This window comes from Pseudorca crassidens, chromosome 20 (genome assembly GCF_039906515.1).
Source record: "Pseudorca crassidens isolate mPseCra1 chromosome 20, mPseCra1.hap1, whole genome shotgun sequence".
Taxonomy (NCBI): Eukaryota; Metazoa; Chordata; class Mammalia; order Artiodactyla; family Delphinidae; genus Pseudorca; species Pseudorca crassidens.
The window spans coordinates 42975394-43037910 of record NC_090315.1 but is presented as its reverse complement, the minus strand read 5'-3'; the positions used below and the strand labels follow the sequence as shown (position 1 = coordinate 43037910).

Sequence of the window (62517 nt, the reverse complement as noted above, 5' to 3'; positions counted from 1 at the left end):
GCCGTGAGGAGCGTGGCATGGCTTGGCAGGCCCTTGCTAAACGTGGGCCCTGGGAAGTGCTGTCACCCTGCTTGTTTTTCCCTTTCTTTTTCTCTTCCTGCCTCTTTTCTTCCTTTCCACCTGAGCCCCTCACCTAGCTGAGAAGCCCCCCTGCCTGAGAAATGCATCAGTCAGAGACCCTTCCTGGGGCTCCCGCAGGCTCCCACCATCTGACCTGAGGAAGGAAGGATTGAGGTATTTATTGCTGTGAGAGCAGGTAGGAGATGTTTCCAAAACCTGTCTACCCCTGGGTGCTATGGAATCCGCATCACCCTCATTTTCCTAGAGCCTGGGGCCAGATGGGGGAGCGCACTTCAAATGCTCACACATCTGCGGAATGAGTAACCTCACCCCCTTGGCCTCTTCACCCTGAAGTTACAGTTATTAAAATAATTGACAAGCTCTTGGAGACGTCAGCCCTCCACTGTTGAGAATCTAATAACAATAATATTGTGCCCAATGTCTCTGGGCTTTGACAGTGGATTACTTATTTACCAGAGTCCCCAGGGTCACTGGCACACGCTTTCTTTTCCTAATTAACCCCAACCTTGTGGCTCCCCTAAGGCTGGGGTGAGCTCTGTGTTCCTCTAGTTTCTGTAAGATGGTGAACTTGGCAAAAGCTGTCATTAAACAGAAGCTAGGAGAAAGCCAAGCTTGTGGAATCAGAATGGGTATTGGCATTTACTGCTCTCTTCTTGAATTTCTGCATTTTTTGGCTTTTTCTTATCCAAGACTGGGGTCTGTGGAACACAGGTGTCCTGGGAGATAGGAATAGGTGCTCTGAGAAAAGAGGGTTCCGTAGTCCAGAAAATTTGGGAAACACCACCTGGGTACTCTCTCTGAGATGCACAAGGTACATTAGCCTAGATAAAGTCAAGAAGTCCTGCAATAAAAACACTTTCTAAACTTTGTTTTAGCCAGGGACTCTCAAACTCACTTGACAGTAGGGCCTCCCATTTGGGGAGTATACATCAACAATCTCCAGATGTGCTAATGTTCCTTGGAACACACATTGGGAAGCACTGTTTTAGGGGGCCTGCAGCTGCTGATGACTCCTGGTTCTGTGTCCTTTGGGATGCTCTAGCTCATGGTTCTCTAACTTCAGAGCATCTGAGTCCTCTGGTGGGCATGTTAAAACACAGACTGCAGGGCCTACCCCCAGAGTTTCTAATTCAGTAGATCTGGGATGGGTCTGAGAATTTGTTTTCTAATGACTTTCTAGGTGATGATGAGTCTGCTGGTCCAGGAACCACCGTTTGGGGACCACTTCTCTTAGCTTGATGTTTTCTAGAAGTGGACATCCCGGAGTTCCAAGAAAACTTGGCATGTTTTTGAGTGTTGTCACCCCTCGTGAGTGTTGGCTGTCTTACCTGTTGAATGGGAGCATTGCTCACTTCCTAGGGTGGTGAGGATAACCAGCCTGGCGTGTGGAAGGGGCCCAGAGCAGGACCAGTTGCTAAGTTTTAAATAAATATTACCTTTGGGGATCCAGATGTTGAAACATACTATAAAACTTCTATAATTGAAACAGTATGATACTGGTGCATGAATAGACAAGTAGACCAGTGGAATAGGATAGAGAGCCCGGAAATAGATCCAAGTACATGATAAAGGTGACATCTCAATGATTATTGGGGATAAAGATGGATTTTTAAATGGTGCTGAGATGACTGAGTAGCCATTTGGAAAAAGATAAAAATAGATCCATATCTCACATCATACCCAAAAATAAATTCCAAGTGGTTAGGGATCTAAATGTAAAAAATGAAACCATGCAAGTACTAGAAGAATGAATTCTTCTTTAAAACCTTGATGTAGGGAAAACTTTGTAACTCTAATTCAAAATCTAGGAACAATAAAAGATTGATAAATCTGACTAAAAAATGTGTATGACAAAACTCATTTGGAAACAAAGTCAAAAGGCAGTGGACAAAGTGGGAGAAAATATTCACAGTGTATATCACAAAGGGCTAATATTTGTGAAGAATTCTTAAAAATGGACAAGGAACCAAAAGTCCAATAGAAGAATGAGAAAAATATCCAAACAGAAAATTTACAAAAAAGATAATAAAAATGGCCCTTAAAGATATGAAAAATACTCAAATTCACTCAATTAGAGAAATGCAGATGCTATGATCTAAATATTTGTGTCTCCCCCAAATTCATATGTTGAAAACCTAATGTCCAAGGTGATGGCATGAGGAGGTGGAACCTTTGCAGGGGGGTGATTAGGTCATGAGGGTGGACCCCTCATGAATGGGATTAGTGCTCTGATAAAAGAGACCTCACAGAGCTCCCAAGCCCCTTCTACCATGTGAGGACACAGGGGGCAGTTGGCAGTCTGCAATCTGGAAGAGGGCCTTCACCAGAACCCAGCCATGCTGGCACCAGGATCTTGGACTTCCAGCCTCCAGAACCGTGAGATATAAATTTCTTTTGTTTGTAAGCCACCCAGTCTGTGGTATTTTGTTAACAGCAGCCCAAAGAGACTAAGACAGCAAATAAAAGAACACTGAGATACTTACCAGACTGGCAAACACAAAAACATATATATCGAAACATCCTGTTGTTGAGGCTGTGGGGAAACAGTCACTCTTACACGTTACTGGTGGGCATGCAAATTCGTCTACCCCTTCTGGAGGGAAATAGGATACCACCTGACACACTACATACATACTTACATTGCAATCCAGCAACCCCACTTCTAGGACATGAAGGTGTATATATGTACAAGGTTATTTATGGCAGCATTGTTTGTAATTGCAAAATAATTGAAGACAAGCTAAATACCCATATACAAGAGAGTGGTTAAATAAACTATGGTACATCCACACAATGGAATAGTATACAGCTGTGAAGAAGAACGAGGAGGCTCTCTCTGTGAATGGATGTGATATGATTTCCAGGACACACTGTTAAGGGAAGGAAGCAGTGTCCAAATGAGTATCTATAGTATGCTATAGGAAGTACAGGAAAGGCAACCCAGAAACTAAATAGATTGGTGGGAAAAGGCTGGAGAGAAGGGAAAAATGGGATCAGGGTTGCTGGGATGAGAGGGGAATACACTCCTGTGAATATATCATTTTGTATAACTCTAACCATAGTAATGTCTCACTTACTCCCCAAATAAATAAATAGTTAAGGTGGAGTAGGATGTAGGGGGAACGGAAGATGGAATACAAACAGATGAATCACAAGTAACAACCACACTGAAGGTGCTGGGAAGAAAAGAACTCACTGAAGTAACCTTGGAAAACAGTGTCTTGATTGGATACGAGAAGAGTAAAGGTAAAAATTATTTTACATAAATGCTGAAAGATAGTTATTAGAAGTGTTTCTTGCAGGGATATGTTTAGCAATTCTGAAACTATACCAGAATCGACCAATATATTAGAATCGAACAAATAAGTAAATAGTCTGTAGATTATGAGAGCTGGGTTTCTCACTATTAGAGAATTTGAGTTTGGTGTTCTCTTATGGCTAGAGTGAGGTTAGACATTTTTGGCAAGATGCCACCATAAAAAAAAAAAAGATGCTGTGTCTTCCCTCAGTGCATCTTATCAAAGGATGTATGATGTCCATGCATCTTATTACTGGTGATATTTACCTGCTCATCCCTGGAATAAACTACTAGGATCTCTGGTTCCTTGTATTGGAGAGTGAGTGATGTTTAGAGCCCAAGATCTAAGTGCCAGGTGTAGTCATTGTTACTGGGTGTCTGCTTTGAAGCCCACTCTTGGGACAGAGTTAGGAAACATATGTATGTGTACTAACCCATTCATACACACACATAGCTATATTTCTGTATCTAACTATAATTTAAAAACCATGAGTTCATATTGATACCTCTGATTCTAATCCAACACCACAGAGTGAAAGTCATGATGGAACCTAGGTTTTAACGGGATCCTCTGGCAGCTGGATGGAGCTGACTGCAGGAGGATGAGGGCAGAGGCTGGGAGACCAGGAAGGGGGCTGGCGTCCTCCCAGGATCTGAGTGACAGGCCTTGGTAGCTCAGTCGAGGGGCTCAGGCCTCTGTGGAAGGAGGAGGAACGTGGTCAGATTTGGTCCTTGTTGTGACAGCTATAGTTGGATGAAGGATGTGAGAGAAAGAGAAATCAAAAATGATTCCTACCTTGGGCTCAGCTTTCAAGTAGATGGGGAACACTGCGGGGCAGGAACACGGGGAGAACAAACGTTCTGTTGTGGTTTGGGGCTGAGCATGCTTATTATGTTAATGATCAGAAAATAACGAATAAAAAAGGTCAGGGGCTGCAGGTCAGACCCAGGACTAGGTGCCCTGGTTGCCATGATTCCCAGGTCCGTACCCCCTCCCACCTCATCCCTTCTCCCGAGGCTCCTGACCCTCTCTGTCTCCAGCCTAGCCTGTTCCTGACGTTCTCCTTCCCCAGAATGGAGGCTTATGGCTAGGGTCTGCTCCGACCATCCCCGCCCCCCGGCCCCGCTTCACTGGCTCCAGACGCTGACAGCTTACCGGCCTGAGTGTCGACTGCTGTGTGCTGTGCTGAGTAATTGGCATGGGTGGGTGGGAGGAAGGATGGATGGACGGGTGAATGACTGGCCAGTGCCTCTCTCTTCCCAGTGCAGAGTGCTTCCCGATTTGTCTTGAAAAGCCTGTGTAGGGCCTGGCCAATAGTCTGATTGGGAGGGAGGCGGGGCCAATGCCCCTTAAATCCTTCCCACCTGTGGTCCCCCTTGATGTAGGGACTGAAAATGGTGGGGTCATATGCTCAGCTCTGGGGACAGCAAAGCAGGCGCCAACGTTTATTAAGCACCTGCTGTATGCCCAGAAGGGGCCTTTACCACCACCCTCAGAGGCAGGGGCCATCCTCCCCACTTCACAGATGCAAAGCCGAGGGACAGGCCCTGGGCAGGTGCCACCTGCCACCCCATAGAGAGGGTCTTGGCTTTCTCTTGGGGCCCTTATGAAGATTGCCCGTGTGTGTGTACGTTCCTGGACACACCCACTTGTGTGCAGGTGTGCATGCATGTGTGCATATGTGGGGGCAGGAGAGACTGGTGGAGGGGGCGCCCCCACTGCAGGCAGCCCAGATGATGGAGCCCCCAACCCTGGATGCAGAGCAGGCTTCTGAGCTGACCCTGGGCTCCCGACTGTGGCCTTGCTCTCTGTCGACCTGAAGCTGGCTGAGAGAAGAGGGAGGCTGACAGAGGACCCTAAACAGATTAAGGGTATATTACACGTCTGGTTGTCTACACATCTCTCTTTTAATCTGCTCTGTGACAGGTGCCTTAAGGATGCTGAGGGAAACTGCTATTCAGAGATGCAGGGTGACTCTCCCAAGGTCACACACTGAGCTGGTATGTGAAGGGGACAGGAAGCCCCCGTAAGTTCAGCACTATGCACACCTCCCCTCATTAACTCTTCTTAGCCTCCTGTGAGGTAGATCTGACACCACACCCACTTTGAGACGAGGAAACATGGCTCAGAGAGGTGCAGTGAGTGGCCCAAAGTCACACAGTCTATAGGTGGCAGTGCTGGGACCTGAGACCAGCTGGGATTAGCAGGTTTGTCCCTGTGGCTGACAAGCTGTGGGTTTGGCTGCTGTCCCCACTGTGGTCCCAGATCCACCATCTCTCCAAGTGTCACCTTCCTGGCAGAAGAGCAATCGGCTTAGTCAGGTGTCTGCCCCTGTGCCACCCAGGGGTGACAATCTCAGCTGTTGCTCGTGTGGCACCTGGCACCTCCAGCCCCTCCGGGGGGACGTAGTGAGCACTGGGGGGCTCTTGTACATGAGAGGGGGCCTGAGGAGACCTCCAGAACTGAGTGATTGTACCGTCTGGGCTGCCACCCTCACCGGCTGGCTCTGGCCTCATGAGAGGCTCTGATTGTCCGTTCTCCTCAACCCCTGGGCCAGGGGAGCCCGCGGGGTGGCCTGCTGGAGCTGGGGCTCTGAGGAGATGGGCGAGGTACTCACAGAGCTCACCCATCTCAGAGGAAGCATTTGGAGGGGCAGCTTCTGGACCAGGGGCGGCCACCTCCAGCTGTGCTTCTGGCTTTGGGTCCAAGGAATTCTCTGACAACTGGGGGCCTGGCACCAGGCAGAGCTGGCCGGGAGTGGTGCCCCCTTTGCTCTCAGGAGCTGCGCTGGGGACCAGGGGCTGCTCACTGCTGCTACCTGCGGGGGCAGTTGCCTCCCCTGGAGGTGGGCTGGGCCCCAGGCCTGGGCTCTGCAGTTGCTTTCCCTTCAGGCTGCTCAGGGGATGGTCCCTGGGGAACAAGGGTGTCTGGTGCAGCACAAGGTCGCTGTAGCAGGTCAGGAACTCCTCACTGTCTGAGCGTGTGCTGGCGCGGCGCTGGGGCCCCAAGGAGACCGGGGGGCCAGTGAGGGGGCTGCCGGGGGCTACTGAGATCTCAGGCAGGCTAAAGACCACAGGCAGAGAGCGCTGACCATCAGGGCTTTCAGCCAGGGCCCTCTCAGTCCTCGCCCCTGCTGAGGGGCCTCGGCTTGACTGGGCCTCCTGCAGGCCCTTGTGGGTCTTCAGCAGCCCTCTCTCTGAGCTCGGCCTGCAGGGGGGCCCGTCCGCTTTCTCTCTGCCCGGCCCGAGGAGCTGCCTGCCTGAGGTTCCGAGAACGGCCTCACACATGACTCTCGTCAGGAAGATCTCAAACACCATCTGCTTGGTGTCCTCCTCGCTGCTGGCCTGGACCAGTGAAAACTCGGCCTCGGAGGTGGCCATGTAGCCCAGCCTGCCCAGAATGGTCTGCAGTGTGTGTTCAGAAAGCACAGGCCGCACCCAGTAGACAAAGTTCCCTGTGTATGTCTGGAACAAACAGCGTTGTTTGTTAGAGGGGGACACGTCTCAGCAGACTGGCAGAGAGGGGCCAGGCAGGACCAAGGGCTGATGTCCAGGGCACAGAGGCTCCTGAGAAGCAGGTGGGCCAGGGCATGGGGCCAAATGGAAACCTGGCCCACAGTCATGTCACCGCTGTCCCATTTTATAGAAGGGCACACTGAGGCCAGAGGCAGGACTTTTGTCTCGAGTCACACAGCAGGAGAATGACTGAGCCAGCTGGTATCCTGGCTTCCAGCCCAATAATCCTGGCCTGGAGCTGGAAGAGATTAAACCTTTCCAGTGGCTTTCCACAGCCAAAATCTTTCCCTTGTTTCTTGTGAGCTCCTTGGTGCTATCTCTTTAGAGAAGCAGTACAGCCTAGTGGTTAGGAGCTGCACTGCCTGAGTTCGAGTCCTGTCTGGGTTGCTTAATATCTGGTGACCGCAGGTAAATTGCATTAACCTCTTTTAGCCCTCAGTTTCTACATCTGTAAAATGGGACCAAAGTCAGTGGGCATGACAGACGACACACTGTTCCCCCTCTCAGAGGCACAGCCCTGGTCCCTCCCCGAGACCCAGAGGCACAGCCCTGGTCCCTCCCTGAGACCCAGAGGCACAGCCCTTGTCCCTCCTCGAGACCCCCTCTCTCCGGGACATGGCGGTGCCTACCTTCAGGGACCTGATTTCCTTCCTCCAGGGAAACAGGAGTAGGTTGACGGAGATCAGCTCTAGGAACTCCAGTGCCCGCACCAGTTTGCGGCAGATGTGCTGGGCAGGGCTGGGAGCCCCCTGGGAGTGAGTGGTCCCCAGATCAGGGGCCACATCCTCAGGCAGATAGAGCTGAGGAGGGACCCCTGTGACCAGCAGCCGCTGGGCCCTGCAGGTGAGAGCTGCTTGCCTGCAGACCCCGAGCCGGCCCTCCCCTGCCCTGTCCAGGTAGTAGCTGATGAGGTCATCCAGGAGGGTCTCCAGAGCATCCTCGTCTGGGCCTGGGGGTCGGGGCCGGCTCATGGCGGCTCCAAGAGACTGGATGTGGACAAGAGTCCGGTGGGCCTCCCAGGCCAGGCCCAGGCTGGCCTGCCTCTGTCCCGCCCCACAGCTCAATCAGGAAGCCGAGGAGGAAGTTGTGTTAGCAAAAGAGAAAGCTGTGCACGGTGTGGCCTGCCACAGCTTGTCACTCTGGGGCTGTGTTCATCTCCTCCCAGTGGAGCAGAGCCGAGGTCAGTCTGGGTTCTCGCCTTGACCCAAGAGCAAGTGGGAAAGCACAGCAGCGCCTGCATCCTTCCACACCCCCTCTGCAGCGGTCGCAGCCCTGCTGCCCGGCACCCTCAGCCCACCCTGATGTCACCTGCGAAGGCTCCTGACGCCTCCTGCTTGAGAGCCACCTTTGGCTGGTGTGCGGGCTGCAAATGCCAGGGAGTTAACACTCAGAGGCAGCCCTCAGCCCACCAAGGAGGGGCAGTGGTAGAAACCCCAGCTTCCTGTCCTAGGTGGGACGCTCTGAGGTGTGTTCTACTCTGTCTTTTAGAGGGTCCCCAGTGGATCGCCCCGGTTGCCCACAGCAATAACCTGCTCACTGATGCATCTGTGTTGACTCTTCTCCCTCCCCGTCTTAACTCCTGACTCCTTCACTGTGCTTCCTGGGATCACCTCCCACATAAACATTTACACCCAGATCTTGAGTCAGGGACAGCTTTTGGAGGAATTGAGGTGGGTGCAATCACCTATGCACTCTCCCGTCAAGCCTTCCCTCCCTCCACTGCCCCCTCCCTCTCTCCCTCTCTCCCATTCTCCCTTCCTTCCATTCACCCACTACTTAATTCAGTGATGATTCACTCATTCATTCAGCCACTCAGTGACTCACTCGTTCCACGTGGGTCAGCATTTCTCAAAGTGTGCTCCACCGAGGAGCACTTGTTTGGGGCTTTAATCAGTCTTATGTGAGTGAAGATGTCCTGTGGCCAAATGCATTGGGAACCACTGGATTAAGTAAGGTCTCTAGGCTTCTTGGCTTTAGGACCTCTCATGTGGGAGCTCACTGGGGGTGTGAGTTTCTAGGAGGGGGCAACCTGCGCTCTGTTTCCCAACTTCTTGGACCTGGGTCCTTTCAATGTTCTCATATGGTGCTTGCGGCAGTGTCATCCTTGAGCAGGTGGCCTGGCCCGTTCCACACCAGCCCGGGGACTTCAGAGGCAAATGAGACAAAGCACCTGCCCTCGGTGGCTCACAGTTTGGAGAGCCCAGTTGGGTGTGTGTGTGTGTGTGTGTGTGTGTGTGTGTGCGCGCGCGCGCGCAGGAGCTGGCCGTGACCTTGTAGTAACACAGCCCAGGAAGACTTGGTTCTTGACCATCCTTTGCTTTCTGTGAGACTCTGCTGGCCTCCTGCCCCTCCAATCATCAGGAAGGGCATCTGCCCGGTGCTTGGCCTTGGAGCAGCCTCAGACCTGGGCTCACCACACCTGGGGTCTGTTTGCTTCCTGCCCCTGACTCCCCTGCCCCCTGCAATCTTTTCCGAGCTCTGTGGCCAGGGCAGTTCCTACCCCTCTGGTTGGGAATTTACTTCCTCATGGGAGTGCTACTTGGAAATGGGTCTCCCAGTGAGTAGCAACTCTCCCTCTGGAGGCTGGTCTAGGTTAGTCATTTTTTAGGTCCAGTGGTGGGGATGCTACTCTTTCACACACATTAGTTCATCTGATCCTGAACCTCAGCAAGTTTAGGTAACTAGTCCAGGTCACATGTGACCACCCTTCTGGGTAGGAGACATAGGTCAGGGCTGTGCAGGCCAAGGTGGGTGGGAGCATGCTGGTGGTCGTTTGTCATCCTGACAGCCTGGGGCCAAAGAGAGCCAGAGAGGCCCTTGTCCATCACTAGGCCAAATCCCCTTTCCTCCCATTTTATGAATGAGGAGACTGAGGCAGGGAGGGTAAGAGCTGGGATTAAAACCCAAGTATATTAGTTTCTTATTGCTGCTGTAACAAATTACTGCAAATTTAATGGCCGAAAACAACACAAATTTATTATCTTATAATTCTAGAGGTGAGAAGCCCAAAATCAGTCTCATTGGGCTGCTTCCTTTTGGAGGTTCTAGGGGAGAATCCGTTTCCTCGCTTTTTCCAGTTTCTGGAGGCTACCTGCATTCCCTGGCTGTGGCCCCTTCCTCCATCTTCAAAGTCAGCAGTATAGCATCTTGAAATCTCTCACTTCTCTCTTCATTCTGCTTCAGTTTATCACATCTTCTCTATGACCCTGTGGCTTCCCTCTCATAAGGACCCTTGTGATTACGCTGGGCCCACCTGGACAATCCAGGATAATTGCCTCATCTCAAGGTCTTTAATCACACCTGCAACGTCCCTTTGCCATGGAAGGTAACATGTTCACTGGTTCTGGGGAACAGGACCTGGACATCTTTGGGGGGCCATTATTCAGCTTACTACACCAAGTCTATCTGATACCCAAGGCCATGCTTTTTCCATAATACCAAATATTTGTAAGATCACCGAATAGAAGTGGCAGGTTTGGGGATGGGTCCCAGGCCACTGAATTATCTTGAAGGGCTGGTCACCAGATAATGGAATCGGGTCCCGGGGAGGTTTAAAACAAAAGGGTTTTAATTTTCTCTTTCTCTGTCTCTCTTCTTGGCCTCATTTGCTCTCTGAGGAGGGGCCTGGAGATGTTAAACCAAAGTTTAACAAACTGGTACACACAATTTAACCCCCCCTCCCATGTGATTCTCCTATTGCTTTTGGTTACCTATGATTTAAACACTTCACTCATTCTGGACATCTTAATCCTCGGCTCTTGGGAACCCCGTCATGTCTGTGAACTGCCTTCCACTCCAGTCTCTCCAGGGTGGTCCAAGATCATGGTGGGAGAGCGCTGGCAGTTTGCCTGGATCCATTCCCCTCCCTGCCCTCTCGCAGGTGGGTCAGCTCCGCTTCTCCAATGCCAGCTTCCTCCCCCCATTGGACCACTGCTTCTCTTGAACTGTCGGATTTAGTGTTAATCGCGTTATTCACACTTTCTGGGCCCTCAGGGGAGTGAGTGCCTTAGTGAGAACCTGCTTTCTCTGCCTGCTGGGGTGACTTGCTTTGGGGACAACGCAGGGGGCAGAGGGAGGAGAGGGGATGCTGGAGATTTGTGGCGGGTGCTTTGACTTAGGATAGGCTGATGGGGGATGGGGTCCTGAGGCCCAGAGAAGGAAAGGGCCTGGCTCAAGGTCACAGGAGTCAGGCTGGTGGGGATGCATAGCTGTGGTCTGGCTGAGGCTGTGACCACAGGGCCTGAGGCCCTGCAGACCTGGGATTCTTTGGAGAGATGCTGAGCGGGCACAGCTGGGCTGCAACCCTGGGGGCAAGGCATGCCCCGCCCCCTCCCTGCTCAGAAGCACCAGGCCTGCCCCAGGCAATTGGTCCTACTTGAGAGAGTTCACCTGGGCTTGGGGAGGGGCGCTGTGAGGTCGAGCAGAGCAGAGCCCGGACAGAGGATTTGCTCTCTCAGATGTTAACGCTGCCTGTGCTTCCATTGCTCATGCCCCCAACCTAGTCAGTCTTTAGGGGACACCGATGATGACGCCTGAGCGTGAGTATGGGTGCCCTTGGGGTGTGCATGTGGGACCCCTGAGTGTGTGAGTTCTGAGTGTGAGGGGCACAGTGTGTGTGCAATGAAGCCATCTGAGCCAACGCATACAGACCTCAGGTGGTGTGAGCTGCGTGATGCTGCATACGGGTGTGCGCCCGAGGGTCTCTCTAGGAAGCTGGTCTGAGAGACCCCTGTGTGTCTACGTGGGTGGGCTTGGCTGGTGCAAGCCAGTGGGTGTTCTGACAGGAGGCTCTGGACGGCCGTGCTTGGCATCAACCCTCGTTCCTCCCTCCCTCGGGTGATTCTGCTGCTCATGTGTGGCAGGTGCTGTGGGTGCCCTGTCTGGAGGCCGTGCTTACTCGCCCGGCGGCATCTGGTGCTGACCGTGGCGGTGGCCTCATCAGCAATCAGCTGCAGCTTCCCTGTCTGAAGACTTTCTTTGGCCAGAGGTGCCTGCTCAGCGCACAAGGGGCAGGGATTAACGTTCACTGAAGAGCAGCGTCAGACAGTGACCCTTGAGAGTCTGGGAGCCGCGCGTGAGTAATCCATTTCCCTCTCTGTCAGCTAACTTTAAGGCGAGCTCCTCGGAGTTGCCAAGGGGATGGAGCTCAGTTGCCCACAGTGGTGACCAGCATGACGACACCCTGCATGGGCTTCCTTCCTTTCCTGGTTTCACTGCCCACTCTGTGGTGGTACTCCTGGGGCCACCTTCCTCATCAGCCCCTTGTGTCCACATCCCGTCCCAGGGCCTGGTCCTGCCCCTCCTCCCGTTCCCACCATCCTGGGAATTTGACTTCACTTCCCATCTCCTTGGGGCCCAGGGTGCTCTCCTTGGCCTGACCCCTCAGGCCCCTGGCAGAGGGAGGCAGCCAGTCTCCTTGTAGGAGTGTGCACAAGGACCTTGGATGTGGCACCATATGTGGACACAAGGCACGTTGTGGATGGAGGAGGTGGAAAACACCGAGCTCGATAGTGCCTTGGGCCAGGGGGATCCTGAGTGTATTTGCTGTTGGAACTGGGTGTCAGCATGGCGTGGTTCTGATTGGGGTCACCACGGGCACCACGTGGCCTGGGCACCGTCACCATGAAGGCTGCTGCATTCATTCCCAGGAGCAGGGGTCTCAGAGCACAGAGGTGGCACCTGAGCCGTACACGGTGGTGTCTAGAAGGACAGGGGGGTGATTATTTTGCACACAGCAAGGGGCATTTAGGTGTCTGGCTGTGGCCAGAGAGATGTGGAGGCAGGAGTGATTCCTGAAAATGGGGTACTTGAATGATTTAAACCTCATGGAACATCCCAAGGGTGGAGGACAAGCCCAGAACCAAAACAAGTTCTGTCTTCAATAATGAGTGTCCGCAGGCAGTGGGTTAGAAAGTGGAAGAAGGGAGCTTCAGGGGCTGACTCATTTGCTTTGAACAGTGACGGGAGGCAGCCAGCAGGTGGCAGTGTGGGCTTGCAGTGAGGCTGGTGGGACAGGGCTGTACCTTACTTCAGGATCGCACCCCACTTTTAGGGCACTTGGGGGTTTAGGACTATGCTAGTGGACTCTGCCTGAATTCGAGTGGGAGGGAATAGTGACAGAAGAAGGGAACCAGCCTCTGTCACCCAAGGGATCAACGACCAAAGCCAAGGTCTTACAGAAAGCAGAGGCAGGAAGAGAATTTCTGCAGAGGGGGAGAAAACAACTCATTTCAGTCTAATTACCCGCCCACCCCTTCCTGGCAGTCAAAGCCATCAGGGTGTGGAGAGCCAACTGCTGTCGAAGTGCAGTCCCTGGTGTTCCTGGAGTCCTGAAGTTTATGGCCTGTCTTGGTGGCAGTTACACTGGCCAACTTGGAGAAATGATGCCATGTTTTAGAGAGGTTAAAAAAAATTAACTCGTGTAAGTCACTAGCTTCGCAAATATCCGCGTCACTAGGAGAGTGAAAAGGCTTCAATGGCTGCTGATTTTGAGATCAGTAACACATTTTCCGTTTGCCGCTATTTACCATTTCCCTTCCTTACAAGTTTCAGATGGTGTCAGCCGCACCATGGGCTCCTTGATCGTATTACTTCTTGCAACGTTTGTTACTGATATATTTATTTTGAACACAGAAAAGATACATTGTTGCTTATTTAGCGCTTAATCCAGGAACAAGAAAAGCTGTTCAGCTCCATCCCTCAAACACTGATGAGCATGTGGGGATTTTTATCTTTTCCGCGCCCACCCCCCTCCCCGCCAGCACTCTCTAGAGTTGCAGAAGCAGGATGCGTTTCTTAAAAGAGTCTCATCCCTGGAGTGCATTTTAAAGGCTATACAGTACAATAGACAGATATTTTTTGCCTAGAAAACAGTACACCACAAAGGTGGACAGAACTGCTTGTAAACAAGGTCCCTCCCTGGGGCGGAGTCGGGGGCTCCAGGATGCTACAGAACCTCTGGGTGGATTCCTTTCAGTTCTGCACCAGAAGAAATTCTATTTCTACAGAAAATAAAATTCACGATTGCCTTCCTTGCCCCCTCTCTTCAGAAAGGGATTACTAAATTGTCTTAGCCCTTTGTTGGAGGAATTGAAATGTGGGGGAGAGGATGGTTGGAGGTGCTGTTGTTTAAGGAGGGGGTGAGGAGGGAGGCAGGGTGGATTTGAGAACTCTCTGCCGCTGGTGACGCCGGCAGGGACACTCTTCACAGATGCTGGGCTGCCGCCCTCTGGCAGGCTGGGTCTTCAGGAATTAGCTCTGTTACTTGCATGGTCTCTGATGGAAATTGCTGGGATTCAGGGGCCAAGATCTGAGTCTCTACCACCAGGCCCACATATCCCCTTCCGTGGTACCCCTGGCAGCAAGGCCAAAATGTAGCCACTGGTGCTTTTGCAGTGGCATAGTGGGGCCCACATCCCCTTCATTTCGTCTCCTCAAACACCATGGAGGGCAGGACCAGAATGCGTTTACTCACAATTCCCCACTAAGCGCCACCGCCCAGGAGCACAGCACTGCTTCTGGGGTCTGACTCCAGCCCACTCAAGCTTAGGCTGTAGTGGTCGGCTGGGCACGTACTTAGCGAGGGGCTGCTCCTCTCCTCAGAACCGTACCCGGCAGCCCTCCATCTTCTTTGACGACCCTCAGTCCTGGGCAGTGGTTGGACTGACATGGGCACAGCTGTGACCCACTACCACCACCGCATGCCCACCAAGGGCCCTGCCCATCACCCGTGGCTTGGGGTGGGGGCTTCGGAGATGATTCCGCTAGCACCACCAGACTGAGGGCACTGGGCGAGGGATGGGCAAGGCGGGCTGCGAGGGTCTCCAGGTTGTGCCCCCAGACCCGGGTCCCTTACCCTATAAGTGGCAGGGTGTTGACGTTGTGGCTCTTCTGCCCTGGGGTTGGGAGAGGGGGACAGTGCGGAGCTGAGCCTCACTGAGGCCTGTCCTGCCAGCCGGGAGGGCCAGCTGCTCTGGGGTGGGGTTGGGGGAGGCAGCTACCTGGGACGGTTGAGCAGTTTTTGGAGGCAGAATCAGCGTTTGGGCACAGCCTGCCTGGTGCGGGCAGGGCAGACAGGCCGGTGGAGAGGGCGGGACGAGCCCTGGTCCCTTCTCCACCTCTCTTCTCCCTGCATTGGCTACAGAGGCATCACTGACAGGCTGGGGAGGAGACTGGGAGGTCGGGAGAGCTTCCTTTATAATGAAACCTTCGCAGATGGGATTGTGTGTGTGTGTGTGTGGGGGGGCTATGTGTGTGCACGTCTGCACACGTGTGGGGCGTCTGGATGTGTATGTGCACATGGGTGCATCAGTGTGTGCGTGTGTCCAAGTTGTGTGTACATGTGGGAGTGCCATGTGTGCACATCTGTGTGCGCTTCTGTGTGTGTGTGCGTGCGTGCGTGTGTGTGCGTGCGCGCCCCTGCGTGCCTGAAAGGTGTGGCCCAGCTCTGAGGGGCTGGCAGGACCGGCCGCTGGGTCCCTCACATAATCCTCTCTGGGCCTGAGGCTGGGGCCCGGGTTGGGGTGGGCGAGTCCTGGGAGCTCCTCGGCCCTGGTTCTGGTCTCGGCAGTGGCAGCAGGCCCGATGGGGGGGGACTGGCCCCACACACGGCCTCATAAGGCGGCAGGGTGTCCACGGAAATGGTGCGGAAGCCACTCTGGCCCTGCGGTCTCTGTGCCTGCTGGTGTTGGCCAGGGCTGCGGCCACTGCCCGCATCCAGGGCGCAGTCCAGCGCAGGGCAGGAGTCGGTCAGCGAGTAGGGGGGTGGGGCGTCTGTGGGGACGTACAGCTGAGTGGCCCCCGGCCCCACACACTCCTCGTAACTGCAAGAGAAGAGGCTCCCTCAGGGCCCTGTGCCAGCCGGCCTCAGTGGTGGGTGGCGGGGTCGCCCCCGAGGGCCGGGGGCCTAGCCGCAGCGCCAAGCTGCCCCGGCATGGACCAGGTCAGGCCTTTGTCACACTGACTCCGATGAAACCCCTCTACTCCCTGGGGAGGGGCACCCCAGAACCACCGAGACCTGGATTCTGGCCCTGACTCAGCCCCAGTGTTCCGTGTGAACGTGAGTGAGCGAGCCACCAAATTCAGGGTCTCAGATCGCTCAGAACTGTAGCCGCTGCTGCTGGAGCATCTGCAGGCTGGCCACCGAGCGTGGGTGGTGCTGGTGGGAGCAGCCTCGGGCTGCCAGACACTTCTGGGTCTCAACTCACCCCAAAGTGGCCCTTCCAGGGTTAGGAAGGTGTCCCTGGGGCCCATGGTTGCAGGGTGAAAAAGCACCCACCTGCAGGCAAAGTTCATACCTCCCAGTGCCCCTGGGGGCAGAGGGTAAAGGGTGATGGAGAGGATGGGGCTGTTTGTGGGGCCCAGGTGGTCTCCTGGCGGGGAAGTGATAGAGGCCCAGACTCCTCTTTTCATGTACAAACTGGTGGCGATATGCCTGAGGGTGGCTGGCAGGACAGGATAGGACTCAAAGGCTCCCCAGGGAAGAATCCCCCCCATGGGACAGGGCCACCTGCTGCCCACGAGTGCAGTCTGGACACAATGATGCCTATCCCAGTGGATGTGATTTGGGCTCCGGGGGCGCAAACTAAGGGGTTGGGGCCTGGACCTTCCACCTCACCTCTTCACCCAGCCTGAAGGAGCTGAACGTTTCTTCGTTTTTCCTTTTCGAGTGTCTCTCAGGGACATCTGCTGAGTCACGCCCCGCCTTACAGGGACCAGCTTTGTCAGGAGGGTGAGGAGATGTTTTCTGCCTTTATGCCATCTGGGGTGTTGCTGTTTCCCATGGGGGCTGGAGATTCTTGCCCAGAGCCCTGCCCTCTCAGGCCTCCTTACCCCGGTGGAGAATCTGGGTACAGCTCTCGGAGCACCGTGGCATCCACGTCCCCATCAGAGCTGAGGTCCAAGGGTGGAGGCCAGTCCTCGGCAGGGCTGCAGGTGTAGCGTGTCCTGTGGCTCGAGCGGCTATACGTGTGCCTGTCGGACACTGCAGGGAACGGACATTCAGCCTGGGCCTCAGGCTGGTGCCAGGGAGGGTCCTCACATGTCTGCCTGAGGTCACTGAGATTCTGTTCTCTCCGACTCACCATCCTGCCCCTTACCAACCAGGGCTGCTTTCATTCCGTCAGCAACAGCCCCAGAATGTGAGCGCCAGTGCCCTGCTGGGCATGGGGGTCACAGGGAGCAGAGCTGGCCCTGCCCTGGTGGGGCTCCCAGGGTAGTGAGCAGCCTGTCCTGCGGACAGCCTGGTAGTGGGCAGCATGTCACAAGCTTTGATAGATGTTGTACTGGGGCTGTGGGAGCAGAGACGGGCCTGACCCAGCTTGGAGGTCAGGGAAGGCTTCCTGGGGGGAAGGGCTCCCAGAGCTGAATCTTGCCTAGAAATCAGCCAGGGGAAGAGGGGCAGGCCTGGCAGAGGGAACAGAACAGCTTGAGCCAAGAGGGGGAGTTGTGAAAGAAGACTGTAGTGTGAACGGGAAGCTTTGAGCTGTGGAGAAGGGCTGGGCACAAAAAATGGGGAGGAAGTGTCAGGGAATGAGGACAGCAGTGGTCTCTGGGGTCAGGCCTCCGTCCCTTTAGGTATCCCAGGGAGAAAAGGGGTTTCTCTGATGACTATATATACTACACTCTCTTCTGGTTTTTTTTGTTTGTTCTTGTTTTTGTTTTTATCACATAGTACATCAAAGGCTCTGAAATGTCCCACAGCTGAGAAACACATTTAACTGTGCTTGTGCAGCATTTGGCCACGGAATCTCATTTTCTGAGACCTAGTAACACTGCTTAGGAAATGCCGATGAAGTACAATCTTCTCATTCTACAGCTGGGGTTCAGAGAGGCTCAGTGTCTTGCTGGAGGCCACACAGCAAATTATTGGTTGGGCCGAGGGTGGCTGGATGTCCCAGCTCCTCTGCCTCCCAGTTTCTGACAGGTCTGGTAGAGGGGTGGGCCGAGAGGGGGTGCGGACAGGGGAACTGCAAAGATAACTGGTTGAGACACGAGGTCTCCTCACCTCCAACGGGCTCCCAGGTGGCTCAGAGGGCAGGGCATAACATCAGGGGCGGGGCTTGTCTGTCTGGGGTGGGGCTCATGACCTTTCTTTGAGGTCAGCAGCACTGTTGCAGTTGCCCTTTCCATTCTACAGCCAGAGGCTCAGGGTCGCATTGCTGGTAGAATGTGGAGCTGGAATTCATGCATAGTCTGTAGACCCCAAAGATTGCTCTTTCTACGCCCCAAATCTCTTTTTCTCACGTCGATACAACAATGAATGGAAAAAATCTGGATATGAAACACTATTTGCAGGTGCAGTCCCAGGGTTATCTATGGACCTCGAGAAAGCTCTCGGAAGAAAATATTCCAAACATAGTAACAGCGGCTCTGTCTGGAGGACAGGATCAGAACCCTTATTTTCTTCTTTATATTTTCTGTATTTTAAAGGTTTTCCACAGTGAACACATATTACTTTTCTACTAGGAAAAAGGAACCCAATAACATATGCTGTAAGAAGGAGCTGAAATGAGATTTGTTTCCTTTTAGGGCACCAGCTGAAGGATGAGAATTTTGGGAAGAAATTGGGGAAGAAACTCAGGAGAGAGGAAGACATGAAATAAGTGCGTGAGGACAGAAGTGGAACTGAGGCCACTGGGCTCTGGTGCCAGGATCCCGTCCCTGCCAGCGTTGCTGCGGGGAGGGTCCCACTCGCAGTGCCAGTGGCGGGGGGCGCTATGGCTGTCCAGACCTCGGGAAGGTAAGGCTATTTCCTGATGGGCAGGTCTGAGAGCTGACCGGGCCGAACCACTCTGCTGTTCACCTCTCTCCCTGGGTTGCTTTTCTTGGGCCCCCCAGAGGCTGAGCGTCTCAGGGAGACTGAGGCTTCCCTGAGGCACTCACCTAGTCCAGACCCCAATCCTGAGATGACCCAGGTCAATCCCAGACATCCAGCTGGGTGGAGGTCCTGAGGAACAGCTGGAAAGAACCCCTTCCCCCCACACACACCCTGTTTGAACTCCCCAAATTCCTTTCTTATCTCCTTTCCTTTCCTGTCTTCAACATCAGCACAGACCCAAATGGTCCAGGGAGGCCCAAATCTCCCTCTTCCCTTATTTACCCAAGTTAAGATATACTTCGGTTCATTATTCAGCCCAAATCCGAGGTTAACAACTTTGACAGGCCCGGGAGAGGGGGGAGGAGGAATTTGCGTCCATGAGCACCTCTGTGCTCTAGCCCCACGATCTCATTCACCCTCAACAATTTGTGGGAGGGGGAAAGTGGCTACTCCCTTCCCTCAGATGACGAATCGGATATAAAGCCGCTTGCTCTAAAGCCCAGGCAAGTGAAAGGGGACCAGATCTGTCTCCTAAAGCTCAAGGTATTTCCATCTTATGGAAGGAGAATTTCCCTTCCTCCCTCCCTCCCTCCCTCCCTCCCTCCCTCCCTCCCTCCCTTCCTTCCTTCCTTCCTCCCTCCCTCCCTCCCTCCCTCCCTTCCTCCCTTCCTTCCTTCCTTCCTTCCTCCCTTCCTCCCTTCCTCCCTTCCTTCCTCGGTCTTTCTGTCTGTCTCACTCACTCACTCCTTCATTCATTCTCAGACATTCGTTGGCTCCTCTCTGCACCTGACCAGCCTACAGAAGGGCCCTGTGGGCAGACAGAGGAGGACCGACTTTGTCCTGAGGGCAGTGGGGAGCCACTGAGTAGTGTTGAGTGGAGTCACAATTCAGTCATGTTGGCTGTCTTGTGGAGAATGCCTTGGAGGTGCCAGGCCGGTGGCTGGCAGGTGTGGAGGTTGCAGCATTAGTGAAGTGGCCCTGGAGTAGGTATTCTCGGGGTGGTAGGGAGAGATCATGAAAGTAGTTAACATTTACTGAGCACTTACTCATAAGCCAGGTACAGTGCTAATTTAGTCCTGACAATAACTTTTTGGGGTGGGTCCCCGTGTACCCATTGTACAGATGACTCACAGAGGTTAAGCAACTTTCCTGAGGCTGTGCAGTAGAAGCGGAAGATTAAGGCTGTTTTGTACCCCCTGGGTCTGAGGTGCCTCTGAGACTTCAGGGGCCGGTGTCTCGGGGACGTCTGGGTGAGGGTGGTGGGTGGTGCCTGGAGCTGTCAGGTGGATGAGATGGGCATGGGTACAGATGGGGTGGGTACAGAGAGAGGACCCAGGGCCCAGGGTTGGGCTCTGAGGGACCTTAATATTCCTCTCCTCAGAGAATAGGCATCCACCAGGAAGTCTGAGAAGGAGCGGCCAGAGCGGTGGGAAGGAGCCCGGGAGGGGCTGAGTCACTGGAGCGGGGGGAGGGCATCTGAAGGACAGAGGGTCCCCAGGGCCAGTAGGGTGGTGTTTGTCGGTGCTCTGCTGCTTTCAGGTCCCCTCTTCCCTGGCTTCTTTCCAAGGTTCCTTGCAGCCCCTGTGCACCCCCTGAAGGCTAGAAGGTGGTGTAGGGGCATCAGCACCTCCAGGCTCCCTGCTGAGGCCCCAAGGAGGTGCCAAAGCCAGAGCTGAGAACAGAAGTGGGCAGAGAGGCGGGAGCCCCACAGAGGGGTCTCCACGGTAACAGGGCTGCAGGGCTGCTGTGAGTCATCGGAGCGGGGGCTGGGTAAGGAAAGGCTTTGACCCCAGACTTGGCCTGGCTGTGGCCTGCTGTCACCCCACCTGCTCTGATGTCAGGGACAGGGCCTTGCTCATGTGGCACAGGCCCTGTGGCTCCACCACAGACTCAGGATGGACTAGCCTGCCCCTAGGTCCGTCTCTCTCCTCAAGGCCAAGGTTGACCTCTCAACCTTAATGTAGGGAACCCCTGTGGGCATCTCTCCTAGGCTCTAAGTACGAGGTGCAGGCTCGGGGGCACTCAGGCCATTCAGCAAGTCCCTCCAGCTTCCCAGTCTTTAAAATGGGCTAACACAGCTCTTGCTGTGAGGATGAAATGAAGTGGTTCCTTCCCTTGCCTGCGGAGTACTACTTCTGGGCCAGGTCCTGTTCTGGGCTGTGAGCTCGACTCTCGGAGAGCTACATGCAGCTCCTGCTTTCACCGATGCAACACAGCCATCCTGTGTCGGGGTACTGATGGCAGTGTGGGTACGATGCTAAGGAAGTACAGGGAATGGGGGTCAACTCTGCCTGGGGGGGTGGTTGAGGAGGGGCCAGAGAAACTTGCAAAAGGAGGTGGTATTTGAGCCAGGTCTGGCAGGACAAGTAGGCTTTTGTCAGGTGGGGAAGTATGGGGAATGGCATTCTGGGCACGGGGAAGAGCATATGCAAAGGTGCAGAGGCAGAAAGCAGCATGGAAGAGGTGCCTGGGGAGGGGCAGGAGTGGAGAGCACGGGTCCAGTTATCTGAGGTGGGCGTGCTGGCCGTCCTGCGGTGGGGGGAGGTCGAGGGTGGTACCTGGGCTCCTGGTTGGGGGTAGGCCTGCTCTGAGCAGGAGCCCTGTACTCTCCGGGGGTCAGGCTGGTGATACAAGGGTAGGAACAGGCAGGCCTGGTCTCACAGTGGCCAGGGCTGGGGAGGGAGCACCACACCCTCCCTTTGACCTTCAGCCTCACCCTTGGCAGACAACTGGGCTTCTTATGCCCCTGAGACATGGTGAGGGCCTCTGAGCTCTTCCTGATTACTCATGACCTGGAGGATGCCTCCTCTGACCACCCTGCGCCACCCATGGCAGAGCCACCACCTCCCTGATGCCTCCTGGGCTACAGGGGCCCCAGGGCCCGGGGTGGGCGGCAGCTCACCGTAGCCGTGCTCGTACTCTCGGTGGCGGCGGCGGCGGCGGCGATGGTGGTGGTGGTGGTGGCGGCGATGGCGGTGGCGGTGCCGCTGGAGCCGGGCTTGCCTGTCCCTGCGGATGCTGCCCACGATGATGGTGATGCAGGAGAGGATGATGACCACGCCTATGACTGCGCTTGCTACCAGCACAGGAGACACGAGCAGATGGCTGTGCTCTGAGCTCTCTGAGAACGTTGGGTAGAAGTAGCTGGTGCGGTTGTATCTAGCTACTGTGGACAGAGAGAGAGAGAGGACGCTGAGCCGGGGCACGGACCCTGCCCCACACCTTCCTCCTCCCTCCCTGCTGCCCTGTGAGTTATTCATCCCTAAATAAGTGGAGGAGATTCAGGCGCTGCTCCCCTCCTCCCCGCAGGAGCCTCTGCTAGTGAGGGCTGACCTCCTCTCGCCTCTCCTCTGAAGCCTCTGGCCTAGGAGCTCAACCAACTCAAAGAAAGGAAAAAGGAAGCTCAGAGAGGGCAGTGGACTTGCTCAAGGTCACACAGCAAATTAGCGGCAGAGCTGAGGCTTGAACCCACTGAACCTGACTCAGTGCTAGACAAGGACTCTATTCCACCAAGACGTGAGGTTGGAAGGTCAGCATGACTTTACCAAAGACTTGGGAAGGCATGAGGGATACACGGGGGTCAGAGTATGAGGACCAGATGTGCTGGCCTCCAACACTGGCCTCCTGCCTCAAGGGCGAAACCTACCGAGGGGACTCCAGGGAAATCAGGCAGGCCTGGGGTTAAGAGCACTAACTGACCCAGACATGACAGTGGGTTGGATCAGATCAGGGAAGGCTTCCCAGAGGAGGTGAAGCTAGGAGGTATTCCAGGCAGGGGAAGAACAAGGGTAAAGGTGCAGAGAGGTGGGAAGGGGCTTCTAGGAAGGGGTGTGTATGGTGGGTCCCTGAGAACCCTACTAAAGGAAGCTTCTGGGGCCCACGATGGCTTTGTCCTCCCATAAGATAAGATGATGGAGCCCTGGGGGCTGGGGTCCCAGGGAAGGGTGGGAATCAGCCAGGACCATCCATGGGCACTCGCTGCCTCGCTCAGGGAGAGCCAGCACCACATTAGGGAGCGTCCGTGACTGCCCCTTAATTCCCTCCCGCTCAGCTGGGCAGGGATGTGGTTTTCCCCTTTTATAGACGTGTGGACTGACGCTCGGCTCCAGCCCACGGTCACTCAGTCACTCTGTGGTTGAGCCAAGTGAGAACTCAGGCCCAAGCTTCAAAGTCCCGAGCTCACTCTCCACTGTTCCCTGCCCCAGGCGTGAGCCCTTCCTGAGGGTGCAGGTCCCATCTCTGGACAGCCGTACGGAGCCAGCTTCAGATACTCAGCGAGCCACAGGGCAAGCTTTCCTGGGCCCTGTTCTGAAAGCGGTCCCCCTGTCTGTCCTCCCAGAGCCTGTGTCCCAGTCCCTGTTCTGCACTTGTCGCATATGATTATGCACGGTTTCCAGGGCTTGTGTCTGATCGCTTTCTGTGTCCTCAAGCTCAGCACTGGGCCTGGGCTCACCAAAGGTGCCCAAGCCACGTACTGAGTGAGTGGCTGCAGCCTTGAGACCAGATGGGGAAGTGGCAGGGAGGCCCTGAGCTGCCTCCGGGGAATGAGGTCTCTGTCTTGAGTGGTAATCAAGCGGAGTGTGGATGGTTACCTCCCTGGGTAGTTGTAGGAGGGCTTTGTTCCCAGGTGAGGGCATGGACTTATGCAAATCAGAAGGTAGAAACTCAGCTGTGGCCTCCTGTACCTTCCCATCCCTTCCCAGCACCGTCTCCAGAAGCCTCTCCCACACTCAGCCCATGTCAGGGACAGGTAGGTGAAGCATGAACTTGGGGCCTTTGCCTGAGCTATGAACACGCCCGCCAGCAGTTCCGGCCCATGCTGGTGGCTCCTGCAGCCTACTGACCTTCATTAGGAGGGGCTGGCCTCGAGGCCCTACTGCCTGGGCCAGAATGTCATCCTAGCCTGAGAGCCAAGCCTTTGCTCGCTGAAGTTCATTGGAAGCTGCTCCCCTGCAGGTGCCTTCCCTGGGGAGAGGGAGCTGCCCTTGGGCTTTGGCTGAGTGTGCGTGCTCCCTGGCCCTCTAACATGAAAATGCCAGCATAAGCAGATTTCTGGGATTCTTTGAGGGCCAAACACAGACCACTGTTTTGAGAGCCCCCACTATGTGTAGGTTCTGTGCTGAGAGCTCACTTCATCCCTGAAGCTATGTTCTCCCCATTTTATAGGTGAGAATACTGAGGCTCAAAGGTATTAAGTAACCCACCACAATCATATATAGCCAGTATATGGCTAACTCAGAGTCATTCTCTTCCTGTTTGGCCCAGGAGGCAGCCGCAGCATCCTTTTCAACATAGTACTTCACACAGTGATTACCCTGGTCAGGAGACAAGCTTTTGGCCACCACTCATCTAGTCCGCCGTGCTTTCACTCCTGAGCCAATGACCGGGCTTTGGCTTGGACTAGAGCTGAGCCAGTGATCATTCTGCTACCGTATTCTCTCTGATAAAGTACAAGCCAGCTGGCCATCCAACCAATGTCACCCTCTTCCTCTCACCTTTGAAGCCAATGGCAGGGCTTGGGAATGTCAGAGACAGCAGCCCTCCTTGGGGACGGTAGGAGTGTATGGGGTCCACACTGCTCTCAACTGTCCTGTTCAGTCTGTTCCAGCTGCTGCGATGGTTTGGGATGTACTGGTCACCCCACGGTCCAAGGCAGATGTGCTACCAGAAAGCTGGCCATGGCAAGGCTGGAGGTGCCCAGAATGAGAACCTAGGGTTGGATTTGTGTGTGCATGCCTGCCCTGCTCAGCACGCAGAAACTGCTGCGGAGGTGCCAGTCCCATGGGGTCACCCTGAAGACGCCTCTCCCTCTCCCTGCCTCAGCAGCAAATGAGAACCTCGCCCTTGTGGCAGTGCCAGGCTCATCACCAGCCAGGTGTGGAGATGGCAACACCCATGCCTGCAGATGGAGCCAGTTGGCGCAGGCGTCCGCCTGCATGGCCAGGGGGAAGTTAATCTTCCAGTCCCTGCGACCGGCGGAGGTAGGTGCTGCTTTAAATTATGAGGCAAACTTCCAATTTCCAAATTCAGGGTCCACTTCATCAACAAGATAAAAATGACTGCAGAGAAACAACATGATGCTAGCCCCCTTTCCCACCGCTCTGCCTCGCTCTCCCCCTGCACCAGCTGTGGAAAGGACAGAGGGTAAGGCAAGCTTTGCCCCTATCCTAGACTTTCTTCCCAAGCAGCTTCTACAAAGGTGCTGATGATCAAGAGGAAATTGTACCTCAAGATACTAGGTCATCCCTGAGATGCGGCCCTCCCTCCACATACAGCATGAGTAGCTATCATCTCCTGGACACCTACTGTGTGTCATTCACCATGCTTGGTACTTTTCATGCACTGTGTTATTTAATTCTTATGATGGTCCATGATGGGATCTCCAGTTAACAGGTGGAGAAACTGGGCTTCAGACAGGTTATTTGTCCAATGTCACTCAGCCCACAGAGGGACCCGGGTCAGTGGGCAGCCAAAGCCCCATGCTGTTAGCCAAGATGCTACTCTGTGGCTACCAGGCACTGTGCACTGGCGCTCATGTTTCTGGGATCTTGCTAAAGTAAAATTTTTCTCTCCCTAAAACGGTGCTTTGCTTTTTCTGGGCCACCTTAACATGTAGTCAAAGTAGGCCATGACCTACGTCTTATTCAGGGTGAAGGTATATCATCAGCTGAAAGAACACTGCTGAGTTTTGAAGGGCTGGCAGGGCCCCGCCATGAAGGTCAAATCAAGAGACTGTCTTTTATCTCAAGGGTAGAGAGGAGACACGAAGGGGCGCGGTCACAGTGTTTTAAGAGCGCCCTCTGGCTGCAGAACTGGACGCAGGGTGGGGGGGCACCAGCGAGTAGGCTGCTGTGAGGGTCCATGTGAGCGTGGAGGGTGGAGCAGGGAGCGTGGAGGGTGGAGGTTGGAGCGTGGAGGGTGGAGCAGGGAGCGTGGAGGGTGGAGCGTGGAGGGTGGAGCGTGGAGCGTGGAGGGTGGAGGGTGGAGCGAGGAGGGTGGAGCGTGGAGGGTGGAGCAGGGAGCGTGGAGGGTGGAGCGTGGAGCGTGGAGGGTGGAGCAGGGAGTGTGGAGGGTGGAGCGAGGAGCATGGAGGGTGGAGCGAGGAACGTGGAGGGTGGAGCGTGGAGGGTGGAGCGAGGAGCGTGAAGGGTGGAGTAGGAAGCGTGGAGGGTGGAGCGTGGAGGGTGGAGCAGGGAGCGTGGAGGGTGGAGCAGAGAGCGTGGAAGGTGGAGCGTGGAGGGTGGAGCAGGGAGCGTGGAGGGTGGAGCGTGGAACGTGGAGGGTGGAGCAGGGAGCGTGGAGGGTGGAGCGTGGAACGTGGAGGGTGGAGCGAGGAGCGTGGAGGGTGGAGCAGGGAGCGTGAAGGGTGGAGCGTGGAGGGTGGAGCAGGGAGCGTGGAGGGTGGAGTAGGAAGCGTGGAGGGTGGAGCGTGGAGGGTGGAGCAGGGAGCGTGGAGGGTGGAGCAGAGAGCGTGGAAGGTGGAGCGTGGAGGGTGGAGCAGGGAGCGTGGAGGGTGGAGCGTGGAACGTGGAGGGTGGAGCAGGGAGCGTGGAGGGTGGAGCGTGGAACGTGGAGGGTGGAGCGAGGAGTGTGGAGGGTGGAGCGTGGCGCGTGGAGGGTGGAGCGAGGAGCGTGGAGGGTGGGGCGAGGGGCGTGGAGGGTGGAGCAGGGAGCGTGGAGGGTGGAGCAGGGAGCGTGGGGGGTGGAGTGAGGAGGGTGGAGGGTGGAGCGTGGAGGGTGGAGCATGGAGCGTGGAGGGTGGAGCGTGGAGGGTGGAGCGTGGAGGGTGGAGCAGGGAGCGTGGAGGGTGGAGCAGGGAGCGTGGGGGGTGGAGCGAGGAGCGTGGAGCGTGGAGGGTGGAGCGTGGAGGGTGGAGAGTGGAGCGTGGAGGGTGGAGGGTGGAGCGTGGAGGGTGGAGCAGGGAGCGTGGAGGGTGGAGCGTGAAGGGTGGAACGTGGAGCGTGGAGGGTGGAGCAGGGAGCGTGGAGCGTGGAGGGTGGAGCGAGGAGGGTGGAGCGTGGAGCGTGGAGGGTGGAGCAGGGAGCATGGAGGGTGGCGCGTGAAGGGTGGAACGTGGAGCGTGGGGGGTGGAGCGAGGAGGGTGGAGGGCGGAGCGTGGAGCGTGGAGCGTGGGGGAAGCCCGCAAGCCCGCACTTGGAGCGTGGAGCCGGGCTCAGCTGAACGCCTTTGATGGCAGCTGCTCCTGAGGAGAGTTCCTCCACCTTGCCAAGCTGACGTCCTTTGAGCAGGCCTCAGCGACAACCCTGGTGCTCTCCCCACTCTGTAGATGGGGTCCCAAGGTCCCCTTCGGGGCTGGGATGGTGCCTGTATCCGTGGGCCTCCGCTGTGCCAGGCAGAAGCCAGCTCTCGCGCCTCCAGACCTCTGCTCCAGGCTGGGACTGGGAACCACAGGTGGGTCAGAGGCCCTGCATGACCGCGGCCTGGGTGTGGGGCCGGGTCTGGCGCTTGCCCCCTCAGTGTGCGGAACCGTCGTCACCCGCATTTATAGGACACTGAGTCTTGGTGAGCTGAAGTTTGCCCACCTAGTTTTGTGGCAGAGCTGGGATTTGAACCCAGGTGTGTCTGATGATCCATGCACTAGGGCCCAGAGCAGGGGAAGAGAGTTGGGTGCGGTGGAGGTGGAGGCAGGAGAACGGGGCTCCGTTCCTGGTTCTACCACTCACTCGCTGTAGAGTGGGTTTGTCCTCTGCCCACTCTGGACCTGGTCGCTCTCCGCCTGAAAGACGCTTAAAGACGCTTATTCTTGAGCCGTTTTAACTGCAGGGTGGGTGAAGGGGTCTGAAAGGGTGGGGAGGAGGTGGGAGCCAGGTGAACACAATGGGCGAGGAGATGAGATCCAGGCTTGCGTCGGGGGATGGGGTCAGGGCTGGCTGCAGGCTGGGAAACAGTGGGGAACGTGCAGGGCAGGGAAGCTGAAGCAGACCATCACTACTGACTCCTTGCTGAGTGTAGTGTGTGCGCAGCTGCGCAGTCACTCTGTCTGGGTTCAGGCAAGTGCTCTTTGCAGGCTGAAGCCACCTGGGAGCATTGACAAAGAAAGGGCACCGACAGTGGAGGTGCTGAGCCAGCATCTTTAGGCCTCCAGACCTGCCCACACCTTCGGAGACGCTGGCTAGAGGGAGAAGGGGGGGCCAAGGACTGAGATCTGACTGATGGTTCCTGTCACCAAAAATTCTGAAGACATTTGTCATAGGTCCACTTGCCTGGCAAGTCTGGCCTCAGTAGTTCATCTCTTTCTCCACTGCTGAAGCCACTAGGGTGAGGCCTTGAGGTCATTGGAGGGAATCTGGGGAACAGGATTCAGGCACCGTCTTCCCTCTGCTCACCAAAGGCTGGTCTCAGCCTCCCGGCAGGGATTGGGACAGGGGACGTGGCAGGGCAGGCTCACTTGCTTGGGCACTTCTGAGTCCCTTCCCCTTCTGTTTTGGGCAGCCTCTTAGCCCACTTGGTGATATCACCTCGTTACCAGGAGACTGTGATGGAGAGAGAGTACTGGGAACAGGTCAGGGACATATCCACACAGAGGGGCTGGGTCTCGAAGGATGAACCAGCAGAGCAAGATCAGGGGAGGGAGGAAGGGGCCTGAGCGGGAGTACAGAGGGTAAGGTCCCAACAGAGCTCAGGAAAGGAGGAGGTGCTCCTGGGGTGAGGTTGTGGGATGTCCCCTGAACATTGGGATATGGGGATGAGGAAGAGGCTGCTTGGCGTTCAGTATTCTTCTTACAATGGGACGTAGCTCTAGAAGAGGTCAGCTAATGGTATGTCAAGGCCCTGACACGTTTTACTTGGCCATTTGTGGCATTACAGGTGGGGCAGGTTATAGTGAAAACGAGGATTGGAAAGTGAAGTCATTCACCTATTAATCAGTCCTCCATAAATTCACTCACCCTCCTAATGTATTTATCTACCTAGGCGTCTATTCAGGATCCACTCGATCAGCCATGCATCCATCCATATATTCAACCATTCGTCCATCTACCCACCCATCCATCCACTCACCAATACTCACTAAGTGCTTATTCTGTGCCTGGACACATGCTAGGCACTAGGAACATGTATATGAATCCACTAAAATGAACCTCTCAAACCGTGGAAAGCAAGAGTTCCCACACAGGTGCCCCAGTGCTGAGAGGGAAAGTCTTGGTACACCATGGAGTTCTCTGCTCTCACGTCATGCATAGTAGCTCTCCTTCCCTCTGTTTTACACATCAGAGTTAATAGGAGAGTGCTCCATTGCCAAGTGGAAGATTTTCAGCCACTGCATTAAAATATAACTGGAAAAATATAAGTGACCACCCACAGGCCTTTCATGATTCTATAAATATAAGATGAAAGTGATTTATTCCACTATTGAGATAGATTCTGCCACTTAAATAAACTCACCAAAATTAACTCGATTATAGCAATTCAATGTCAAACAGTGTCAACTGAGTATAATACGTCTTGTGATGATATAGGAAAACTGATTTGGGAACCTAGGCCTCATGTTCAATGAGGGGACCTAAGACAGCCTTTCTTCAAATAATAAGTAAAAAGCCCCACCGTATTCCTTTTCAGTTCGAAAAATGCAAGTCTTAGTAGCAGCTGACGGGAATTGTGTGATATTTACCCGGGCTGTCTTTTGATGATGACTCACATTACCAGTGCCTTTGCTACTTCTGATTACCTATGTTTCAGTACTAGTGTCACTTTAGTGCTTGAATCCTATAAAGATTTTTGCAGTGGAAGTATAGTTCTTGGTTACCTACTACACTTAGAAACAGGTCCTCATTCTGTTTTTATAATATGTTTTTTGCATTCTACTCTAAATCAAAGCCAGTGTTGAACAAAGAGATGATGCTGTGCGCGTTTCTCTCTTGTGTGTGTTTCATCAGCTCGCCTTCCCCATGGCTCTTGTAATAAGGCAGTGGTGTATAGCTGGGCCTTTCATTCTTGTGCATTTAAAAATAAATGTCACTGCAGGAGAAATGCTGGCTCTGCTAGGATTGAGCAGAAATTGATTTTGAAATGATAGTAAACGGTTGTTAAACCAGACACTGAACTTCACCCGCTATGGTGGTTACATTACTTAGTTCAGTGTTTCTAATGCTCAATGTAATTCCTATTTTAAAAGAATTTAAGGAACAACCCACAGGTTTCTGAATATACAAACTGAGAAATAACATACTCTCTGCGAATCTGATAGTCATGTTGTTTTAGATAACTGGATTTTACACTTGGTAGATACGCCAGTGCACTAATGTCACTCAGGTGTAATTGATCATCCTGTTCGCTCGCAAGGATGAGGAGAGCCACTGTGCCCCAGTGCTATGATTCTTATTGTTTAGACAGTGTTGGTGACATACTGTGCATGTGTAGTAGCCACGTGTACTATAACAGTACTTAAGCTATTGGGATCACTGTCAGTATTTTAGTGTTGGAGGTACTTTTTTATCTTGAAAAAAATGAGAGATTTTTAAAAAAGTTTAAATTGTTTCACGAGCAGTCCTTTAAGTTTCATTTAACCTAAAACCTGAAATTTCAGTATTAGACAAAAACCCTTTAACAAGGCTGCCGTCCAACTTAAAAGGTGCCCACCTTGGCTTTCACATTTGTAGAAATGTATTCTTTGAAGTGCAGCAATAGAATCCTCTGCTCCTAAGGAGTACAAGAGGGTGTCCCCTAACTGTGTGCTCCGTATCGTTTTATTTTCTGTAAATTTTGAAGTTAAATATGCATAAAGCAAATTATATACAAGAATAGTCTATATATAAAAGTTTAAGAACATCTGTGCATCCAAAGACATGATTATAAGAGTCAAAAACCAGTCCACGAAGAGGGAGAAGATTTTTGCAATAATATATCCAACACAGGACTGGTGGTCAGAATATATAAAGAACTCCTAGAAATCAGTAATAAAAAGACCCAATGAAAAAGTGGGCAAAAGGCTTAAACAATCACTTCACAAAAGAAGATATCCAAGGTGTTAAATACACTGTACTTAATCACCAGAGAAATTCAAATGAAACCACAAGGTAATATCTCTACTGTCTAGCCGAATTGCTAATGTGAAAAAATCCAGACAACGCCAAGCATTGGTGAGGATGTAGGGCAACTAGAGCTCTCATATATTGATGTTAGGAGTGTGGATTGGTACAGCCACTCTGGAAAACTGTTTAGCTCTATCTATTATCTAAATTCCACTCCTGGGCGGAATGAATTCTCCAACAGAAAAGCATCAGTATGTTCACCAAAAGTCACGTGCTAGAACAGTGCTGTCCAGTACGGTAGCCACTAGCCGCATGTAGCTACTTAAATTAATGAAAATTAAATTAAAATTCAGTTCCTCAAAATTGAAGGTGATTCAAAGAAATAGAAAGCTATCCCATGCTCCTAGATTGGAAGAATTAGTGTTATTAAAATGTCATACTATCCAAAGAAATCTATAGATTTAATGCAATCCCTATCAGAATACCCAGGACATTTTTCACAGAGCTAGAACAAATAATCCTAAAACTTATGCGGAGCCATAAAAGACCCCAAATTGCCACAGTAGTCCTGAGAAAAAAGAACAAAACTGGCAGATACACACACTACTATATCTAAGATAGATAACCAACAAGGACCTACTGTATAGCACAGGGAACTCTATTCAGTGCTCTGTGGTGACCTGTATGAGAAAAGAATCTAAAAAAGAATGAATATGTGTATAGATATATAATTGAATCACTTTGCTGTACACCTGAAACTAACACAACATTGTAAATCAACTACACTCCAATAAAATTAAATACAAACAAACAAAAAACCACCAAAAAACAAAGCTGGAGGTATAACCCTGCCAAATTCCAGACTATACTACAAAGTTACAGTAATAAAAAACAGCATGGTATTGGCACAAAAACAGACACATAGATCAATGGAACAGAAAAGAGAACCTGGAAATAAACCCACACACCTGTGGTTAATCAATCTATGACGAAAGGGGCAAGAATACACAATGGAGAAGAGACAGCGTCTTTAACAAGTGGTGCTGGGAAAACTGGACAGCCACATATAAAACAATGAGATTAGAACATTCCCTCACACTATATACTACAAAAATAAACTTTAAAAGGGTTTAAAGACCTAAATGTAAGACATGAAACCATAAAACTCTAGGAGAGAACATAGGCAGGACACTCTTTGACATAATTTGGAGCAATATTTCCTTGGATCAGTTTCCTAAGGCAAAAGACATAAAAACAAATTAAACAAATGGGACCTAATTAAACTTAAAAGCTTTTGTACAGCAAAAGAAACCATCAACAAATGAAAAGACAACCTACAGGATGGGAGAAAATATTGGAAAATGATGATACCAACAAGGGATTAATGTCCAAAATATACTAACAGCTCATACTGCTCAATATTAAAAAAAAATCCAGTCAAAAAATGGGCAGAAGACTTGAATAGACGTTTTTTCCAAAGAAGACATAGAAATGGCTAACAGGCACAAGAAAAGATGCCCAACATCACTAATTATTACAGAAATGCAAATCAAAACCACAATGAGGTATCACCTCACACCTGTCAGAATGGCTGTCATCAAAAGGACCACAAATAACAAATGTTGGAGAGGATGTGGAGAAAAGGGAACCCATGTACACTGTTGCTGGGAATGTAAGTTGGTGCAGTCACTATGGAAAACAGTATGATGTTCCTTAAAAAACTGAAAATAGAACTACCATATAATCCAGCAATTCCACTCCTGAGTATATATCTGGAAAAAATGAAAACACTAATTCAAAAAGATTTATGCACCCCAGTGTTCGTAGCAGCACTATTTATAATAGCCAAGACATGGAAGCAACCCAAGGTGCCCATCAACAGACAATTGGATTAAGAAGATGTGGTATATATATACAATGGAATATTACTCTGCCATAAAAAGAATGAAATACTGCCATTTGTAACAATGTGGATGGACCTAGAGAATATTATGCTTAGCGAAATAAGTAAGACAGAGAAAGACAAATACTATATGATATCACTTATATGTATAATCTAAAAAATAAATGAATGTATATGCAAAATAGACTCACAGATATAGAAAACAAATGTGGTTATCAAAGGGGAGAAGGAAGGGGAGAGGGACAAATTAGGGATATGGGATTAACAGATACAAACTACTATACATAAAATAGGTGAGCAACAAGGATATACTGTATGACACAAGGAATTATACTTATCTGGTAATAACCTATAATGCAAAAATACTGAATCACTATGCTGTACACCTGAAACTAATACAATATTGTAAATCAAGTATACTTAAACTAAAAAAATTCAGTTCCTCATTTGTACTAGCTACATTTCAAGGGCTCAATAGCTGCACATGGGTCATGGCTATCATATTGGGCAGTGAAGATACAGAACATTTTCATTGTTGCAGAAAGCTCTGTTGGACAGCACTCTACTAGAATGTTCACTATTCATTCATAGCCCCAAACTGAAGACTACTCAGATGTCCATTAAAGTAGAATGGATAAGTTATTTGTGGTATATTGACACAATGAAATACTATACGGTGATGAGAATAAGTGATCTACAATTATATACAATACTGTGGTTGAATCTCACAGTGGAATGTTGATCAAAAGAAGCCAGAAACAAAAGAGAACATCCTGTATGATTCCAAATGTATAAAGGTCAAAAACAGGCAAAACTAATTTATGGCGACAGAAGTCAAGACAGTAGTTGACCTGGGCATGGGGTAGTGACTGGAAGAGCACACGGTAGATGTTCTGGGATGCAGCTTATGATGTGTTTCTTGATCTGAGTGTGCTTAGTTTGTGAAGATTCATTGAGTTGTACACTAACGATTTGTGCCCCTTCCTGCATGTATGTTTTATACAGTGGTGCGCTGGCAAACCAGCTTTCCAGGAAAAAAAAAAGAAAAGAAAGAAAAATCCCTGATTTGTAGTGTTGGTTGCCAATTTCCATGGTGTAAATACTCCCATCATGATGGATTTCAGGCTGGCTACCAATGATTAAACGGGTCATGAATCTCCTGAATATTTAAGTATTCACTCTTGTGAGCTGGTATCTCTACTAAACAAACAAAAAACCAACCCCAGAGAATCCCCAGAAAAGGAATTCCTCAGTTCAGTTCTCACTCCTAACTTTCACAGGTCCTCCTGGAGTCTTGGGGACCAGAGGGGAAGGACTGAGTAGGCAGGAGGGAAAGGGTTTGCTAGTCTGACTGTCCACTGCCTCCATGTTAGACTGAGGGGGGACTATGTTCTAACAACCTTTGTCCTTTTAAAGACTGGCTTGGTAAGCCAGTCCTGGTATTACCATGCCCTCAGTATGATTGGCTTAGGGGTGGACATGTGACTAAATTCTGGCCAATAAGACATGGGGGTGGTGTGCTGGGGAACTTCTGGGAAAAGTTGTGTCACTGCCTGGGTTGATGGGGCCATCTTTTTTTTTTTTTAATATTTATTTATTTGGCTGTGCTGGGTCTTAGTTGCGGCAGACAGGATCTTTGTTGCTGCATGCGAGATCTTTAGTTGTGGTATGTGAACTCTTAGTTGCTGCATGTAGGATCTAGTTCCCTGACCAGGGATTGAACCCAGATTCCCTGCATTGGGAGCGTGGAGTTTTAGCCACTGGACCACCAGGCAAGTCCCTGACGGGGATCATCTTGCAATGCAGAAAATGTTGGTGTAAGAAGATGGAAAGAACCTGGGTCCTTAATGATGTCCATCCTTGACCACTGAAATTGAGAACCCTAACGCTGTTCCGTCTCAGGACTTCCCTCCCTGTGCGGAAACAATAAATGTCTTTATTGTTAAAAAAACAAAAAGACGTGGCTTTTGTCACAGTTTCGCTTTCAAAAGAGGGCTGCTCTTTTTCTGCATCTTCACTGAGAACAGGGGAGCAGGCTCCATGTGGAAGGAGCACTTTATGTGGAGTCAGGCTGGGAGCATCAAAGTTTCAGCCACAAACACGCTGGGTGACCTGGTCCAGTCCCCAATCTGCATCTCAGTTTCTCCACCTCTGGTGTGGGGCAGTTGGGGCAGAGTCCCAGGGTAAGTCCTAAAGGGTCAGCAAAGGACCTCTTACATCCAATCTACAAGGTAGAGAGAACACATTTTCTTGCATTGTCCCGTTGTGTGCCTGTGATGGGATCCGGTGAACGGCTGGCATCTGGCTGGCCCCTGATTAGAGCCTGTCAGATGAAGGTGGCCAAGCATGCCATGCTGTGTTTCAACACTAGCCTGGGGCTGGCTGGGAAGGGAGAGGGAACACGTGATCTCCCCTTGGAACGGGCTTGGGAGGACCCTGCAGAGAAGACCGAGTGAGTTCTGCAGCTCTCGTTGTGGAATGCAAGAGCCAGAGGTGAAAGATAGAACAAACTCTTACTGAGCATCTATGTGCTCACCAAACTCTCAGTCATCCTGGAAACTGGGTCTCATAATCCCATTTCATAGCTGAATAAACGGAGGCTTGGATGATTTAAATACATTTGCTCCAATGGTTTTTTGAACCTGCGTCTTTCAGCTCTTGCTGTTTTTACTGTATTAGACTACATCCCCAGCCTTAGCCACATTCCTAGGGGAGAGAAACATCATCCAGTGGCTGAAGGCCCTGGCGGATGGGCAGAGGAAAGCTCTGGAATGACTCTCTCGAGCAAGGCCTGGAGGTCACCTATGGACACGTAGGTTGGGTGGGGTCAGGTGGGAAGAGGGAGCAGCCCTTAGAAGCTGATGGTTTGGGGGCTAATGGAGGATACGGTTCTTAAATGCAGAGAGAAGCAAATAGAAGGAACTCTAGGAGGTGAAAATGTATCAAGCTCTCAGAGGGAGTAGTGTGGCCAGTGCCCTGGGCTTGGGCCTGGAAGCCCTGCTTTTGAAACCTGTCTCCTCCGTCGGTAGCCCCTGGGTCCATGGGGCATGTGACTTCTCTCTTGGGGCCTCTCTCTCCTGTCTGGGAAGTGTGCAGGCCTGCACACTTCTGTGGTGACATCACAGAGGAAGACCAGCCTTTCCTAATCACCCTGGGCACAGTTCCAGGTGCAGGATGGGTAGCCAATCTAGGGTAGCCCTTGGCAGAGAAATGGCAGTGTCCTTACACATCGCTGTTTGCAGGTCAGTCCTCTCCAGTGTACTTGACTTTGGGGTGCCGTGGGTGACAACTCTGGGGGTCATGCTTTCCTTGGCAAGATTTCTAGATACAGAAACCAACCCAAGACTCAGTCTCTAGATCCTTCCCTTTTCCACGCTCCCAGGGTTGTGGCAGAATAGGCCGGAGGGGGACAAGAGGGGGGCAAAGAGGCCAGTTAGGACAGTGGTACAGGTGATGACGATGATGTCTTTGGTCCTGGGGCTTAGAGGTGGAAGTGGCAAGACGGGGTCAGATTTGAAAGTGAAACTGTTAGGATTTTCAGATTAATTGGTTTGGGGGTAGATGAGAAGGAGAGCGGTAAAAACTGAGAAAGTTTGGGGCTTGAGCACATGGAAGGACTGAGCTGCCATTTCCTGAGATGGGGAAGATGACGGGCAGCTTGGGTGGGGTCTTTGAGTCAAGATGTAAGGTTCTGACATGTTCTATCTGAGATAAGCTGTAGACACCCGAGTGGACATCCGAGTGGAGATATGGGGTGGACAGTTGTATATCTGAGTCTGGAGTTCAGGGAGAGTCTGGAGCTGGAGATGTAAATTTGGGGACCGTCAGTGTATGGAAGCTGCTCAGTACCATGAGGTGGATGAGGTCACCCAGGGAGCCCACTGCCAGGGGACGGGGAAGTGCAGAAACTCTGCCAGCAAGGAGTGCTCTGCAAAAGCTGGGGATACTGCTACTGTTATTAGTACTACATGAAGCACTCAAGCTGAGGTTGATGCCCTCTTGCCAAGGACTCTAATATAAAATGATCGTGCATTTAAAACTGAGCTTAGCTATCAGATGCTGAGCTCAACCAGAGAACTCTGAGGAGGGGCAGCCAGGATGTTTATGGGGTTGCAGAATGGACTCTCCATTCGAGGGGTGGAGGTGAAGGAGCAGACTTGACTCTACCCTTTCTGTCCAGCTGCAGATTATCCAAAATTGAGCCCTGGAAAGACTCACCGGGGGTGTATCCCTGACCCCCACCATTTTCCAGCTGTGTCACCTAGACTAGCTTCTTCACGTCCTTGAGCTTCAGTTTCCTCAGGCCTGAAATGGCCACACTGACCCCTCCTGTGCAGAGTCGCTTCTAGGAAGCAAGAAGGCCACATAAAGAAATGATCGTAAGGCCTTGTAAGCCCTTTATCTGTGGTACCTCATTTGATCCTCAGAGCAGCCCTCTTGAGGTGGACAGTCCTTTCAACTTCCAGTTTACAGATGAGGAAACTGAGGCTCAGAGAGACATGGCCAGCCGAAGTCACTCCTTCTGTTCCCTTGCCCGTTCCAAAATCAGACCTCAGCAAGGAATGGACAAAGGTTTCATCTCACAGGCTAATGATTATTGGGTAGTGCCTGCCTGTGTTCAGAGGGAGTCTGAGGTTGCATTCGGGCTTAGTGGGAAAGAGCACTGCAGTTGATTAGCAATGTCTGCTCTGGGCAGAGAAGTGGTAAATTGCAGAGTGTGCCCCATCATTTGCCCTCCTAGCTTTCAAGTCCTTCCTTCTGTTGACAGCGAAGTCTGCAGAGGCAACAGTTACAATGAGCAGAGCAGAAAACAGGAGTGTCCGGTCCAAACCCCGGATTCATCTCCAAAGTCCCCATCTCTCCTCATTTCCCGCATTCTGTTACCAAAGACTTGGGTCATATTAAGCTGTGTAGAGAGAGAGTGGTCAAAAGACAAGATTTTCAAGTTTCTTGAGCATCTCTCGGTGCCTGGCACCGAGCTAGATGCTCCTTGTGGTACACCACATCTGGGCATCAAACCGAAAGGCTATTATGACTATTTCCATTTTACAGATGAGCAAATTGAGGTTTCTAGACATTAAGTAGCTTGCTCTGGATCACACAGCTGTTAGTGTCAGTGCCATGTTGCACTCGAACTCAGGCACTGTCTATCACATCACACCAACGCTGAGGGAGAGTCAAGCCCATCCAGAGACTTTTGCAGGCTGCGATTCCTTCCAGCCCTGTGGGCAGCCTGTGAGCTTAGCAGAGACAAGCCCCACCTGATTTCTCTGTGGCTCTCTTTCCTGCTTGGCTACAGGCTCAGTCTCCCCTGCGGCCCCGAAGCCCCTCCTCCCCCAGATCCGTCCGTTGAGGCCACCTCCACCTCACAGGGAGCTCTGTGGAGCTGCCATGTGCTGGTGGCGAAGAAGAGGTTGTGAAGCATCTGTTCTTGGAGCCTGGGTCCTGGGGGAATCCTGGGCTGCCCTGCCCAGCTGGGGCCAGATGGAGGAGGCTCCCACGCCTCCAGCCTCTCTGAGGAGCCAGGCTGGTCCTCCTCACTCAGTGCTTAGGGCTGGAAATGGCTCACAGGCCTGCACTTGCAGGGAGACGACCAGACTTCCCTCCTGCAACCTTGTGGCCAGAACCCTCAGGGCTTCCCCTCCCCTGTTCTTGCTGCCTCTCCCTGCCGTAGTCTTTTCATCTGCTTGACTGGGCAGAGGGGCATGGAGGTCTGCTGGGGCTGTCTCTGCGAGGGGCCGAGATGAGCTGAGATGCTCGGAAGGTAAGATGGGGCCGGGGATGTGGTAGGACCTGGGAGAAGTGGGCCCAGCCTGGTCTGCTTCATGGCTGCCCAGCTCCTGAGAGGCCAGTGGATGGTCCCACTTCACCCAGTGTCTGAATCTGTGGGTACTGGGCAGACGCCTGCCCATCGCCCTACTCCTCCCTGCCCTGGATCCACGTTCCCTGCTGACTCTCCCTGACCTCCTGAACTCTCACTCCTAGGAGGTGGGTCTTGCTTGGGAAACTCTAGGGCTTGTTTTTCCTTCTGGGGACTTTCCCTTTTGCCCTTCTCAGTCGGCAGGGTGTAGGGGGTGTGGAAACCTAAACAGGAACAAGCTGTGATTCCTATCCTAAGGTTTCCAGGTTTTAATGGTCTTTGGCACCTTTGCATGTACTGAGCAAGATGATTTTGTGAGCTAAGAAGGTTCAAGGATTCCCTGGTAGGTGTCTAAATTCACAGAGCGGGAAAGGAGGTGCTAAAAGAAGAGGGTGTGTGTTCACGGCAGGGCCCTCTTTGGACTTCCGGCTTCATCCCTCATTGCTCCGGGTCAGGTGTATGTGGATGTCTGGGGCCCTTGTGCATCCCTTCCAGAACCTGCGTGAAGGCCTCTGGTCTGCGAGCCCAGGAGGCCGCCCATAAGACATCTGCTTCACCTCGATTTGCTCACTTGTCTGGTTGTTCCATAAACATCTACTGAGGCAGCAACTTCCAGGTGGGGTCTGAGGAGGGGCCCGGATGGTGGGGGGAGTCAGAAGGGAGATCTGTTGACCCAGTTTGGAAACCCCGGGGTCTCCTTGGGCAGTTGGCAATGATGGGTGTGTTGGAGGAGAATTGACGGTCACTCCCAGATTTCTGGCCTGAAGAACTGAGTGGTGGTGATGGTGGTGGTGATGGTGGTATCCTAAACCAAGACAGCAAAATCAAGCAAGCCAGCCTGGAGGGGGAGACAAGGAGTTCAGTCTGGGACAGGCTGTATTTGAGCAGTGGAGACGGGGGCTGCCCAGGGGAGCCAGGCAGCAGAAGGCAGAAGGAATCAGAAGCTCAGGCAGAACTGGGCTGGGAGAGAGCCAGGAAGCTGCCGGCCTAGACGCTGCAGTTGAGAGCAGAGTGAGGATGAAATGGTCTGAAGTGTTTGGGGCGAGAAGGCCAGCAGGATTGGAGTCTTGGGGGACCCAGCATCCCAGGTCAGGTGTGGGAAGAATCCACCCACCTCCAGCACCAAAGGAGACCAGGAATGGATGGTCAGAGCTCAGGGAACCAGAGGGGCTGGAGGAGGACCTGAGGGCTCAGAGCCTCAGTGGAGGAGTTACCTAGAAGACTGATGTGACCAACAGCGTCAGATGCAGCTGAGAACTGGAAACTCTGGGATGGACTTAGTGACACAGATGCTGATGTGGTGTTGGTGTGGGGTTGGAGGAGCCAGATTGAAGCAGACTAAGGGTGCTGAAAGGGGTGCTGTGAGCACTTTTTAAACAAGTGCAGAGAAAAGGTAAAGAGTCTGATTGGACAACATGAGGAGAAGAATCCGGCAGAGAAGGGGAGAGATGATGGAGGAAGGGGTGGGCCTGGACAACCCCATGGGACCCAACTTGCCGTTGCCTGGGACACCCTTCTCCAATTGAAATCTGAATAGACCCCAACCTGTAGATGTTAGCAGAGCTGCTCTGGCTGAAGCAGTGGGTGGTGGGGCTCCTGGGTTCTGCCTGCCTGGGCTCTCCTCACCCTCCAAGGAGCCTCACAGTTGCCCTGAGCTCCTGGAACCCACTGGCCTCAGTCCCCTTCATTTTAGAGATGAGGACAGGCTGGCCAAAGCCACGGAGAGAATCTGGTGGCAGAGTCAGGAGCTTCAGCTTCTCCCCCTCCAGCACCTCATCCACAGTGTCTGACTGTGCATTTATTTATTCAACAAACATTGAGTGCCTACTGCATGCTCGGCGCTGGGCCTGTCGGTGTGCGGCAGGGCGGTGAGGGGGGAGGGGAATCAGAGACGCGCAGGAACTGCTTCTGACCAGCCCAGCATACCCATGACCGTACCCTGGAGTCCTCAGGAGCTGGATGCACAAAGCCCTGTCCTGGGCTGTCGGCCCCTATTAGTGCAGATGGGCGGGGCTCCGAAGGGCCTGGCTTGAGCCCAGAAGGTTCTGGAAAGCCCTCCGCACTCAGCAGCCCCAGCCTTCTCCACTGCCGGCTGCTCCCAGGAGTGAGGGCACAGCCACCCTGACCCTCTGTGGGGCAGGTGTCCCTGGGCTCCGACCTGCTCCCTCTGTGGCTTTGCCACCTGATTATGCCACAGCAGCAGCCATGGTGACAACAGTAACAATAGTTCATTGAGCTTGTCCTACCTATCAGAAAGCTTATCACTCTTGACCTGTGCCCTCCTCGGTACCCACGGCAGCCAGCAGCCAGGCTGGGCTCCCCCGCCCCCTGAACACCACTCTGCACAGTGAACCCATTGCCACCTTGTCCTCCCCGGCCCACCTGGGGATGATCGCTCCCAGACGGGGGGCCAGCTCTCCCCACCCCGGCTACAGCAGCCCTTTGATGTTCAAACAATTGACAGTTGGGATTTCGACTATATGCAAGAGAGGCCCCCAACCCCACGATTTGGGACACGTAACCAATGGCGCAAATTTGAACAGACACTGGTGAGCGGGCCGAAGGGAGATGACAAGTAGAGGGGGGCTAAGGTGGGGCCCTGAACTCACACAGACTCACAGTCCCGCCTCACCACGGAGAAGGGATGGGGAGGTTACGCACGTCCTCCCAAACTGCAGCAAATGATGGTGGCTTGAGGGGGTTCAGGGGACATCATGGGAGGAAGCAGGTGGCTGCCAGGGGGAGAGGCGGAGGTGACTCTGGGGTAAGGGTGGCAGCATGAGTCGGTGAAGGCAGGGCTGATGACGACTAGGGGAGTGAGCCCTAGGGGCTGCGACCTTGAGCCCCGGGGTACACCTGGTTGTGTCCGTCGTCTAGACGCGTGGGCATCAGGGAGCCATGAGAAGAATGTTACGGGCAAAATCATCTATGGCTTCATTAGATGGAAATGAATTAGTAAATGAGGGGCTGTATGGCGGGGCTACTCCAGGAAGGGTTTTCTAGGACACTGAACTCCAAGGAGTGTGTTCTGTGGAGCACCCATCCCGTGAGACATTCCTTGTGGTCAACTAGATTTGGGAAGATCACTGGGCTTTCTCTTTCCTGTGGAGCCTCACAACACAGCACCATATTAAAGGCTCTGAAAAGTCCAGCAAAATCTACTTGACGTCTCACTCAGCGTTTCCCACACTCACTTGACCATGGAATTAAAAAAATAGTAACCCCATTAATATCCCTTGGAGGACCCCTGACCCACACTTTGGGAAGTGCTCATGCAGAGGGATTCGCAAAGTGAGATGTCTCTTGCAGATGTCAGGAGTCTTCTGTGTTGCCCTCCCCCCATCCGTCATATCACATCACACCCTGATCAGACCCCTGGAGCTCTCTGGCCAAACATCCTAGAGACAATTTCTGCAGTCCTGACTCTGCCCTCACCTGGCCCTGGTCCATGGGAAGATGTGGGGAGGAGACTTACAGGGGCAGGGGCGTTTGAAGGACATGTAATCCTTGGAGCAGAACAGCGGAGCCAGCCTGCCCACGTGCACAGCTGTGATTTCTCGCAGGGAAGGACCCTCCGCTCACCTGCAGAGACACAAACAGGCAGGTGATGGGGGCGTCCATACAGCACCTACTGACCCTGCAGGGCGCTCGTGTACCCTCGGCTGTCAACCTCTGGGGAGAGGATGGTGACTTTGAGAGCATGGGCCTAGTCTGAGTGGGGGCCTGGAGGGCTCTGGGCTGCAGAATATGGGGGTTCTGGGCAGGGGTGGCACAAATGTGTGCTAGGTTCTCAGTAGTCAGTGGAAGGGGGGAATCTCTCTCCTGGGTGGACCCTTGAGAATCTTGTAACTGTCAGGGCTGGAAAGACCCTTAAAGATCAGTTCAATGTCCTCATTTCACAGAAGGGGAAACTGAGACCTGGAGAGGGTGAGGGACTAGTTTAAGGTCCCATAGCTGGCTTTGGAAGGGAATTCATAGATGCCTAGCTCAGACCTTATCATCATCATCATCATCATCATCATCATCATCATCATCATCATCATCACAACAGTTTTAAGAGAAACATGCTCTGCTCTTTTCATTCTCATTTTATAAATAAGGCAGTTGAGGCTCAGAGAGGTTATGAAGCTTCCCAGGGTCACACAGCTTCTAATTACAGGCTGGGACTAGAACCCAGGTCTGTTTGACTGCAAAGCCCACACTGTCAGCCAGCACACTCCCTTAAAAGGCACCTAATATATTAAATTACCAATTCAGAAATAAGAACCTAGAGAATGAAACTGTTCCCCAATTCCCCCTGTACCCCCAAGTAACACCCAGGTGTCAGGATGTCTGGGCAGCAAAGGACTGCCAGGTCACTCTAACACCCATTTGCAATGGAGGAGACATTTTCAGAAAGTAATCCATCTTCCCATGCTGCTGGAGATCTGAGTTGATTCAGTCTCTCCTGGTATGTCCCCAGGTGACAGGAGGCTATGGGAATATTACGGAGTTACAGTTCTTATTTCTAGGCAGTGCGGTCACTTCACGTGCAGAAACCAAACTGCACCTTTGGATGGATGTGGAGCCGAGCAGGTACTTGCTGGGGAAGCTGTCAGTCATAAGCCAATGGGAGAAGAGCCTGGCCCCTCTAGGTCCCAGGGGACATTCGGCTTCCCTGATCCTGGGGATGGTATCATTGTGGACAGAACTTTTCTGTAAGAGGCGGGTCCAGAGGTCCCACCCTTTTCTCCTCCAGGGATCCCTTTTATCATATATTTTTTTTCTCCAAATGGGTCCTCTGTTTTGACGGGGCCAATTGGCCAAACTACACTAATAACTGATTATTCTATTTAACAAACAAATCAAACACCTATCTTTGGAGAGCCTGAGCTCAGAAGTGCGATTCCTGAGTGCTGATATCAACTCTGCCACTTCCTGGCAGTGTGACTTTGGACAACGCACTTCAGCTCTCTTGAGGTGCAGCGTCTTCCTGGGGAAAGCAGGGTAAGGACACTTAACCTGCCGTGAGGACGGGGGTTATGTACGGAAAGCCCATGGCAGGAGTGTGTGGCTGCAAAACGTTCATTCTGCTGCCTGAGGGGGGTGGGAGGGAGGGGGCCATGACTGCTGCTGACCTGGGAATCCCTCTTCAGGTGGCTTCTTCCAGCTCAGCCTGTCCTGGTGTGAACCCCAGGCTGGCCTGACACCCACTCCCAGTCCCCATAGAAACCCAGTCAAGAGTTCAGATGGGGGAAGTGAAGGTAGGATGTGATCTCCCCAGGCCTGGTAGAACCGGCGTGGCAGGCTGCTTGGGGAACTGTGATTTCACACCAGAAAACTCACAGAGCATCTCAGGGCCTGGGATCTGTGCTTTCTAAAAATACACGTGTGTACGTGTGTCTGTGTTCATTTCTGCGGGTGTGCTGGTGTGCCCTGTGGCCGCGTGTGAGTCTGGAGGAGGATGTAAGTGGGCTGACAGGTCATCTCTTGTGCTCCTTCCAGAGAGGTCTTTCTTAAAGGCAAAATGGATTATGTCACTTGATGAAAAGTCTTCCACAGCCTCCCGTGCCCTCAGGAAAATGTGCTGGCTTCCGCGCCAGCCTCCACAGTTCCAGGGCTGTTTCCCTCTCTAGTGAGGTGGCATAGTGTGGGCGCTTAGTAAATGCACGCTGAATGTACACTTACTGTAAGGCTATCCTGGTGGCACCTGATGCCGTGGAGGGTGCTGACCAGCTCCGACACTTCAAGCAGCTGTCCCCAAGGTCCTGCTTCTCCTAGAGGCCCCCTGTACCCCCTCTTTCCTCCCACTGGGCCTTGTGACACTGAGATGAAGGCTGGGGTTTTGTAGGGTATGGGGAGGTGAGAGATGACCTCCCAGGGAATGGGGCACCCAAAACCCTTGCGTTACGTATCGTTTTCCATGGTCAGTTTGGGTGTTTGGTGGACAGCGTGTTAGGTTCCCAGGTGGCCAGGAGGCTGGCAAGGGGCCGGCAGGTTTGGCCATGGGTCAGGTAGACATTTCCGTATGTGGAGATGTTCTGGGCACGCCGGCTTTCAGGGTGGCTCACGTTCACCAAACACCTGCGTGTGCCAGTTAAGATCAGCGAAATTACTGCAACAGGTGCCCCGAAGTGGGTAACAGTTTCATTTTGCAAATGAGAAAACTCATAGGCTCCGTGACATAATAACCCACCCGAAGTCACCCAGAGAGAAGAGGTGGAGGAAGAGCAATGCAGGGACGGAATCTGTCAACCCCCCCCCGTGCCCCTTGGTTACTGCAGGGCCACCCCACAGAGATCTGACACCAGGTCACGTCTCCCCCCCCCACGCCCGCCTCACTCAGCACCCAGCATCTGAGGCGAGGCGTGTCCCTGCCTGTGACTCATCTCCGACTGGATTGTCTGGCTGGAAACCGGAGGGCGGGCCGGCGGGCTGCGGTATTCCAGGTTCTGAAGTGGCTGAATGGTGGGCGGCGAGTCCACGTCACTCCCACTTTGCTTCACGTCCCTGCTCCCGGAATACCTCCTTTCTGTAGCCACTGCGACACTCTGATCTCGATCAATGAGCCTGTGGTTAGTGGACTGGCGCCGTATCCCTGGCGGAGGCGGCCAGGTAACAGCGGGGACAGGACGGTCAGCGCATGCGCGGCGGAGGCACCCAGACTGGAGGGTTGAGCTTCACCGGAGTCCACGGCAGACGGGGCAGGGCCAAGCAGGGGCTGGCCTCCGGGATGGGCCACGTCTATGCAGCGCCTGCTCAGCCCACTGGATCTCAAAACAAATCCCCATCTTACAGTTGACACAGAAAGGAGTCTCAGAAATGAGGGAGGCGGGTCTTTAGTCTGGGACCCAGCTGATGGTTTCCTTAATGGAGAAAAACATTCCTTGGCAAGTGCGGGTAGATGTCATTACAGGCATACCTCGGAGATATTGCGGTTTGGTGGTCGCGAGGCTCCAGACCACCGCAATACAGCGAGTCACACGATTTTTTTGGTGTCCCAGTGCATATCAAAGTTAGGTTCACCCTATACTGTAGTCTGTTAGGTTTGCAGTAGACATTTTTTCAAAAAAACAATGTACATACCTTAATTTAAAAATACTTTATTGGGACTTCCCTGCCGGCCCAGTTAAGACTCCCTGTTCCCAATGCAGGGGGCTCGGGTTCGAACCCTGGTCTGGGAACTAAGATCCCCCATGCCGCATGGCGTGGCCAAAAAAAAAAAAAAAAAGAAAAAAAACCTTTATTGCTAAAAAACGCTAACCATCATCTGAGCCTTCAGTGAGTGGTAATCTTTTTGTGACAGTAACATCAAAAATCACTGGTCACCAAAAAAAAAAAAAAAAAAAGGGCTTCCAGTGGTTGAGAGTCCGCCTGCCGATGCTAGGGGAAGCGGGTTCGTGCCCCGGTCCGGGAAGGTCCCACATGCCGCAGAGCGGCTGGGCCCGTGAGCCATGGCTGCTGAGCCTGCGCGTCCGGAGCCTGTGCTCCACAACGGGAGAGGCCGCAACACTGAGAGGCCCGCGTACAGCAAAAAAAAAAAAAAAAAAAATCACTGGTCACAGATCACCACAGCAAATACAACAGCAAATGAAAACGTTTGAAATGTTGTGAGAATCACTAAAATGTGACATAAGGGACATGAAGTGGGCAAATGCAGTTGGAAAAATGGCATGGATATGACTTGCTTGACGCAAGGTTGCTCCAAAACTTCAGTTGGTAAAAACAAGCAATATCTATGAAGAGCAATAAAACGCGGTATGCCTGTAAACGCTTGTCATGTGATTAAATGAAGAAGCAAATGAAAAGAGTGAGAGGACAGTGGCAGAGAGGCTGGCGGAGGACACAGAGGTTTGCAAACAAGTAACTTGGTCCTGATGCTAGAAAAGGGATCCAAGTGTGTGACAGCCTCTGCAGCAAGGAGGCCTCTGTCCCCATGCAACATCTGGCCACATGTGTGCTACACTGGGTTGGTAGGAAATGCGTGGAGGTTACTGGGTCTTCAGGTTGCCTTGGTTTACCTGGAGCAGTCCTCTACTGGATCAGCTGCCTTCCCCGCTGCCACCAAGGCCCAACTTCTAAGACTTGACATACTGACTAACTACACAAACCGGTCCATCTGCAAATCAGCAAATAGGTCCTGACCAAGGGTGTAGAGAAGCCTGATTCAGGGCCCAGAAAACACCAAAGAGGGCATAGAAAAGTATTATTACAGTGGTGAAACATGGGATGCGACCCCAGTGTCCAATAAGAGAGGAGAGGCTGAGAAAAGTTTGGCATACGCTTATAATGGAATATTGTATAGCCATGGAATCATGTTTTTAAAGAAATTTTAATAACAGAAAAGACTTTCAGTATACTGTTAAGAGGGGGGAAAAACCCCACCAGGTAAGCAGGTTCTAGAACTCTGCCTACAATATGATCCTTATTTTGTAAGGGCAAAAAAAAAAAAAAAACTAGAGAAAATATTCACACATAGAAAAAGATTAAAAGGAAATAGACTAAAATACCTACAGGCACGAACTCTCTGGGCAGTGGTGGGATGGAGGAGGCTTTTTATGTTCTTTTATTTTTTAAGAATGATTTTCCAAATTTTCTTCAATGAACATGTATTACTTTTATAATCTGAAAAATCATTAAAATGAAGATTTAGAAACACCTTTTATGCTAACAAAATAAAGAATAATTAACTGAATAGATCAGTGATAGTTAACTCATCGGAAGTTTTAAGCGCTAATGTAATTGCCTTTGAACATGCCATTTTTTGCCAAAATTTAAAAAAGTTAACTTGTCTTTGAACTTACTGATAAGGAGCTTTATTAACATGTTAGGAAAATAATCTCCACTGCTTTTAACCTTCATCACATTTTCCCTGGCGCTTGAGCAGGTCCTATTTGCCAGATTTTTGAGAGAACAGTTTCTGCCGTGAACCTTAAGGTTTATCTTCAGGCAAACTAGACACTTGGCAATAATAATAACAATAATAGACCTTATGTTTGTAAAACACTTTATAATTTGCAAAGCATACGAAGTGCTGGTTATTGTTCTAGTCCCTGGGGATATGAGAGTGAGCAAAATGGTTAAAAGTCCCTGCCTTTGGGGAGTTTACATTATATTGATGAGGGCAGACAATAAACAAATGAGTAAGATATATAAATGTTGGGGGTGATAAGCGCTATGGAGAAAAATGGAGAGAAGAGAGATAGGGAATAAATGCGGGGGGAGCTGCTCTTTTAAATCAGTTTGATACTGTTTGAATAGAAAAAAAATGAAGATGTCTCTAAAAATTCTATAGCCCATGGGCAGTTAACACATAAAGATACAATGATTGAAGATCTCCATTGAGGAAGCATTCCATTAACTAATTACATATCGTCTAAGATGCAATGTGCTAATTATCAGTTTTACAAACTCATAAAATTATGATGAGTCATAGTGATGTTTTAAGTTTTCTATACTTAGCAAAGTTAGTCCTTAACCTTTCTAAGCCTCAGTGTTCTCATCTATAAAATAGGGGCAATTATAGTACTTAGATCAGAGGGCTGTCCTCAGACTCCAGAGAGAAAATACTTATGCTTGGGAAAGAGCATGCATTCAGTGCATGTTCACAATGCAGACATAGCAAGGCCATTGCCAGGGGTCCATGCGTCCCTGCCACGTGTTTCCTGTATATTGTTTCGCCAGTCCTCACAACTATACTGGGAGATGTAGACTATTTGTTCCCCTTTTCAAGAGGAAATTGAGGCTCTGAAAGGTCAATCTCCTGCCCAGAATCACAAGCCATAAACCCAGGCAGTCCAGCTCCAAGAAGCCGTGCTCTCAGCCACAACTGTACTTTGTGCCAGGGGGACTCAGAAGCCCTCCTGGCTTCAGTTTCTCTCTTCAGGAGGCTGAGAGCTGGCTGCCACCTTCTCGTCCCTTACCCTGTGCTGTGAGCACTTCCAGGGCAAAGGCTTCAGGTAACAGGCATCTGAGTGTGTCTAACTGATTATTCCCCAAGACTGAAGGAGGTGCCCGTATCCCCATCACGTTGCTGCCTGGCTGTACTCCACTCTGTGAACCAGGTGACACAAACCTCCTAAATTAGTTTCTGATTAACTCCTTTGGGAAGAAGAGGTGAGGATTATGGAAGATGCTGGGATGTGACTCCCTGGTGGGTGAATGGGGGAGGGGTGGGAGTAGGCTACAGAGGAAGAAGACGACGGGGGGGGGGTTTGTGTAGAAACAGCCCCCAGGAGGCAGCCCATTCTGCCTGTCTCACTAGGTCCCCACCAGGCAGCATGTGGACAGGCCCCCCACATCCCCCCGTTCTCACAGCTGGGGCACAGGTGAGCAGGACTAACGCGGGTGTCCACAAGCTGGACACTGGTTTTCTTCCCAATGATGCTCCTGGTTACCTACACCCTCCATGCCACCCCAAGGATTCCAGCATCCTCTCCCAGGCCTTGGGCCTCATTGGTTCTGCTCTGGGTCTGAAGCCCCAGCTGCACAGACTGGGCAGATCTCTTCCTGGGGCCCTTCCAGCTCTGAACTTCTAACCTCTCAGTCAGCCACGGGCTTCATTTCCTCTCCAAGGGTTATCATTTCTGGTGCCTCGTGGCTCAGTCACCTGGATGAACACACCACGGTCAGCGCAGGTTCAGGGTTGGGACCCCTCCGACTTCCCGCTGTCTCCTTGCCCTGGTGGCTGCTCCCCCTGCGGCTCTTCACTGCCTGTCTGAACTGTCACCACTGGAACACCCAAGCCACCTGACTGTCTACTGTCTGATTGCTCCGCAGGGAAAGCAGTCCTCCCCAGGCCCCGGTCCCCGGAGCGGAGGGAGGTGTGAATTCCCTCGCACAGAGTGTGAGCAGCGGACATCAGTCAAGGGCAGAAGAAAGAGCTGATCAGATACGGTCATTCCCAACCTGGATGGAGATGACAGGTAGGGAGGCGAGCACCGCTGGGAAGCAGATCACCCGGGGAGGAGGGAAAAGCTGAGAAAGGGCAGGCCCTAAAGAGAGGGATTTGCACCGCAGTTAGATGTCAACAAGCCCTTGGGGGACTCAAAGGCCTCCTTGGAGGGGGGCTTGGGGGGTTGGGAGGGGGTCGTGTCGCCGCCACCTCAGGGCAACTCGCTCTGCCTCAGCACCCACTGGTGCTGCGTGCTTCACAGAACGACACCTGTGGTCAACCTGAATTGAGTGAGGGCTGAGTGCCAAGCACCATGCTAGGCCCCCTACAAGCATCGCCTCACCTCCCAACCCATCTTCCCCATGTTTCAGATGGGGAAACTGAGGCTCAGAGAGGTTAAGTATCTTGCCTAACATCACACGGCTACGAAGTCTTCCAAGCCCACCCTCTGGTTCCAAAGCCCTTAAACACTCTGTTCACCACAGAATCCTACCTACTTGTCAGCAGAGGCAATTGAGGCACAGGGAGGTGAAGCCACTTGTTCCAGTAGAGCAGTCAGGATGTTTGAGGAGAGTCGGGGGGGCTTGCGCAAGGCAGGTGCCCATGGACTGTGTGAATCAAGACCAAGGACCAAGCTCCTGGAGCCCCCGCCGCTCACACCTGTCACTGGTGCCCTCCCCTTCCCAGCCTGGGCCTGGCCATCTCCGCTGGCACGGCGCGTGGGATCAGGAGGGCAGCCCTGGGTCCTCCGCGCGCCAGCCTCAGGACTGCCGGGCCGATGGGGAGAGGGGGAGGGTCGTGCGAGTCTGCCGTGGGTCTGGTGGGCACTACCCAACTTCCGAGAGCGATTAGGGAGAGGCGGCTGTACCGCTTGGCGCTGCGCAGCCAGCCAGAGCAGCCGCCTCGGACTCAGCCTCGAGTCCCGCTTACCGCGCCAGGGAAAGTCGGCCCCGGAGCCGGAGAAGGTGCGGCGGGGACACCACCTCTCCCACCGATGGTGCTGAGACAGGCCAGCGTGGTAGGCATCGAAGCGGGGGCATGGCCCTGGTGGCCCGCCCGCCGGAGGGTCAAACTTCCCGGCTCGAGGGGCGGGGGTGGGTTCTAGCTTCAAACTCCACAAAGCCCAGAGCCCCTTTCCTCTCCTACCCCGACGAAAAGTGCGTCCTAGTTTACCCTTCTTGGGTGGGTTGTTCAGGGGTCCGCGAAACCGAGGGCGCGGGGTCGTGAAGACTGTCTTATGCTCCCTCCGTTTGTTTGGGACTCAAGTCGGGCAAGAACCGGGAGACCTCTCCGTCCCTGCGGCCCGATGGCATGCTCAGGGGCAGCCACGGCCCGCGCGAGTCCCGGTGGCCCGCCCGGGGGCGCGGGGGTCGGGGCCGGGGTCCGCGGGAGAGCGGGGTTCCTGTTCGGAGCGCGCTGCGGATCCGCCGCGGACCGCGCTGAGCGACCCCGGGTGTGTGCTTGCGCCGGGGCCGCAGCAGAGCGCGGGGGAAGGGGCCGGGACCCCCTCCCCGCCCCTCCCCAGCGCCGCCCCCGGCCCCACGCCCCTTACTCGGCTTGGCTGCCTCGCTCCGCTCCGTGCGCCGCACTGCCGGCTCCAGCTTCGGCTCCAGCTCAGGTTCCCGCTCTGGCTCCGCTCCCGCTCCGGTTCCCGCTTGGATGCCGCTGCGTTCGGGCTCGGGCTCCGGCGTCGCGGGGGGCGCGCCGCTCCGCCTCGGCCTGCTCGGCGCGCAGGGGCGTGGCGGGGCGGGGCCCTGCCGAGCCCACCCGGGGCCCGAGATCCCCGGCCGAGGCGGTGGCGGCGGCTTCCCGGCTTCCCGGCTTCCCGGCTTCCCGGCCCTGCCTCAGCCCCGCCCGGCCGCCCGCCGGCCCAGCACCGCCGCCCACGCCACGGCCGCCGCTCCCGCCGCCCTGCGCCGCGGCTCCGGGGCCTCAGCAGCGCTGGGCCGCCGCCCGGGTCATTCCTGAGCTGTGGGGACGCGGCGGAGGGGGAGGGCCGAGCCGCGCCCCTCTGCGCACTGCCAGCCCGACACCCACACAGCGGCAGGCGGGGCGGCGCGGCGAGGAGGCCGAGAGATGCAGGGAGGCCGGCGTGCCAGCCAGACGTGTGAGGACAGACGGACAGGCGTGTGTAGAGAGTGACATACAGATAGGCGGGAGCAGAGGCGCAGACTCAGACATGTGCAGAGAAGGGCAGACAAACGATACGTGCAGGGCAGGACAGCCAGACAGGTTGTTCAGAGGCAAGCCTGGGCATCCGGGTAGGGGACCCCTGTCACGGCCACTGGGAGGGGCAGACGAGCCTGGCAGAGCCTCCTGCTCCCAGTTGCCGCGCGGTGAGTTCTAGGGTGTTCAGGGATGTCAGCTAGGCCCGGCTGAAGCCTTCCTCTCCTGAGGGACCAGCTTGCCTATTTCCTTTACTCCTGGACTGATCCTGTGCCCTCTGTATACCCCTATCCCCAAACCTTGGGCATAGAGCTTGACCCTGGCAGATGCATGCCTGCCTCAAGGGGTGCCTGGCTCAGGGAGGGGCTCCTGGCTTACGGACCTGCCCTGTCCCCACTCTACTTTGGGGCCTTGGACAAGCCCAGCCCCATCCGCCAGACCTCCCTTTCTTTATTACACTAGAGCTCCGGTTTATTGCGCTCTCGCTAGTCCTGGTCCTTTCCAGTTATTTGTGGAATCATTTATTTAATCTCCCCTACTTAACTGGGAGTCCCAGGAGGGAGACCCTTGGGGGCCTGCACAGAGCATGCACTCTAAATTTGATGAATGAATTGATGAAATACTTTGTTGATAGTTCTCCTAACCCCCATTTTGTCGATGGCAGCTAATAAGTGGTTGTCAGAAATAAAACATGAGGATAAGGAGCTGCACATACGATAAAACTTGGGGAAGGGGAGGAGCCATAGGGATGGCGTGGAAGAGAAGCCAGGCAGACAGTGGCACTGCAGGGAGGGTGGGAGCAGAGCAGGCTCTGGTGGAGAAAACAAACCTCACTCCAGCCCACCTCTGACAGTCACCATGTCTTGGGCTTCCCTGGGTGGAGGCAGAGAGACCTGCATGGTCTAGAGCCTTGGTGGGTAAGGACACTTCCCCGCCCCCTTTGGCAACTGTTCATTCTGGGCTCTGCCTCCTGCACTGCCTACCCCATCCCCCAGACTGAGGGGGGTGGAGGGACCCAGGCTGAGGGATTCCAGCTCCATCTGGGGCCATCGGGAGGCGTGTGTGCTATGTGGGGCATGGGGCCAGAATAAAGGGAAACATTTCTGAGTCCTAAGAAATAGAACCTGAGGGGCCCTTTGTCCAACCCCATGCATTTATTTTATGGATGAAAAAATAAAGGACTGGAGAAAGCAGGGGCAGGCCAGGGCTAGGCAGCTAGGATCGGAGGCTCTAGGACTCCCAGGCCAGGGCCGTGCCCCGCTGTGCAACCCTCCTAAAAGTGACCTTGACCTTCCTAAGCAGACCCCTGCTGATCTGTGCAGGATGGATATACTGGTTGTTGAGTGGTTTTACCTGTAGTCTGTCCCCTTTGGCAAGACTGTGTGTACGTGTATTTTGTGGCGCGGCCTGTGGAAGGCTCTAGCTGATGAAGAGCTCACCCCCTTCTACCCTCTGTTTGAGCATCGCAGGGCTGGCAAATCTGGCTTGTTCTTCACACTGGAGCCCGGAATGGGAACTGGTTTCCGCTGGGCATGGTGGTGTTGGGGTCTAGGTTTGGGGAGTTGGCTTATATTGATTTGCCTGTCTGTACCTCCATAAACAGGGCACTGGAGAAACATAAAAAGGTGGAAAAAGAACAGCAAAGCTGGTCACTGTTAATGTTGAGGTTTCTTTTTCTTTCTTTTCAATCTCACATCTCTACGAGTGTCCCTAATGGAGCGAGCTTGCTAACTCTCTCCTCTTCTGTGTCACACTTCTCATGGCTTTCATGAGATGGCTGTACTGTGTTTTATTTAACCAGTTCTCTACTGCTGGGCATTCAGTTTTGAGTTTTTCTCACTTCTAGACAGCACCACAGTGAACATCCTCGTGGGTAAGTTTGTGCATGCCTGTGATTATTCTTGATTTCGCTGGGTACGTCCATATAATTTTGAAGCTTTCTTCTGTATGGGGTCAGACTTGCAGGAGGGACATTTCCAGGGAAGCACAGTGATATTTAGTGTCTGCTACACCAAAGGGCGGGTTAGGGAGGCTGGAGGGAGGAGCCTGGGAGAGGTTACGCAGTGCCATCTGAGGACAGTGAGATGCCAGGCTGTGGGGACCTGCCCTAGAGTGTGCTCTGTAATACCCCTGTCACTCATAGGTGTGGTCAACTTATCAAGCCTATTGTTGGGGGGAATCTTCTGATACTAAGGGTGGAGGAGGGAAGGAGGAAGGGCCGTCAGCATGGTCTGGCCTCTGGGTGGGATATCTGTCCAAAAAACCCATCACAGGGAATTCCCTGGCGGTCCAGTGATTAGGACTCTGCGCTTTCACTGCCAAGGGTGCAGGTTCAGTCCCTGGTTGGGGAACTAAGATCCCGCAAGCCGCGCGGCAATCAGACAATCCCATCACACCCTTCAGGAAGGTTACCTTGTACTAGTATATCCCTTATACAGAATTATGTCAAAAGCATCTTCCCAGCCTTGAATTACGTTACAGAGGGCCCGGCTCTCCAGATTGCCTTGGCTTTGGGGGTGGGGAGTACACCATGCTCTAAAAAGAGAACGAGGTGAGGGAGGAAAACCTAACCCACCAGCTTTAAAAAGATTTTTCCTCTTCCCCTCTGATTTTTGCTAATGGTCCCCCTGAACATGTTAAGGGGGATGAAGGAGGAGAAGAGGGCTTGGTTCTTGCTTGGTGGCAGGTGGGGTCAGGGACCAGAGCCCTCCCAAGGCCAACAAGCCCTGAGGTGGTGCTGAAGTAGCGAGAGGAAGCCGGGGGCAGGGAAGCACCTGTAGAACCTGAGGCAGCCCCTTCTGGAGTTGCTCTCTGCTGAGAGCACGGAGGGTTTTGTGCTCTCATCCCACTTTACGGATGAGGAGACTGAGACCCACCGAATTTAAGTGACTTTCCAGAGATTCACACCTGGTTAAGCCACTCCAGGTGAGATGATGAAACACTTTTAAAACAGGTAGAAAAGATTACCAGGTGTCCTTCGAATTGACGATTCGGTGTTACCTGGCACATGGTTGTCTGTTTCTACAGGAGTTTGTGGCTTTCATGGTCTCTAAGCTGTTTTATTATTTTGGAAGTTGTAGAAAACTGCGATGGGAAGTTGTTCTTGTCCATTAAAATGCAAATACACTTCATCAGGTGAAGTCAGTTGAGATCTTGTAGCGAGGGGGCTAAAAGCTATACTGTGGCTGTGCTTCGGATTCTCCTTTAAATTGTGTATAACGTCTTGTTTTTCCCTAAGTAATTAATCCGTTAAATGAAATCTTTGACATGTGTTGTTTATTTTATATTTGTATAACATTCATGATTTTAAACATTTAAACATTTAAACATTCATGATCCTTTAAAAAATGTGTCTTTTAACAGTAGTAAGCTGGGGACTGCATCCACACGGGTCTGTTTTACGTAAGACCTTAGCCTTTCATTGGAGGCATCAGGCCCAAGGCCCTCAGAAGAGATGGAAATGAGTGCGGGCTGGGTCAGTCCTAGAGGGCTTTCTGGAAGACGGAGAGGGTGGGGTTTGAGGGGTGGGGAAGGATTTAGAGAGGGACACCTGAAGACAGAAGGCTTTCCAGGTTGGAGGGCGGGGCCTGGGGTGGAGAAGGAGTATGGAGGCTGGTGAAGAGGCCTGTCTGGATGAAGGGTGGGCTCTGGGGTGCCAGGTGCCAGACGGAGGATGGAGGTGGGATTCCATGTAGAGGAGACTGTACCTGATGCTGTAGGCAGTGGGGAGCCCCCATAGGCTCTTGAGGGAGGAGGGGACTTAAAGAACTGGACCTGTTAAGAAGGCTGGTCTCTGGGTTCCTAAACCCTTCTGGGCACTGAATAGGCCCTGAACACCCTTTCTCCCGGGTGGAGGGCTGGGGCAGGCTGCCCCTCGCTGTCTCCTGTTAGGAGGGAAGCCACCCTTCCAGGGCCCTGAGAGAAGGTCCCCGGGTAATGAGTGTGAAAGTCAGCCCCTCCTCTCTTATCCGCCGAGGCCCATCTCGGGGAGCCTATTTCTGGGCCTGCTTGAAGATTTGTACTCAGGGTAGAGCTCATTTCAGGGTCAGCTGGCTGCGGGGTGAGCAGGGTCTGCACGCACACCTTTCTGCTGCTGTTCCCAGCCAGTCATGACACGTCCTCCCAGTGACCATACCCTCTGTCAGCCACTCTACGTGCATTATTCAATTCCGTCCTTACGGTATCCTGTGGAGGCGGACGATATTTTCTCCATTTTTTTTTTTAATTGTGCAGGAAGGAGGTTTATGGAGGCCGAGTAACTTGTTCAAGTTCACATGGCTAATTAGGGGCAGAACCCAGATTTGCACCCAAGCCTGCTTGACCCCAAAACAAAGCCAACATAGTCACGGTCTCTCCTTTGTGGGGCTTACTGCTTAGAAGGGGTGACACACGTTAACCACGGAGTGACAGAGATAAATGTCAAGTTGCCGCGATGAGACGTGCCGCAAGTTTGGGAAGCATGTGAGTGAATGTTTCGGGAGGTCTGACCTCGTCAGGGTGTGGGACGAGGCGGGAGAAGTGGGCAGGGGACAGGACTGCTTTCGATCTTGAGAGCAGTGGAAGGCATAAGAATGTTTTAAACAATATTGGAGGAGTGGTGGTGGCATAATCAGACCTACGTTTGTTTTTTGGGTTTTTTTGGCTGCGTGACATGTGGGATCTTAGTTTGCCCGCCGGAGATCGAACCCGCGCCCCCTGCGTTGGAAGCGCGGAATCCTAATCACTGGACCACCAGTGAAGTCCCCAGACCTGCGTCTTGAGAAGATTGCTTTATTGGTAGTGGGGAGTTAGTTGGGGGCAAGACAGAATGGAGGCAGGGAGGCTGAGAGGTGGTGAGCACACTAGCCCGGGAGGGAAGTGATGGTGGCCCTGGAGCTGGAGAGAGATGAACAGGTTAGAGGTAGATGTTGAAGGTAAAATCAATAAGACGTGGTGATGTCTTGGGTATGGGCGTGGCAGGAGTGGATGGAATCAGGGATGATGCCTAGATTTCTGGTTGGTGCAGCGGGATGGACAGTGTTGCTGTTCACTGAGGAGCAGAACACTGGGAGGGAATCAAGTTTGGGGAAGAAGATTGTGAGTGTGATCTTACACATGTTAAATTTCGGGAGTCACTGGCAGGCAGCAGAACTGTGAGAGGAGTCCAGGCTGCAAAGACAACCTAAGGACTGAACCCTAGGCTTAGACATGCAGGCATCGGAATTGACTGATCCATCCATTTATCCATCTATCTGTCCACTCATCCATCCTCCCATGAATTCACATACCTTTCTCCCATCCTCCTGTCATCTGTCTATTTATCCACTCATTCACCCATCTGTCCTCCCACTAAGTCACCTATCCCAACTCCTGTCTTCCAGTCCGCCATCCGTCCATCCATCCATTCATCCATCCATCCCCTTGAACATGTCTCGGTAGTGTTAAAGGGGGATGAAGAAAGACGTTCATGCTTGGTGGGGTGTGGGGACAGTGGCAGGGCCCTCCTAAGACCAACAAGCTCAGAGGTGGTGCTGAAGTAGAGGGAAGAAGCTCAGCAGGTGGGGAAGCATCTGTAAAACCTGAAGCAGCACCTTCCGGAGCTGCTGTCTGCTGAGAGCTTGAAGGGTTTTGTGCTCTCATCCCACTTTGCAGGTGAGGAGATTGAGGCCTTCTGAATTTAAGTGGCCTTTCAGAGATGCACACCTGGTTAAGCCATGCCAGGGAAGATGATAAGACACTTTAAAACAGGCAGAAAAGATTATCAGGTGTCCTTCTGATTATCTATTAGGTGTTACTTGGCACATGGATGTCTGTTTCTTTAGGAGTTTGTGACTTACATGGTCTCTAAGCTGTTTTATTATTTTGGAAGTTGTGGAAAACTGATTGTGATGGAAACTGTTCTTATCCATTGAGATGCAAATGCATTTTATCAGATGAGGTCGATTGATATCTTGTTGGAGGTGAATGGGTTAAACGCTGTACTTGTGGCTACATTTTGGCTTCTACTTTGGATTGTGTATAACATTCTATTGGCTCCCTCATTAGTTAATGAGTTAAATAAAATCGTTGACATCCATCCATCCATCCATCTAGCCATTCCTCCATCCATCCATCCATCCATCCATCCATCAATCCATCCATCCATCCATCCATCTGTCTAACCTTCTTTTCATCCATCTACCTCCATATCCTCCCACACATCCACTTATTCTTCCTCCTATCCATTTACCCATCCATTTATCCATACAAACTCCCATTTATTCACCCATCTACTTATCTATTTACCCCATTTGCATGCATCCATTCACACATCCCAAACATACTTACTGATACCTACTACAGGCCCAGCACTCTGCTGTGTACTGGTGAAAAAAATGATGTAGAAAACCAGGTCTCTGCTCTTAAGGAGCCCACAGTCTGTCAGGAAAGGCAGATGTATAAACCAATGGTCACAGAACAATTTATTTTCTTTGCTAAACGTGCACAGAGAAAGGACACTTAACCCAATCTGAGGAGGTTAGAAAAACCTGCTTTGAGGTTGTGCTCCTTGAATTGAGCTTAAAGTTTACTTAAAATTTCACCAGATGGACAGGACTGGGTGATGTTCCAGGAGAGAGAATAGCTTGTGTGTACGATGGCTGTGTAGCTGTCGAGAGACCAAGGTGATTCCAGGGACCCAGGTAATTTGGAATATTGGGAGTTGAGTGTGAATGAGTGGTGTGTTATGAGAGAAGATTGGAATGAAGGTCTGGAGTGTTTTCCACAGCAGCAATTGATTCTCCAGCTCTCCAGACATCAAGTGGGTGTCCAACAACTCGATTCAATTCTGCAGCTCCCCAGTTAGCACACATGCCACAGCTTAAGGGCGCAGCACCACGACTGCCCCCCACTTTAGGCATCAGCTGCAGAACTACCCTTTGATTATAAGGAGAAAGTTCCCTTGATCCCCTCCTTGGGTTCAACAGTGTGCTAGAATGGCTTGCAGAACTCAGGGAAACACTTTACTTATGTTTACCAGTTTCTTACAAAAAATACAACCCAGGAACAGCCAGAGGGGAGAGATGTACAGGGCAAAGTGTGAGGGTGTGGAGTGGTGTGTGAAGCCTCTGTGACCTCTCTGGGGGTACCACCCTCCCTGCACCTCGATGTGTTTGCCCACCAGGAAGCTCATCAAGTCTCATTGTTCAGGAGTTCTTAGACAGCTTCATCTCCAGCCCCCATCGGCTCCATCCCCTTTCTGTAGGTCAGTGGGTAGGGCTGAAAGTTCCAACCCTGTAATCACTTGGTATTTCTGGTGACCCTTGCCATCCTGAGGCTGTGTGTGGGCCCCACCCTAAGCCACGCCATTAGCATAAACTCAGGTGTGATCAAAGGGCTTGGTATGATTAACAAAAGACACTCCTGTCACTTAGGAAATTTCAAGAGTCTTAGAAGCTCTATACAAAAACCAAATATTGTGACAAAAGACGCCCCTATGACTCTTCACACTTAGGAAATTATGTGGGTTTTAGTTGCTCTGTGTGAGGAACCTAGGACAAAGACAAAATATATTTCTAATTGTATTGCAGCAGGTCATAAAGGCCTTGAATTGACAGACTAATGCCTTGAATAACAGGCTGAGGGCCTTGGGGGCCACGTAAGAGCTTTAAGGAGGGAGTGATATGGTCAGGTATGTGTTTTAAAAAGGTCTCTCTGGCTATCTTGTGGAAGATGGGGTTGGCTATCTTGTGGAAGATGGGGTTGGCTATCTTGTGGAAGATGGGGTTGGCTGTGTGTGTGCAGAGGGGATCAAGTGGTCCAGTCTCTGTAGAATGAGGACTTTGCCAATGATGTGCTCTTGATCTAGGCCCTGGGGTTGGCCTAACCCCCAGGTTTACCCTGGGCCCAAACCCAGTTCTCATTCCACTTACCCTGCCAAGGCTGAAGTTAAGGCAGCCTGGCTGAGGGTTGTGGTACGAGGAAGATTTAGGGGTTCTCCATTTTCCAGGGTGGCATGCAGTACCCCTCACCAAAGTCTTCAGTCTTGCTGTGGTCCATCTCCAGCTTTAGAACTGCTGTGGACTTTTGTGAACTGCTCACTGGTTTGTCTGTCAAACTGGGAAGGATCTCAGTTCCATGCCCCACTCTTCTGCGTCTACACTTTGCATCCACAAAACCCATTAACTTCCCATCAGTCACCCCGTGATGTTTCCCCTGGCCCCGTGAAATCTCCATCCCACCAGGCTTGCTAGTGACACCTGACAGTGTTTATCCCAGGTGGAGCTGCTACAGGGAGTTAGACATGGCTCCAGCCCTCAAAAAGCTTGCAAAAGGGGTGAAAGATTGATCTGGGGCCCCATTGATCTGGACTGAGAAACCTCAGCATGTGGAATAGGAAACAGCTCAGGCTGCAGAGTTAGGTGGACTTGGGTTCGTGTGTTTGCTCTACCACTCACTGAATTTTGCCCTTAGGGAAGTCACTTCACTTCCTCTGAGCTTCAATTCCTTCATATGTAGAAAGGGAATAATAATATTTACCTACCTTAGTTTAGATTTTTTTGGGTAGCAACTAATGGGCGCCAACTTGAACCATTTTAAGCAAAAATTACTAGAACCTAAGTCTGGGCTTTTTGAGGTCCTGGAGTGGGGAACAGAGAAGTAGATGGGAACCCAGGCAGGACTTTGCCTCTTGTCTCTGCATCTCTCTGTTCAGTCTCCTAATTTTCTCACCCTGCAGACCCTCTCTCTCCATTACTCCAAAAAAGTCCACCCTGCAGCTTAGGAGTGAGTTCACAGTAGCTCATTTTAACCAAGAGCAGACCTGACTGTCTTTCAGACCTAGGTCCAGATTCCCAAGAGAAAATCGGCTGAGTTGCATTCGGTGTTCACGTTTGATCCAATCAACTGTGACGAGGTTGGGGGTGGAGGGCATATAGCACGATGTGGCATCCATTGGATGTATGCATAAGCAGGGGGTAGTTTTTGTTTATTGAGGTATAGTTGATTTACAGGTGTACAACATAGTGATTCAAATTTTTCATAGGTTATACTCCATTTACAGTTATAAAAATTGGCTGTATTACCTGTGCTGTACAATATATCCTTGTATCTTATTTATTTTATACATAGTAGTTTGTACCTATTAATCCCCTACCCCTGTCTTGCCCCTCCCCGCTTCCCTCTCCCCACTAGTAACCACTAGTTTGTTCTCAATTATCTGTGAGTCTGTGTTTTGTTATATTCTTTTATTTGTTTTTTTTTAAATTTTAAGATTCCACAAATAAATGATAACACACAGTATTTTTCTTTCTCTGTCTGACTTATTTTACTAAACACAATATCCTCCAGGTCTGTCCATGCTGTTGCAAAAGGCAGAATTTCATTTCTTTTCCCCATTGTATACTTTTGCCTCCTTTGTCATAGATTAATTGACCATAAGTGCGTGGGTTTATTTCTGGGCTCTCTATTCTGCTCCATTAATCTATGTGTCTGTTTCTTGTGTCCTACCATACTGTTTTGATTACTGTAGTATAGTCTGAAGCCAGGGAGTGTGATAATTCCAGCTCTCTTCTTCTTTCTCAAGATTGTTTTGGCTATTTGAGGTCTTTTGTGGTTCTATATATAAAATTTATTTATATATAAATTTTAGGATTATTTGTTCTACTTCTGTGAAAAAGGCCATTGGTATTTTGATAGAGATTGCATTGAATCTGTAAATTGCCTTGGGTAATATGGTCATTTTAACAATATTGATTCTTCCAATCCATGAATATGGTATATCTTTCCATCCGTTTGTGTAGTTTTCAATTTCTTTCCTCAGTGTCTTATAGTTTCTCAGTACATGTGTTTTACCTTTTTAGTTATATTTATTCCTAGCTATTTTATTCTTTTTTATGTGCTCCTATGTTAGATGCATATATATTTACAATTGTTATATCTTCTTCTTGGAGTGATCCTTGGATCATTATGTAATGTCCTTCTTTGTCCCTTGTTACAGTCTTTGTTTTAAAGTATATTTTGTCTGATATAAATATTGCTACCCTGGCTTTCTTTTGATTTACATTTGCACGGAATACCTTTTTTCATTCTCTCACTTTGTCTGTGTGTATCTTTAGGTCTGAAGTGAGTCTCTTATAAGCAGCATATATATGGGTCTTGTTTTTGTATCCGTCCACCCAACCTGTGTCTTTTGATTAGAGCATTTAGCCCATTTACATTTAAAGTAATTATTGATGAGTATATTCTTATTGCCATTTTGTTCACTGTTTTGGGCTTGTTTTTATAGTTCTTTTTTGTTCCTTTTTTCTTCTTTTGTTCTCTTTCCTTGTGATTTGACGCCTACCTGAAGCGTTATGTTTGGATTCCTTTCTCTTTTTTGTGTATGTATCTATTATAGACTTTTGGTTTGTGGTTACTGTGAGGTCAGGCTGTCTATCTATCTGTCTATCTATCTATGATTATTTTAAGTGGCTGATCTCTTAATTTCAAACACATTTTAACAACCCTGAAGCTTTACTGCCCTCCCCTCATGATCACTGTTTTTGACATATTTTCCATCCTTTTGTCTTGTGTATCCTTCAACTGATTATCGTGGATATAGGTGATTTTACTGCTTTTGTCTTTTAACCTTCCTACTAGCTTTGTGCATATGGTTGATTTACTACCTTTACCGTATATTTGCCTTTACCACTGAGCTTTTTCCTTTTATAATTTCCATGTTTCTGGCTGTGGCCTTTTCTTTTTTGCTTAGAGAAGTCCCTTTAACATTTCTTGTAAAGCTGGTTTGGTGGTGCTGAACTCTTTTAGCTTTTGCTTGTAGGTAAAACTTTTGATCTCTCCCTCATATCTGAATGAAAGCTGTGCTGGGTAGAGTATTCTTGGTTGTAGGTTTTTCCCTTTTCATCACTTTAACTATATCATGCCACTCCCTTCTGGCCTTCAAAGTTTCTGCTGAAAAGTCAGCTGATAGCCTCATGGGAGGCCCCTTGTATGTAACTTGTTGCTTTTCCCTTGCTGCTTTTAATATTCTCTCTTTTTAAATTTTTTTTTGCCAT

General features: G+C 51.9%; 2 protein-coding genes across 2 annotated transcripts; both read right to left on the bottom strand.

Annotated features, from left to right (window-relative positions):
* Window positions 1-2508: 2508 nt before the first annotated feature.
* LOC137215194 (spermatogenesis-associated protein 2-like protein) lies at window positions 2509-7866 on the bottom strand. The gene is made up of 2 exons (XM_067720017.1): window positions 7525-7866; window positions 2509-6844 (listed from the first exon to the last, which is right to left on the bottom strand). The coding sequence occupies exons 1-2, from the start codon at window positions 7864-7866 to the stop codon at window positions 5666-5668; spliced, it is 1521 nt and encodes a 506-aa protein (XP_067576118.1). The 3' UTR covers window positions 2509-5665.
* A 5540-nt stretch (window positions 7867-13406) lies between these two features.
* On the bottom strand, window positions 13407-51019 carry BEAN1 (brain expressed associated with NEDD4 1). The gene is made up of 5 exons (XM_067720012.1): window positions 50892-51019; window positions 41942-42048; window positions 21616-21879; window positions 16727-16877; window positions 13407-15717 (listed from the first exon to the last, which is right to left on the bottom strand). The coding sequence occupies exons 2-5, from the start codon at window positions 41964-41966 to the stop codon at window positions 15375-15377; spliced, it is 783 nt and encodes a 260-aa protein (XP_067576113.1). The 5' UTR covers window positions 41967-42048; window positions 50892-51019; the 3' UTR covers window positions 13407-15374.
* Window positions 51020-62517: the final 11498 nt, after the last annotated feature.

Bases quoted from the DNA above. Each gene is read 5' to 3' on its own strand.
- LOC137215194 (XM_067720017.1), bottom strand. From the start codon at position 7,866: ATGAGCCGGCCCCGACCCCCAGGCCCAGACGAGGATGCTCTGGAGACC. The intron at 6,845-7,524 runs GTAGGCACCGCC...TGTTTGTTCCAG, and splicing joins AGGAAATCAGGTCCCTGAAG to ACATACACAGGGAACTTTGT.
- BEAN1 (XM_067720012.1), bottom strand. From the start codon at position 41,966: ATGTCCTTCAAACGCCCCTGCCCCT. The intron at 21,880-41,941 runs GTAAGTCTCCTC...CTCTGTCCACAG, and splicing joins CTTCAAACGCCCCTGCCCCT to TAGCTAGATACAACCGCACC. The intron at 15,718-16,726 runs GTAAGGAGGCCT...CTTCTCTTGCAG, and splicing joins TACCCAGATTCTCCACCGGG to TTACGAGGAGTGTGTGGGGC.